Source organism: Oncorhynchus nerka, linkage group LG18 (assembly GCF_034236695.1).
Source record: "Oncorhynchus nerka isolate Pitt River linkage group LG18, Oner_Uvic_2.0, whole genome shotgun sequence".
In the NCBI taxonomy this organism is placed as follows: domain Eukaryota; kingdom Metazoa; phylum Chordata; class Actinopteri; order Salmoniformes; family Salmonidae; genus Oncorhynchus; species Oncorhynchus nerka.
The window spans coordinates 25885749-25957837 of record NC_088413.1 but is presented as its reverse complement, the minus strand read 5'-3'; the positions used below and the strand labels follow the sequence as shown (position 1 = coordinate 25957837).

General features: G+C 43.7%; 1 protein-coding gene across 1 annotated transcript; it reads left to right on the top strand.

The window, feature by feature from the left end:
- Positions 1–19697: 19697 nt before the first annotated feature.
- On the top strand, positions 19698–50267 carry LOC115120705 (mucin-5AC-like). Its single transcript, XM_029649669.2, has 10 exons — positions 19698–19855; positions 22459–22710; positions 22928–23047; positions 23149–23202; positions 23392–23471; positions 23660–23753; positions 24186–24257; positions 32177–32395; positions 33463–33554; positions 48659–50267. Exons 1-9 carry the CDS (start codon positions 19810–19812, stop codon positions 33513–33515), a joined length of 990 nt encoding a protein of 329 aa, XP_029505529.2. The 5' UTR covers positions 19698–19809; the 3' UTR covers positions 33516–33554; positions 48659–50267.
- The last annotated feature ends 21822 nt before the right edge of the window (positions 50268–72089 follow it).

Genomic DNA, 72089 nt, shown 5'->3' with positions numbered 1-72089 from the left:
TAGATAGCAGTATCACCCTGACTTCTCCATAGATAGCAGTATCACCCTGACTTCTCCATAGATAGTAGTATCACCCTGACTTCTCCATAGATAGTAGTATCACCCTGACTTCTCCATAGACAGCAGTATCACCCTGACTTCTCCATAGATAGCAGTATCACCCTGACTTCTCCATATATAGCAGTATCACCCTGACTTCTCCATAGATGGATCATAGACAGCAGTATCACCCTGACTTCTCCATAGATGGAACATAGACAGCAGTATCACCCTGACTTCTCCATAGATGGAACATAGATAGTAGTCTCACCCTGACTTCTCCATAGATAGTAGTATCACCCTGACTTCTCCATAGACAGCAGTATCATCCTGACTTCTCCATAGATGGAACATAGATAGTAGTATCACACTGACTTCTCCATAGATGGATCATAGATAGTAGTATCACCCTGACTTCTCCATAGATAGTAGTATCACCCTGACTTCTCCATAGACAGCAGTATCACCCTGACTTCTCCATAGATAGCAGTATCACCCTGACTTCTCCATATATAGCAGTATCACCCTGACTTCTCCATAGATGGATCATAGACAGCAGTATCACCCTGACTTCTCCATAGATAGTAGTATCACCCTGACTTCTCCATAGATGGATCATAGACAGCAGTATCACCCTGACTTCTCCATAGATAGTAGTATCACCCTGACTTCTCCATAGATAGCAGTATCACCCTGACTTCTCCATAGATAGTAGTATCACCCTGACTTCTCCATAGATGGATCATAGATAGTAGTATCACCCTGACTTCTCCATCGATAGCAGAATCACCCTGACTTCTCCATAGATAGCAGTATCACCCTGACTTCTCCATAGATAGCAGTATCACCCTGACTTCTCCATAGATAGCAGTATCACCCTGACTTCTCCATAGATAGCAGTATCACCCTGACTTCTCCATCGATAGCAGTATCACCCTGACTTCTCCATCGATAGCAGTATCACCCTGACTTCTCCATAGATAGCAGTATCACCCTGACTTCTCCATAGATAGCAGTATCACCCTGACTTCTCCATAGATAGCAGTATCACCCTGACTTCTCCATAGATAGCAGTATCACCCTGACTTCTCCATAGATAGCAGTATCACCCTGACTTCTCCATAGATAGCAGTATCACCCTGACTTCTCCATAGATAGCAGTATCACCCTGACTTCTCCATCAATAGCAGTATCACCCTGACTTCTCCATAGATAGCAGTATCACCCTGACTTCTCCATAGATGGATCATAGATAGTAGTATCACCCTGACTTCTCCATAGATAGTAGTATCACCCTGACTTCTCCATAGATAGCAGTATCACCCTGACTTCTCCATCGATAGCAGTATCACCCTGACTTCTCCATAGATAAAAGTATCACCCTGACTTCTCCATCGATAGCAGTATCACCCTGACTTCTCCATAGATAGCAGTATCACCCTGACTTCTCCATAGATAGCAGTATCACCCTGACTTCTCCATAGATAGCAGTATCAACCTGACTTCTCCATAGATAGCAGTATCACCCTGACTTCTCCATAGATAGCAGTATCACCCTGACTTCTCCATAGATAGCAGTATCACCCTGACTTCTCCATCGATAGCAGTATCACCCTGACTTCTCCATAGATAGCAGTATCACCCTGACTTCTCCATAGATAGCAGTATCACCCTGACTTCTCCATAGATAGCAGTATCACCCTGACTTCTCCATAGATAGCAGTATCACCCTGACTTCTCCATAGATAGTAGTATCACCCTGACTTCTCCATAGATAGTAGTATCACCCTGACTTCTCCATAGATAGTAGTATCACCCTGACTTCTCCATAGATAGCAGTATCACCCTGACTTCTCCATCGATAGCAGTATCACCCTGACCTCTCCATAGATAGCAGTATCACCCTGACTTCTCCATAGATGGATCATAGATAGTAGTATCACCCTGACTTCTCCATAGATAGTAGTATCACCCTGACTTCTCCATAGATAGTAGTATCACCCTGACTTCTCCATAGATAGCAGTATCACCCTGACTTCTCCATAGATGGATCATAGATAGTAGTATCACCCTGACTTCTCCATAGATAGTAGTATCACCCTGACTTCTCCATAGATGGATCATAGATAGTAGTATCACACTGACTTCTCCATAGATGGAACATAGACAGCAGTATCACCCTGACTTCTCCATAGATGGAACATAGACAGCAGTATCACCCTGACTTCTCCATAGATAGCAGTATCACCCTGACTTCTCCATAGATGGATCATAGACACAGCAGTATCACTCTGACTTCTCCATAGATGGAACATAGACAGCAGTATCACCCTGACTTCTCCATAGATGGAACATAGATAGTAGTATCACCCTGACTTCTCCATAGATAGTAGTATCACCCTGACTTCTCCATAGACAGCAGTATCATCCTGACTTCTCCATAGATGGAACATAGATAGTAGTATCACACTGACTTCTCCATAGATGGATCATAGATAGTAGTATCACCCTGACTTCTCCATAGATAGTAGTATCACCCTGACTTCTCCATAGATGGATCATAGACAGCAGTATCACCCTGACTTCTCCATAGATAGCAGTATCACCCTGACTTCTCCATATATAGCAGTATCACCCTGACTTCTCCATAGATGGATCATAGACAGCAGTATCACCCTGACTTCTCCATAGATAGTAGTATCACCCTGACTTCTCCATAGATGGATCATAGACAGCAGTATCACCCTGACTTCTCCATAGATAATAGTATCACCCTGACTTCTCCATAGATAGCAGTATCACCCTGACTTCTCCATAGATAGTAGTATCACCTGACCTCCATAGATGGATCTATCACCCTGACTTCTCCATAGATAGCAGTATCACCCTGACTTCTCCATATATAGCAGTATCACCCTGACTTCTCCATAGATGGATCATAGACAGCAGTATCACCCTGACTTCTCCATAGATAGTAGTATCACCCTGACTTCTCCATAGATGGATCATAGACAGCAGTATCACCCTGACTTCTCCATAGATAATAGTATCACCCTGACTTCTCCATCAGTATCACCCTGACTTCTCCATAGATAGCAGTATCACCTGACTTCTCCATAGATAGCAGTATCACCCTGACTTCTCCATAGATAGATAGTATCACCCTGACTTCTCCATAGATGGATCATAGACAGCAGTATCACCCTGACTTCTCCATAGATGGATCATAGACAGCAGTATCAGATGGATAGCAGTATCACCCTGACTTCTCCATAGATGGATCATAGATAGTAGTATCACCCTGACTTCTCCATAGATAGTAGTATCACCCTGACTTCTCCATAGATAGCAGTATCACCCTGACTTCTCCATAGATAGCAGTATCACCCTGACTTCTCCATAGATAGCAGTATCACCCTGACTTCTCCATAGATAGTAGTATCACCCTGACTTCTCCATAGATAGTAGTATCACCCTGACTTCTCCATAGACAGCAGTATCACCCTGACTTCTCCATAGATAGCAGTATCACCCTGACTTCTCCATATATAGCAGTATCACCCTGACTTCTCCATAGATGGATCATAGACAGCAGTATCACCCTGACTTCTCCATAGATGGAACATAGACAGCAGTATCACCCTGACTTCTCCATAGATGGAACATAGATAGTAGTATCACCCTGACTTCTCCATAGATAGTAGTATCACCCTGACTTCTCCATAGACAGCAGTATCATCCTGACTTCTCCATAGATGGAACATAGATAGTAGTATCACACTGACTTCTCCATAGATGGATCATAGATAGTAGTATCACCCTGACTTCTCCATAGATAGTAGTATCACCCTGACTTCTCCATAGACAGCAGTATCACCCTGACTTCTCCATAGATAGCAGTATCACCCTGACTTCTCCATATATAGCAGTATCACCCTGACTTCTCCATAGATGGATCATAGACAGCAGTATCACCCTGACTTCTCCATAGATAGTAGTATCACCCTGACTTCTCCATAGATGGATCATAGACAGCAGTATCACCCTGACTTCTCCATAGATAGTAGTATCACCCTGACTTCTCCATAGATAGCAGTATCACCCTGACTTCTCCATAGATAGTAGTATCACCCTGACTTCTCCATAGATAGCAGTATCACCCTGACTTCTCCATAGATAGCAGTATCACCCTGACTTCTCCATAGATGGATCATAGACAGCAGTATCACCCTGACTTCTCCATAGATGGATCATAGACAGCAGTATCACCCTGACTTCTCCATAGATGGATCATAGATAGCAGTATCACCCTGACTTCTCCATAGATGGATCATAGATAGTAGTATCACCCTGACTTCTCCATAGATAGTAGTATCACCCTGACTTCTCCATAGATAGTAGTATCACCCTGACTTCTCCATAGATAGTAGTATTACCCTGACTTCTCCATAGATAGTAGTATCACCCTGACTTCTCCATAGATAGCAGTATCACCCTGACTTCTCCATAGATAGCAGTATCACCCTGACTTCTCCATAGATAGCAGTATCACCCTGACTTCTCCATAGATAGTAGTATCACCCTGACTTCTCCATAGATAGTAGTATCACCCTGACTTCTCCATAGACAGCAGTATCACCCTGACTTCTCCATAGATAGCAGTATCACCCTGACTTCTCCATATATAGCAGTATCACCCTGACTTCTCCATAGATGGATCATAGACAGCAGTATCACCCTGACTTCTCCATAGATAGTAGTATCACCCTGACTTCTCCATAGATGGATCATAGACAGCAGTATCACCCTGACTTCTCCATAGATAGTAGTATCACCCTGACTTCTCCATAGATAGCAGTATCACCCTGACTTCTCCATAGATAGTATTATCACCCTGACTTCTCCATAGATAGCAGTATCACCCTGACTTCTCCATAGATAGCAGTATCACCCTGACTTCTCCATAGATAGTATTATCACCCTGACTTCTCCATAGATAGCAGTATCACCCTGACTTCTCCATAGATAGCGGTATCACCCTGACTTCTCCATAGATAGCAGTATCACCCTGACTTCTCCATAGATAGTAGTATCACCCTGACTTCTCCATAGATAGCAGTATCACCCTGACTTCTCCATAGATAGTAGTATCACCCTGACTTCTCCATAGATAGCAGTATCACCCTGACTTCTCCATAGATAGTAGTATCACCCTGACTTCTCCATAGATAGCAGTATCACCCTGACTTCTCCATAGATAGTAGTATCACCCTGACTTCTCCATAGATAGCAGTATCACCCTGACTTCTCCATAGATAGCAGTATCACCCTGACTTCTCCATAGATGGATCATAGTTGGGGCGGCAGGTAGCCTAGTGGTTAGAGTGTTGGATTAGTAAGCGAAAGGTTAGCAGATCGAATCCCTGAACCGACAAGGTAAAAATCTGTTGTTCTGCCCCTGAACAAGGCAGTTAAGCCACTGTTCCTAGGCTGTCATTGAAAATAAGAACATGTTCTTAACTGACTTAGCAGTATCACCCTGACTTCTCCATAGATGGGATCATACATAGCAGCATCTCCCTGACTTCTCCATAGATGGGATCATAGATAGCAACATCTCCCTGACTTCTCCATAGATGGGATCATAGATAGCAGCATCTCCCTGACTTCTCCATAGATGAGATCATAGATAGCAGCATCTCCCTGACTTCTCCATAGATGGGATCACAGCATCTCCCTGACTTCTCCATAGACTTCTCCATAGATGGGATCATAGATAGCAGCATCTCCCTGACTTCTCCATAGATGGGATCATAGATAGCAGCATCTCCCTGACTTCTCCATAGATGAGATCACAGCATCTCCCTGACTTCTCCATAGACGGGATCATAGACAGCAGCATCTCCCTGACTTTGAGAGATCGTCTGTTTGATGATGTAAAATGTCTGGAATAACGGTATAATTGTTGAATGGGAACCAACCAATCCAGTTTGTTGTTATTATTATTGTTGTGTGGGCTCTGTAATGTATTGTGGCTTCACTTGCCCTTCACATGGGAATGGAAGTCAGTCGGGATTGTAGACGTTTCATGATTTTGGATTCCGCAGAGAAAATGGCCTTTAAATCCATATTGGACCACAATAATGCTTCTGACTTACAGTACTAACATGGTCATGCCCATTTTATGACCCGTCATGGCAGGAAATCAGGGTAAAACAAGCTGCCACACTCTACATCAGAGGTGTAAAGTACCTCAGAAAAAATACTTTAAAGTACTACTTAACTAGTTATTTGTGGTATCTGTGCTTTACTTTAATATTTATATTTTTGACAACTTTTACTTCACTACATTCCTAACGAGGATGATGTACTTTTTACTCTATACATTTTCTCTGACACCCAAAAGTACTTATTACATTTTGAATGCTTAGCAGGACAAAAAATGGTCCAATTCGCACACTTATCAAGAGAACATCCCTGGTCATCCCTACTGCCTCTGATCTGGCGGACTCACTAAACACGAATGCTTTGTTTATAGATGATGTCTGAGTGTGACCATGGCTATACGTTAAAAAAAAAACAAGAAAATTGCATCTGGTTTGCTTAATAAGTAATTAAGGAATTTAAAATGATTTGTACTTTTACTTTTGATATTTAAGTATTTTTGGCATCTACATTGACTTTTGATACTTAAGTACTTTTAAAACCAAATACTTTATGACTTTTACTCAAGTAGTATTTTACTGGGTGACTTCACTTTTATTTGAGTCATTTTCTATTAAGTAATATTTACTTTTACTCAAGTATGACAATGTAGTACTTTTTCCACCACTGCTCCACACACACACACACACACACACACACACACACACACACACACACACACACACACACACACACACACACACACGCACACACACACAGCAAGTGAGCACAGACAGGTCAGACCAAAAAAACAGATGTCTTGTTTCTCAGCACCTCTCTAATCCCCAACCCTTTCTGTAGTGACAGCATAATGATATGTCCCATTCCTGCACTGTCTGCTCTCCCTGAGGTTGCTGTGACAGTGGGTGGTGGTAGGGGGCGCTGTGTTGTGCACTATATGGGCCCCAGTCCCAGTGGTTCTGGTTGTGGCTGTACTAACAGGGCTCTATCTGGCACTGTGAGTGTGTGTGGCTGCAGTGGGAAGAGGCAGCTGCTGGATGGGCCCTGCCGCTGACCCCATTCATCCCAACAGCAGGTGTCATGTCGCGTTGCCCTCACATGCACACAGATGCACACACAGATGAGGGTATGTGTGTGTGGGGGGGACCTGGAACTACTTACAGCATAGCTGAGAACAAAGGGGGGAAATCAGGAAGAAATGCAGCCTCTTGGAATAACTCTCACCACAATGCCCAGACAGAATCCCAAACTCACCCCCAGAAGCGCGAGAAAACCTGATTTCTCTCTTTCAAAGCAGCACAAATAGAAAACCTTTTAAATGAAAGGTTCCAGACCCCCTTTATGAAAAGGACCTCACACTAAGTTGTGTGTAATTCCTACTAGAAACAGGTTTATTTACCAAAAAATAATAAGATTTAATGCCAAGTGTTAGACTACAAATAAAGGACAACAAGGAGTGGGAGGAGAGGAAGGGGGAGATAGACAGAAAGAGAGGGAGAGAGAGAGAGAAAGAGAGAGAGAGAGAGAGAGAAGGGAGGATCAGGAAGGAGTGGAAAGTTTCTCTTTGCTTGTGCTTGTTGTTCTCCGTCCTGTGTTTACGTGACACACTGTGTTTTCACATGGACGAGTAGCTACGGGAACACAGTCCTGGGACCGTCTGCGTAGAGAGAATGCCCTCCTCGGAAAAAAACATTGGAAAACAATAAATATGCTAATTGAATTTGGACATCTGCGATGACAACAAGCTCTCCGGTCCTGTGGGCTGTGCTGTGTGTGAGGGGGAATTCAACAACGTCCCTCTCGGCTTTCATTATAAAACAATATGAACATTTTCCGAGAAAGTGAGCAATGGCTCTGACAAGTGCAAAGAGCCAACTACAATACTGGGGAGAGATGGTAGTAAGAAGAAACCTTGCCACCCACGTTGCTGAAAGAGCATGCTTTCAAACACAGGCACTGAACTGCAAAACCACTAAAACCCCTGTCTTACCCATACTGTCCTATTCACTTTAGGTGAAATAAGCCCGTCTTTACTCCCCTCGGCCTGGCCCATCCGGAAGGGATTTTCCATGTCTAATGCTGTATTATGTACCCGGTATGGGACTTGGTTCGCGTCTCAAATGGCACCCTATTCTCCATATAGTGTACTACTTTTGACCAAAGCCCTATCGAAAGTAGTGCACTAGATACGCAACGTGGTGCCATTTGTAGACTCAGCCTGGGACTGCCACTCCTTCGTCACCCAGACAGTCACTCTGAGTAATACAACACAGTCACAGTGTGTTTCCATGAATGAATAATTAAAATGATACATGCTGACCTGGCCCACTCCAGGGAGCTCCGGCACAGCTTGAGGTCATGTCATAAAATGAGAAATCTTGTTGGAGAACCATTTGCTCCTGATTTTAGCTCGCCACACACACACACACACACACACACACACACACACACACACACACACACACACACACACACACACACACACACACACGCGCACAATCTGCGGTAGAGCAGGCGTGATATATCGTGCTATTACACAGTCTAGTGTGATGACACTCTTTCACAGGTTCGGCAAGTATTCAGACCCCTTCACTTTGTCAACATTTTGTTACGTTAGTTAATAACAACCCGATTACCGACCATTTCGAATCTCACCGTACCTTCTCCGCTATGCAATCTGGTTTCAAAGCTGGTCCTGGGTGCACCTCAGTCACGCTCAAGGTCCTAAACGATATCATAACCGCCATCGATAAGAGACATTACTGTGCAGACGTATTCATCGACCTGGCTAAGGCTTTCGACTCTGTCAATCACAACATTATTATTGGCAGACTCAACAGCCTTGGTTTCTCAAATGATTGCCTCGCCTGGTTCACCAACTACTTCTCCGATAGAGTTCAGTGTGTCAAATCGGAGGGCCTGTTGTCCGGACCTCTGGCAGTCTCGATGGGGGTGCCACAGGCTTCAATTCTCGGACCGACTCTCTTCTCTGTATACATCAATGATGTCGCTCTCGCTGCTGGTGATTTTTTGATCCACCTCTACGCAGACATCATCATTCTGTATACCTCTGACCCTTCGTTGGACACTGTGTTAACTAACCTCCAGATGAGCTTCAATGCCATACAACTCTCCTTCCGTGGCCTCCAACTGCTCTTAAATGCAAGTTAAACTAAATGCATGCTCTTCAACCGATCGCTGCCCGCACCTGCCCGCCCGTCCAGCATCACTACTCTGGACGGTTCTGACTTAGAATATGTGGACAACTACAAATACATAGGTGTCTGGTTAGACTGTAAACTCTCCTTCCAGACTCACATTAAACATCTCCAATCCTAAAATAAAATCTAGAATCGGCTTCGTATTTTGCAACAAAGCATCCTTCACTCATGCTGCCAAACATACCCTCGTAAAACTGACCATTCTACCGATCCTCAACTTCGGCGATGTCATTTACAATATAGCCTCCAACACTCTACTCAACAAATTGGATGCAGTCTATCACAGTCTCATCCGTTTTGTCAACAAAGCCCCATATACTACCCACCACTGCGGCCTGTATGCTCTCGTTGGCTGGCCCTCGCTTCATACTCGTCGCCAAACCCACTGGCTCCAGGTCTTCTACAAGTCTCTGCTAGGTAAAGCCCTGTCTTATCTCAGCTCACTGGTCACCATAGCAGCACCCAGCCATAGCACGTGCTCCAGCAGGTACAGTATATCTCACTGGTCACCCTCAATACCAATTCTTCTTTTGGCCACCTCTCCTTCCATTTCTCTGCTGCCAATGACTGGAACGAACTGCAAAGATCTCTGAAGCTGGAGACTCTTACCTCTCTCACTAGCTTTAAGCACCAGCTGTCAGAGCAGCTCACAGATCACTGCACCTGTACATAGCTCATCTGTAAATAGCCCATCCAATCTACCTCATCCCCATACTGTATTTATTTAATTTATTTATCTTGCTCCTTTGCACCCCAGTATCTCAACTTACACATTCATCCTCTACACATCCTACCATTCCAGTGTTTAATTGCTACATTGTAATTAATTTGCCATTATAGCCTATTTATTGCCTTACCTCTCTTATCCTACCTCATTAGCACATGCTGTATATACAGTGCCTTGCGAAAGTATTCGGCCCCCTTGAACTTTGCGACCTTTTGCCACATTTCAGGCTTCAAACATAAAGATATAAAACTGTATTTTTTTGTGAAGAATCAACAACAAGTGGGACACAATCATGAAGTGTAACGATATTTATTCGATATTTCAAACTTTTTTAACAAATCAAAATCTGAAAAATTGGGCGTGCAAAATTATTCAGCCCCTTTACTTTCAGTGCAGCAAACTCTCTCCAGAAGTTCAGTGAGGATCTCTGAATGATCCAATGTTGACCTAAATGACTAATGATGATAAATACAATCCACCTGCACTGTGATAGTCTCAGAGGTCCGTTAAAAGCGCAGAGAGCATCATGAAGAACAAGGAACACACCAGGCAGGTCCGAGATACTGTTGTGAAGAAGTTTAAAGCCGAATTTGGATACAAAAAGATTTCCCAAGCTTTAAACATCCCAAGGAGCACTGTGCAAGCGATAATATTGAAATGGAAGGAGTATCAGACCACTGCAAATCTACCAAGACCTGGCCGTCCCTCTAAACTTTCAGCTCATACAAGGAGAAGACTGATCAGAGATGCAGCCAAGAGGCCCATGATCACTCTGGATGAACTGCAGAGATCTACAGCTGAGGTGGGAGACTCTGTCCATAGGACAACAATCAGTCGTATATTGCACAAATCTGGCCATTATGGAAGAGTGTCAAGAAGAAAGCCATTTCTTAAAGATATCCATAAAAAGTGTTGTTTAAAGTTTGCCACAAGCCACCTGGGAGACACACCAAACATGTGGAAGAAGGTGCTCTGGTCAGATGAAACCAAAATTTAACTTTTTGGCAACAATGCAAAACATTATGTTTGGCGTAAAAGCAACACAGCCATCACCCTGAACACACCATCCCCACTGTCAAACATGGTGGTGGCAGCATCATGGTTTGGGCCTGCTTTTCTTCAGCAGGGACAGGGAAGATGGTTAAAATTGATGGGAAGATGGATGGAGCCAAATACAGGACCATTCTGGAAGAAAACCTGATGGAGTCTGCAAAAGACCTGAGACTGGGACGGAGATTTGTCTTCCAACAAGACAATGATCCAAAACATAAAGCAAAATCTACAATGGAATGGTTCAAAAATAAACATATCCAGGTGTTAGAATGGCCAAGTCAAAGTCCAGACCTGAATCCAATCGAGAATCTGTGGAAAGAACTGAAAACTGCTGTTCACAAATGCTCTCCATCCAACCTCACTGAGCTCGAGCTGTTTTGCAAGGAGGAATGGGAAAAAATGTCAGTCTCTCGATGTGCAAAACTGATAGAGACATACCCCAAGCGACTTACAGCTGTAATCGCAGCAAAAGGTGGCGCTACAAAGTATTAACTTAAGGGGGCTGAATAATTTTGCACGCCCAATTTTTCAGTTCCAATAAATGTCGTTCCACTTCATGATTGTGTCCCACTTGTTGTTGATTCTTCACAAAAAAATACAGTTTTATATCTTTATGTTTGAAGCCTGAAATGTGGCAAAAGGTCGCAAAGTTCAAGGGGGCCGAATACTTTCGCAAGGCACTGTATATTTTCCTACTGTATTATTGATTGTATGTTTGTTTATTCCATGTGTAACTCTGTGTTGTTGTATGTGTCAAACTGCTTTGCTTTATCTTGGCTAGGTCTCAGTTGCAAATGAGAACTAGTTCTAAACTAGCCTACCTGGTTAAATAAAGGTGAAAAATAAAACTAAAATGTTACAGCCTTATTCTAAAATGGATTAACATATGTTTTTCCCCTCATCAATCTACACACAATACTCCATAATGACAAAGCAGAAACAGTTTTTTAGACATATTTGCAAATGTATTAACAATAAAAAACTGAAATATCATATTTACATAAGTATTCAGACCCTTTCCTCAGTATTTTGTTGAAGCAGTTTTGGCAGCGATTACGGCCTCAAGTCTTGAGTATGACGCTACAAGCTTGGCACACCTGTATATGGGGAGTTTCTCCCATTCTTCCCTGCAGATCCTCTCAAGCTCTGTCAGGTTGGATGGGGAGCATCGCTGCACATGTATTTTGATTTTGATGTTCGATCGGGTTCAAGTTCTGGCTCTGGCTGGGCCACTCAAGGACATTCAGAGACTTGTCCCAAAGCCACTCATGCTTTGTCTTGGCTGTGAGCTTAGGGTCGTTGTCCTGTTGAAAGGTGAACCTTTGCCCCAGTCTGAGGTCCTGTGTGCTCTGGAGCAGGTTTTCATCAAGGATCTCTCTGTACTTTGCTCAGTTCATCTTTTCCCTTGATCCTGACGAGTTTCCCAGTCCCTGCTGCTGAAAAACATCCTCACAGCATGATGCTGCCACCACCATGCTTCACCGTAGGGATGGTGCCAGGTTTCCTCCAGACGTGACGCTTAGCATTCAGGCAAAAGATAATATTGTTTCTCATCGTCTGAGAGTCCTTTAGGTGCCTTTTGGCAAACTCCAAGTGGGCTGTCATGTGCCTTACTGAGGAGTGGCTTCCTTCTTGCCACTACCGTAAAGGCCTGATTGGTAGTGCTGCAGAGATGGGAGAACCTTCCAGAAGACCAACCATCTCCACAGAGGAACTCTAGAGCTCTGTCAGAGTGACCATCGGGTTCTTGGTCATCTCCCTGACCAAGGCCCTTCTCCTCCGATTGCTCAGTTTGGCTGGGCGCCCAGGTCTAGGAAGAGTCTTGGTGGTTCCAAACTTCTTCCATTTAAGAATGATGGATGCCACTGTGTTCTTGGGGACCTTCAATACTGCAGAAATGTTTTGGTACCCTTCCCCAGATCTGTGCCTCGACAAAATCCTGTCTCGGATCTCTACGGATAATTCCTTCAACCTCATGGCTTGGTTTTTGCTCTGACATGCAATGTCAACTGTGGGACCTTATATAGACAGGTGTGTGCCTTTCCAAATCATGTCCAATCAATTGAATTTACCACAGGTGGACTGCAATCAGGTGGTAGGAACATCTCAAGGATGATCAATGGAAACAATTTCGAGTCTCATAGCAAAGGGTCTGTTTTCAGTTTGTCATTATGGGGTATTGTTTGTAGATTGATGAGGAAAAAAATATATTTAATGCATTTTAAAATAAGTCTAATTTAACAAAATGTGGGAAAAGTCAAGGGGTCAGAATACTTTCCGAATGCACTGTAGAGTCTCAGATCAGTATATAGAACCTGACAGAGGGCTGTCAGAAACGACTGTGGACATCATGCCTATATCCTCTAGCTCACATCTATATTGGATTTTCCATGTTATGTATCACTGTCTATACACATTGTCTATACACACTGTCTATACACCTAAAATGGTTTTCGGCCGTCCCCATTGGAGAACCTTTTGAAGAACCCTTTTTGGTTCAATGTAGAAAAACCCTTTTGGTTCCAGGTAGAACCGTTTTGGTTCCAAGTAGAACCCCTTTTGCGTTCTATATAAAACTCTTTCCACAGAGGGTTCTACCTGGAATCCAAAAGGATATTTCTACCTGGCACCAAAAAGGCTTCTCCTATGGGACAGCTGAAGAACCCTTTTGGAACCTTTCTGTCTAAGAGTGTATGTAACACTGTGTCCAATAGAACACGTCCATGTACAGATATTTCATCTCCCACACTAAGGCGTTGCAGCGCTCTTTTGCTGAAATCCTCATTCATATTACTAACAATCCTGACTGATGAATGTAACCCAGCTTTGTGGTGGGTAACGTCGGTCGGTGTGGCTGAAAAATGTGGAAATACCCCTCAGACATCAAACCTCTTAATAACTTCACTCCCAGGACCCCCTGGTTTCAAACCACACACACACACACACACACACACACACACACACACACACACACACACACACACGAACACACACACTCTCCTCCAAGGGCTCCGACTCTGCCCTTTAACAGTGACTCTAATTCATCTCCTCATGTCCACATGATGACTTTGAACTCTGTTTCCACAGTATAAGTAGTATATATATTGCCCACTTTCTTTCCCCCCTCTTCAACGACAAAAGACCCCACTCCCTTAACAATGTAAAACAATCGGAACACCCAAATCATGGGGGGTGCAATGAAAACTAAGGTCTGGCCATGTCCTGCTCTGGCCGGAATACAGTGTGACTAAATCATTCCTAATACACGGTCAAGGGATTATCCTGGCAGAGCAGGAAAGATTTCCAGCTAATCTATATCGGAATGCTTGGTGAGGACAAGGTAAAGGAAGTGGCCGAGACTAGGAGGGTTGCTGCTCTTGGAAGCCAACACTCTTCATCATTTTTTTGCAAATTACGGGGTGGATTGATGCGAGAGAGAGAAGCTAGAACCTATTTCTGGTCCTCTGGAACAACAAATTTGCCTTGAAATTACAGAAAGAAGCTATCACTATTGTGTAATTTTGTGGTAAGAGGAAGGTTTCCGAGCACCAAACCTGGAGGTTGGCAACGTGGGAAAACAATAACACCAGGGATGTGTAATGAACACCTGATAATACCGTGTCAGTTGGTGGCCTGACCTTATATGGTATTTCCTGACCTCTGAGATGATAACTGAGATGTTTTAATTAGGCCAAGATCACCTACTATTATGGTGCAATTGGTATTTATATGCCTTGCTGGCAGCAGGGTGCACCACTGCCCTGTGCTTAATTTCTCAAGCAGCTCTGTAAAGGCATAGAGGGAACATGAGGTAGGGAGGGGGAGCAGAGCAGAGAGAAGCCCACAGAGAAGGAATCAATTACATGATGATTTAATCAATGGAGGAAAGCGCGAAAGCAGTAAATTTAGTTTACAAAAAGGCTGGTCAATAACTCAATTCAACTGTGCAGTGGAGGCAGCTGTTGGGGTGGGTTTAGGAGGGGGGAAGAGTTGGGGGTAGAGGGGGAGGTGTGTGTGTGTGTGTGGAGGGGGGGCGTTCTGGCAGGGACGGAGATGGGCGCAGTTTTAATTAGTTCTGTATTGGAAGTGGAACAGTGGGAGCGTTGTGGAGCGGGACGGAACAGCTGCAGCGGGGTGCAGGGATCGCTTGCTGGCCGACCGGCTAGAAGTCTGGCTGGTTTCTCCCTCCATCCCTCCATCCATCCCTCCTCTCCTTCTCTGCTGTGCCAGCTCAGGTGTCTGGGTCTGCCTGGGGAGCGCTGGGTGGCACACACGGTTGTGTGGCTCTGCGTTGGTTGGCAGCGGGTGGGTAAAGGCCTGGGGCTGGGGGCGGTGTGGGGGAATGTATGAAAGGGCTGGTGGCTCGCTGAGCAGGCTGCCCCGAGGGATCCCTGTATGAGAGAGGCTGGGAGCCAAGGGCCTGTCACCGGCCAGCCAGCCCGGCACTCTGCCCTGCTCTTACAGGGCCAGGGGCCGACACAGACAGGGAGACTACAGTGCATTTGGAAAGTATTCAGACCCCTTCCCTTTTTCCACATTTTGTTACGTTACAGCCTGATTCTAAAATTGATTGAATAAAACATTTTCCTCATCAATCTACACACAATACCCTGTAATGACAAAACAAAATGAGTTTTTTTGAATTTTTCCAAATGTATTACAAGTAAAAAAACAGAAATACCTTATTTACATAAGTATTCAGACCCTGTGCTATGAGACTCGAAATTGAGCTCAGGTGCATCCTGTTTCCATTGATCATTCTTGAGATGTTTCTACGACTTGATTGGAGTCCACCTGTGATAAATTCAATTGATTGGACATGATTTAGAAAGGCACACACCTGTCCATATAAGATCCCACAGTTGATAGTGCATGTCAGAGAAAAAAACAAACCATGAGGTCGAAGGAATTGTCCATAGAGCTCCAAGACAGGATTGTAGAGTGGCCAGAAGGACTTTTACTCCTCAGTAAAATGCACATGACATTCTCTTTGAGTTTGCCAAAAGGCACCTAAAGGACTCTCAGACCATGAGAAACAAGTATCTCTGGTCTGATGAAATCAAGATTGAACTCTTTTGCCTGAATGCCAAGCGTCACCTCTGAAGGAAACCTGGCATCATCCCTACGTTAAAAGCATGGTGGTGGCAGTATCATGCTGTGGGGATGTTTTTCAGCGGAATGGACTGGGAGACTAGTCAGGATTGAGAGAAAGATGAACGGAGGAAAGTACAGAGAGATCCTTGAAGAAAACCTGCTCCAGAACTCTCAGGATCTCAGACTGGGTAAAGGTTCACCTTCCAACAGGACAACGACCCTAAGCACACAGCCAAGACAACACAAGGGTGGCTTCGGGACAAGTCCCTGAATGTCTTTGAGTGGCCCAGCCAGAGCCTGGACTTCAACCCAATCAAACATCTCTAGGAAGAGACCTGAAAATAGCTGTGCAGCGACGCTCCCCATCCAACCTGGCAGAGCTGGCATGTTGGCCAACCTGGCATGTTATAGCAACCAGGCCAAACAGAACCTCAACTTCCACTCAAGTCTAAACCCCAGGAACAACCCACAACCCGAGACCTCACCTCGACCTAACCACATAGCACCACACTCGCACTCCGGTCCAATGTTGAGATCTTATGAACCAATTGGTTTAGATATTATTTTACTTTAGGCCTCAACTCTGTCTACTTTGGCTCCGTAGACATCAACACTGGCATGTACTGACTGTACGTTTAGCTTCATGAATTACTAGCACATTATTTGAGATTAAAAGGGTTTCTCAGAACGTTGGCTTGTTTTAATGGGGAAAGTGTAAATCATTTGACATGGAATGTTTCTTGAGGACTGAGTCAGAGTCCAACTTTCCGCCCAAAGGTACCAGCAGCGTCTGTCTCACTGTTGGGTCAGATGTTGCCAAGACACTCTCAAAAGCTCCATTGACAAAGCGTTTTGGATTTAGAGGAGAGAGCTGTGGTTATGGTTTTATTTGCCTATGATACAATGCTGACCTCTTGTGGATAAAAATAAAACTGGCATTCTGATCTCCAATCCAATCAAATGACATAAACATGGTTAGCAGATGTTATTGCGGGTGGAGCGAAATGCTTGTGTTTTAGCTCCAACAGTGCAGTAATATCTAACAAGTAATATCTAACAATTTCACAACATTTACCCAATACACACAAATCTAAAGTAAAGGAATGGAATTAAGAATATATAAATATTTGGACGAGCAATGTCAGAGCGGCATAGACTAAGATACAGTAGAATAGTATAGAATACAGTACATACATAACAGATGGGGAATGTCAGAGCAGCATAGACTAAGATACAGTAGAATAGTATAGAATACAGTACATACATAACAGATGAGGAATGTCAGAGCAGCATAGACTAAGATACAGTAGAATAGGATAGAATACAGTACATACATAACAGATGAGGAATGTCAGAGCAGCATAGACTAAGATACAGTAGAATAGGATAGAATACAGTACATACATAACAGATGGGGAATGTCAGAGAATAGGAATAGACATACATAACAGATGAGGAATGTCAGAGCAGCATAGACTAAGATACAGTAGAATAGGATAGAATACAGTACATACATAACAGATGAGGAATGTCAGAGCAGCATAGACTAAGATACAGTAGAATAGTATAGAATACAGTATATACATAACAGATGAGGAATGTCAGAGCAGCATAGACTAAGATGCAGTAGAATAGGATAGAATACAGTAAATACATAACAGATGAGGAATGTCAGAGCAGCATAGACTAAGATACAGTAGAATAGGATAGAATACAGTACATACATAACAGATGGGGAATGTCAGAGCGGCATAGACTAAGATACAGTAGAATAGGATAGAATACAGTACATACATAACAGATGGGGAATGTCAGAGCAGCATAGACTAAGATACAGTAGAATAGTATAGAATACAGTACATACATAACAGATGGGGAATGTCAGAGCAGCATAGACTAAGATAAAGTAGAATAGTATAGAATACAGTACATACATAACAGATGGGGAATGTCAGAGCGGCATAGACTAAGATACAGTAGAATAGTATAGAATACAGTACATACATAACAGATGGGGAATGTCAGAGCGGCATAGACTAAGACACAGTAGAATAGGATAGAATACAGTATATACATATGGTGGCCAGTCTGATGGCCTTGAGATAGAAGCTGTTTTTCAGTCTCTCGGTCCCTGCTTTGATGCACCTGTACTGACCTCGCCTTCTGGATGATAGCGGGGTGAACAGGCAGTGGCTCGGGTGGCCTTCCTGTGACATCAGGTGCTGTATGTGCCCTGGAGGGCAGGTAGTTTGCCCCTAGTGTTGGGTAGACCGCACCACCCTTTGGAGAGCCCTGTGGTTGTGGGGGGTGCAAATCAAAATATTATTTGTGCATCAGCGCATGTGACAAATAATATTTGATTTGATTGTATCTGACATTCACGCCCTGCATGCGGTTTTGCTCATTTGCTAGGTGATAGAAATGTCAGTACTGGTGCTTTAAAAAGTCGGGTTAACGATTATATCCTGTGGATATTTTGCCTCAAATTTCGAGTAGTTGAAGGACCAACCGCACAGATAGACAACCTATAGTGTAAAATTCTATTCAACATTCTAGCTTGTAAGCAACATGTCCAGGATTCTGCAGTGTTTTCTTTGACGGCACACCAGCAACTGGTATCAAAGTGTGATTTATTAGGCAACTGGAGAGGATGAGGAGTGTGCGAGAGGCCTTTAAATCCACTATCACTACACTCTTAAAAGGGTTCATCTGCTGTCCCCATAGGGTAACCCTTTTTGGTTCCAGGTAGAACCCTCCGTGGAAAGGGTTCTACCTGGAACCAAATGGGTTCTACCTGGAACAAAAAAGGGTTAATTCATGGGTTATCCTATGGGGACAGCTAAAGAACCCTTTTAGGTTCCAGACAGCACCTTTTTTTCTGTGAGTCTACTGACTACTGCTGTAAGTAGATATTTAGTTATTTGTTGCATGAGCCCCATCGTCGCTGTATGTGCCTGCTGTCTGTTGCCTTCAAAGGAAAGAACTGAGAGGTTACAAGGAAGACATAAATGCAGCATGATGACTCAGATCAACAACAAGTATCTGTGGCAACCTGATAATGACAGACATGACCCAATGCAGTCATAAGATGAGGTAAGATAAGGGTGTTGTAAGGGTACCTTAACACACACGAGCATCAGGAATCAAATTCAGCATCCACTTTTAATGATGGAATCAAACATTAAATGTCTGGGGTTGGGTATGGGCAGAATCCTAGATCATAGAAAAGCATTACTCCTCTGCTTTTGAGAGAATGTCTGAATTCTGGACCCGGAGGGGGGGGGGGTAGTTTTGTATAAAAGTTTGTCATTTCCCCCAGTACTTTTTGGAGCAACGCAATTTCTCTATTATACATCCTGTGGCGGTGAATGTTCTCTGTGGCTTCATGGCCCAGCATCCTGAGAGGGATGCACTAGACTGCACTGCATTTCCTCACTCTGTTAGTGACACAGTCTACAGCAGGCTACTAGAGTGACAAGGAAAGAGAACTACACACAAGGGTTACTCAAAATGGACAAAATGCAGTTGACTTTTCCCTGTCTGACTGTCCTTTTGGGTAAGCTGCCTCTCTGCCTTTCTCTGTTTTTGTGACATTTACAGTATGTTTACATTTGAATCATTTAGCAGACGCTCTTATCCAGGGCAACTTACAGGAGACGTGTTGATGTGCCCTTGTGCAAGAGCACGTCAACCTAGTCGGCTCGGTGATTCGAATCAGCGACCTATCGTTTACTGTCCAAAAGCTATTTTTTTTTATCTTTAAAGTAATAACAAAAATAGATGTTATTTTTGGGGGCTGGCCAAACACTCTTAAGGTTACTTGAATGTTATCTAGTATAACATTACTTTGATGTACTTTGCTTGTTTTTGTATAGTTAAGATCAAGTCTTTGATTATTTTGCACAGGTTATTGTACAAATACGAGATTGTTTTCTCAACCGGTTTTGTCAATTCAGTTTATCTGCCCAAAAAAGCTGCTGATGTAATCAATGCTCTATCTATGCAATGATTTCTTCTCTCTATATTCTAAACAGTGTTGGGGAAGCTACTCTGATATTATAGTCTACCAAACTCCCAATTACTTTACATTGGAAGAAGATGAGCTACACTAAAGCTACCCTTACAGGGCTCTACGAGGAGCACGTGTGCACCTAAGTTGAAAAATGCAGGCGCACACAAATACATTTAGGAGCACAATGAAAGATATTTGAGATATTACATCCTTGATTTTTCTATTCCAGGTCTCACAGCAAAATAATTAGGCGCATATGCGCGTAGACGGTGGTGCTGTAGAGCCCTACCTCTAGGGAACTATGGTTTACTTAAACTTGTTGTGGATCGGTGTCCCGTCTAAGGGACAGTTGTTGCTCAATATGCATAATGTGACTACAACTTCATTTTAACTTTTTTTTTTTAAAGAAGTTCACTACATTGAAGCTACTTTGTGAAAATTATCATTTCTAAATCTGAAATATCATAGACCGGGGATTCCCAAACTCTGATACCAAAAAAAAAGAAAGGAGATTATTTCCTACTTCACCCATACTTTATTTTCTTATTGCAAAAAACAAGTAGTGTGTAGTTCCAGTAGTTAGCTACACCACAACATGGCAACACAGTAATAAACTACTGAAAACACTACCAAGATGTGAATTTAGTTCAACTACAGTACCACCAAGCTACCACAAAATGTCATTAATCAAATCAAATCAAATCCAATTTTATTTGTCACATACACATGGTTAGCAGATGTTAGTGCGAGTGTAGCGAAATGCTTGTGCTTCTAGTTCCGACAATGCAGTAATAACCAACAAGTAATCTAGCTAACAATTCCAAAACTACTACCTTATAGACACAAGTGTAAGGGGATAAAGAATATGTACATAAAGATATATGAATGAGTGATGGTACAGAGCGGCATAGGCAAGATACAGTAGATGGTATTGAGTGCAGTATATACATATGAGATGAGTATGTAAACAAAGTGGCATAGTTAAAGTGGCTAGTGATTCATGTATTACATAAGGATGCAGTAGATGATATAGAGTACAGTACATACGTATACATATGAGATGAATAATGTAGGGTATGTAAACATTATATTAGGTAGCATTGTTTAAAGTGGCTAGTGATATATTTTACATCATTTCCCATCAATTCCCATTATTAAAGTGGCTGGAGTTGGGTCAGTGTATTGGCAGCAGCCACTCAATGTTAGTGGTGGCTGTTTAACAGTCTGATGGCCTTGATATAGAAGCTGTTTTTCAGTCTCTCGGTCCCAGCTTTGATGCACCTGTACTGACCTCGCCTTCTGGATGATAGCGGGGTGAACAGGCAGTGGCTCGGATGGTTGTTGTCCTTGATGATCTTTATGGCCTTCCTGTGACATCGGGTGGTGTAGGTGTCCTGGAGGGCAGGTAGTTTGCCCCCGGTGATGCGTTGTGCAGACCTCACTACCCTCTGGAGAGCCTTACGGTTGTGGGCGGAGCAGTTGCCGTACCAGGCGGTGATACAGCCCGACAGGATGCTCTCGATTGTGCATCTGTAGAAGTTTGTGAGTGCTTTTGGTGACAAGCCAAATTTCTTCAGCCTCCTGAGGTTGAAGAGGCGCTGCTGCGCCTTCTTCACGATGCTGTCTGTGTGGGTGGACCAATTCAGTTTGTCTGTGATGTGTATGCCGAAGAACTTAAAACTTACTACCCTCTCCACTACTGTTCCATCGATGTGGATAGGGGGGTGTTCCCTCTGTTGTTTCCTGAAGTCCACAATCATCTCCTTAGTTTTGTTGACGTTGAGTGTGAGATTATTTTCCTGACACCACACTCCGAGGGCCCTCACCTCCGAGGGCCGTCTCGTCGTTGTTGGTAATCAAGCCTACCACTGTTGTGTCGTCCGCAAACTTGATGATTGAGTTGGAGGCGTGCGTGGCCACGCAGTCGTGGGTGAACAGGGAGTACAGGAGAGGGCTCAGAACGCACCCTTGTGGGGCCCCAGTGTTGAGGATCAGCGGGGTGGAGATGTTGTTGCCTACCCTGAGACCCCGCCCTGTGCAATGTCATTAATAGGACCAGTTGAATGTCATTAATAGGACCAGTTGAACTACATGTAGTTCACTACTCCCCAACACTGATTCTAAACCATACCCATGTCTTTTTCCAGGTCTCGTCCTGGCTTCTACCACCACAGCCCAGACACAGCCAGTCAATCCCACTGTAACCCAGCCCACCTCAGCCTCCAACCCAGCCAACAACACAGCCACTCTAGGACACACCACGGTTGTAGACAATAATAATTTAACATTATCCGCCATAAACCCAAACCTTACTGATCTCATTTTTGATAACGTCCCTATAACCAATTCCACCGGGAGGCCTAACCACACGGTAACCACACCACTGAAGACCAGTTCAGGTAGGTTGGAGTTGCTGCTTTCACTGTATGGTCAGTTTATGGTCAGTGGTCGATACTGGAGATGGAGTCTTGACCTCGTTGTCTTGGGTCTTGAGACCCCTCAAGACCAGTCGATACAGTCTCGGTCTCAAGGGGTCTAAGTCTTGGCTCCATCTCTGATCGATGCTAATTTCCTACCTGCTTTGGTGGAGGTAAAGTAACAGTCGTTTTTCTCAAGATGCCTCTCCAGGACCGACAACCTGGCCCTCACCAATTGACGTCTCTACATCAAAGCTCCCAGCAGAGACCAGCAGCACAACTGCTAGCACTTCTGCTACTAGCACCACCGAGAATAGAAGTGAGTTGATCTCACCAGAGTGAAGTGAATCCACTGTGAAGTGAATCCACTGTGAAGTGAATCCATCAGCACACAACTTTTATCTTCTCTTTATTCAAAAGGTTTGACTGGAACTGCTCAACCAAAACCCTCTGAGAGAAAATCGCCCCGCATTGGTAACATGATTGCATTTAAAAAATGTCTCAAACTTGCCCAACGGTGTGTGTTCTGACACCAAATCTCAATTGGTTGTCATTTGTCAGACTAACCCACATTATAAATGACATCAACATTTAGGTCCAGAATGACTTGCATGGCCTTTTATCCTTTTGCTCAACAATTGATTGTTTTCTGTTTCTTGATAGGGTTGATCATCTTTATTGTGATCATCATCGCTGCCTGTGTGCTTGGAGCAACATGCTTCTTTACTAAGAAGACATCAAGGGTGAGTAAGGTATATGCTGTTTGTCCAGTTCAATTCTCTGATTTAATCAATTCTAACATTCTATAACAAATCTTCAACTTGACTTTGTACAAACACCAAACGCTAGCATTCAATGATGTCTGTAGATGCCTGTCTGTTTTCTAGCCCGTTGAGGTGTGTGTGTGTGTTGTACCCTGTTGTGTTTCCAGAGGTACTCCGTAGATCTCCGAGACAGGCATGAGGATCTGCCTCTGAGTACTGCGGATCCCGACGCCGTGTTTGACAACTCCTCAACACAGAAGGGTGACAACATAGAATGACATAGAATATGTATAGAATAAAACATGCAGTATTATACATCTGTATGGATGAGAATACACTACATTCATTTAGACTCTCCTCATTAATGATCATTTACTACACATTAATAGGGAAACTTAGACTTTGTAGAAGCCTGTACACAAGACATCACCAAAACACTTCTGTAAATCTTGATTTAGATTTGATTCATCCCATGCTAACAGTGAAATGCTTACTTATGGGCCATTCCTAACAATGCAGAGAGAAAGAGAAACTGAACTACCCCAAAAAATAACAATGAGCATCTAGCTAATGTACATTAACTTGTGCTCAATAACGTGTTAGACTGGTAGTAACCATTTTTTATTGAACCTATATTTAAATAGGCAAGTCAGTTAAGAACAAATTGCATGTTGTCTTTGATCACCTCTCCAGGGATGGACACCTTTACCGCCGTGGATCTCAACAGCACCGAGGTCCTGGTTAAGGGAAGTGAGGGAGAAAGAGGTGAGCTTGATGAAGCAATGGACAAGTGCATGTACTTGTCCTCTCGTAGGGTCACTTTGCTGGGTCTATGACAATGTGCCCCCAAAAGAGGAACAATTCTCTATTGAGAATTCTATATTTGTAGTTTTATGAGTTGTTGAGTTATTGCACAGTGATCTGTCAGGTGTGATGTATTGTTTGGTTACTGGAATGGTTTTTGTGTTCAGAGTGGATTTCCTCTTTTGCAACAGCCGTTAAAGAGAAGAGAGAAGGAAGTCAATGTGTAATAATAGCTATAATATATTCGTAGTTATCTACGTTTTAAAATGGCCAGAGTCACAGCTGAAATAATATATTTTTCAACTTATTTTTTAAAACTTCATGATGTCTTGTGTGGCAGGTGTGTGGGAATAGTGAGAACTTCAAATAAAAAAGAGAAACCCACACACTGCTCTCGCCGGCTCTTGCTCATATCACTGTTTCTATTCAAGTTTGATTCAAAACAGTGAATTGAGCACAGTGTGAGATTTAGAGTCCCTAAGAGCTTACATTTACAGTCACGACCGAAATGATTGGCACCCTTGATAAAGATGATCAAAAAAGAGTGTGTAAAATAAATAATGCAAATACTGAGGTTTATTTTTTTATTTAACCAGGTAGGCCAGTTGAAGACAAGTTCACATTTACAACTGCTACCTGGCCAATGTATTGGAACATTATATTACTAATACAACTGCTCAGAGAAAAAATATGTTGTTTAACAAGTAATAAAACAAATCTAAAACAGATATCAAATGATGAGCTCTCCTAACGATTCTTATAAATAAAATCAAACCAAATTGAATCAGCATTAACATAGTATACTTTTTTTGCATTCATCTCAGCCTATAGGGGAACTCAAACTATATTTTAGTGTCTTTTTCATTAGTCCACTGTTGATACAGTCCCAAAATGTTTTGCATGTCAGCAGTCACATTTTGAAGATATTTGTCCTGTTACACACATGTGTTTTTTTGCATATCACAACTCCCCCTGAAGCAAAGTGTCCCTGGCCACTTATTCATGGTGACACAAAATGCATCATTTAAAGAACTGTATTGTGGCCTTTCTTGACTTCCTGTTTCACTGGGGTAAAAATGAAGTAACACGCATGTAAAAATCCATTTGTCATCCATCACAATGGGGAAAAGGAAACTACTGGGCAACATTTACAAAGTTTAAAACCACTGAAACAGCGGTTAGCATGTCTAGTAGAAGACCCGAGTGTAACTTGTCCCCAATCACAGTGAAGAAGATGGTTAGACAAAGAAAAGACCGAGGGTCATCGGTCGCATCCTGGGGTCACCAAGACTCCAAATCTACAAATAGACGCCACCTCCATGCCAATAGGAGCCTTTATTGAGCAACACATGTAAATACCTGGTGTTCGCTAAACAGCATTGGCACTTGGATTGGAACCAGGTGCTATGATCAGATTAGACAAAAATAGAGCTACTTGGTCACACACACCGTGGTTTGGTGTTTAAGAGAAATATCCTCATACATACTGTAAGATATGGTGGTGGATCTTTGATGTTGTGGGGGCTGTTGGTTCTGGGCCCTTGCTAATTAAGGTCAACGGCATCATGAACTTTACCAAGATTTTTAAATGATTTATTTAACTAGGCAAGTCAGTTTAAGAATAAATTCTTATTTACAATGACGGCCTACACTGGCCGCCCTATGGGACGGCTGGTTGTGATACAGCCTCGATTCAAACCAGGGTGTCTATAGTGACGCCTCTAGCACTGAGATGCAGTGCTTTAGACCGCTGCGCCACTCAGGAGCCCAAAGTTACAGTACATCTTTGCCAAAAACCTGGTTGCTTCTGCCAGGAGGCTAAAACTTGGCCACAAGTGGATCTTCCAGCAAGAAAATGACCCCAAGAACACATCAAAATCCACAAAGAAATGGTTAATTGGCCACAAAATTAAACATTTGTGGTACCCATCCCATCTCCGGACTTTCAATCATTTTGATACCCATCTTCTTTTTTTTTTTTCTTGGTAAACAAAATATTTTTTGTGTGAGCAATTGTATTAATATAATATAATTTCCCCAAAAAATGTTGAGCATACAATATATCTCAGTATTTGTGTTATTTATACAGTCTTTTTTCTCATCTTTATCAAGGGTGCCAATCATTTCGGTCATGACTATGCATTGTTTAGATAGATAAGAACTTCCCGACTGGGCAAAAACTGGTTGAATCAACTTGGAAAACTGATTGGATTTGAAAGAAGTTATCAACATTAGGGATTTTCATCGTTTTTTCTCCTTACTTTTGAACCTAAATCCAATGAGATTGTGCCATTTTTTGTCACCTTGAATTCACGTTAATTAACAACTCAACCAAACGTACTGTAAATCAAAACTAGACGTTGAACTGCCTAGTGGGTCAGCTCTCATTGCCCACTCCTTTGTCACAGCATGGTCACCATCCATAACACGTTTGATTTGTAAAATGTTTTCTCACGCCCCAGGCTAACTGCCTGGTGTCAGATCATTCTTTGAATAACAGAGACGCATGACTCATGGAGGTTGATATGCGAGAATAGACTGTATGACATGTGTATGTCTGTGTGTGACTTCAGCCTGATCTCAGTGTGATAGCCTCCAGTTAAGGGTTAGACTGACCTCTATGCAGCAGACCTGGGTTCAAACAGTATTAGTCTTCTTGCCAAAACGTTAATAAGCATTTGACTGAGCTTGCCTGCCAGATAGGAAGGGTTTACGCATTTGGGACTTTTACAAAACGTCAAATGATTAGCATTTCAGTGCTCTCAATCTGTTGAATGTATTACAAGAGACACTAGAAAATGGAATGTCCCGTCTTGCTCCATTGAATGACAGCACCCAACCTACTCTGTGTAATGTCATCTTTGTGGTGAGGTGCCGTACCAACGTCCGCCACTGGATGGAAACAAAACCCTTAGAGAATGAACAGGAGAGTCAAAGCACAGAGCGAGTTGTTCATTGGTCTCTGATGGATGTGTAAGTACAGCTTCTATGGTATAGGCTACCTTTAATGTGTTCTTGTGTTATAAGACATGACCTTTTATACTGTGGTCTATTGTTCTCAGTGCTTTAAACAGAGGACATTTCAAAAGAGTGACAGGTTTTAGGAGCACAATGAGAAGTATTAAAGCTTGAATCATACTTTTAAAAAAAATTTTTTAAACATGTCCACTGGTGTTCCTAAATAACAATTCCAGGTCGCACAGCAAAATATTTTGCCACATATGCGAGAAAAATGGTGGCACTGTAGAACCCTGCTAAAGAATCCTGGATGTCAGGCATCAGACACCTGTGTAATAAAACACACACAGTGAAATAATGGAAACATCAACCGTTATAGTAAGAGAAGAGAACACCATGCAGCATTAGCTGTTTTAATTTATTCTCAATCTGTGATAGCCCTTCCTTTTGACGTAACTTTTCATTTAGGTTGAAAGTGGTTGAATTCTTATTTCTCTCACAGGTCTTCCCTGGCTTTGTGACTGTTGTAGGCATGTCTGAGCCTGTCTTTCTCTCTTCGCCCTGGGTCACACTTTGTGGAATGGGTCAGTTTTGATTGGCTCTTTTAAAAGTAACTACCTCTCAAGTCATTTTTTTCCTCTCCTTTTAAAAAAAATCATCAACTCAAGACGTTGCACTGGCATCATGTGTTGCTACTGTTTTGATGCAGCTCAGTAGTGACAGACTTCTGCTTCTTTTGCACTTCTCCCGGCCTTTCAACTTGACTTTTTTTCTGTGCTCTTTCTAAAAGAGATACAAGTCAAACAAATGAAACCATGATTTGGAGAGGTGTGAATTCCACTGTTGTAAAAGCATACTGCTGCCTCATGCCTGTAAAGTCAGTCTGTTAAAAAAGGATAGACAACTGTCACTAGGATTGGGTTTGAGATGGACGCAATGGAAAGGATCTGATGTGTATGAAGCAGAGTAATGAGAACAGTTGAACTCCTTTTAGAATGAATTACGCACGCGCACACACCAAAACACAAAGACACACAGATACACAATTAGACATGGTCTCTATTTCTTAACCTCTCTGTTGTCTTTACGGGTGTCAAGATCCTTGCACTGCAGTCCGTCTCCTTTACTAGAGGTGTGGAGAGAAAGCCCTTTGGAAATATTTTGGTTGTTGTCGGTCCTTTATGTATTTGTGTTCCTTTTTATGGTTTGGCTTGACCAAAATGTCCTACATGTCCGTCAGCTGATCGATTTGGTCGACTTCCACTTTGTTTTTCGGTGCCATGATGTAAGGGTTAGATTGTGTTACTACATACTCGGTGTGATGTTGTAAGAACCTCTTGAACCTCAGAAAAAGGGGAAACGTTGCTATTCTCGTTTTCAAGAGTTCTCTGCTTGTGGAAGTACACACACACACACACACACACACACACACACACACACACACACACACACACACACACACACACACACACACTCTACTGGTCAAAGGTTTTAGAACACCTACTAATTCAAGGGTTTTTCTTTTCTTTGTATTATTTTCTTCATTGTTGAATAATAGTGAAGACATCAACACTATGAAATAACACATAGGGAATCATGTAGTAACCAAACAAGTGTTAAACAAATCAAAATATATTTTAGATTCTTCAAAGTAGCCACCCTTTGCCTTGATGACAGCTTTGCACACTCTTGGCATTCTCTCAACCAGCTTCACCTGGAATGCTTTTCCAACAGTCTTGAAGGAGTTCCCACATATGCTGAGCACTTGTTGGCTGCTTTTCCTTCACTCTGCGGTCCAACTCATCCCAAACCATCTCAATTGGGTTGAGGCCAGGTCATCTGATGCAGCACTCCGTCATTCTCCTTTTTGGTCAAATAGCCCTTTCACAGCCTGGAGGTGTGTTGGGTCATTGTCCTGTTGAAAAACAAATGATAGTCCCACTAAGCATAAACCAGATGGGATTGGCATATAGTTGCAGAACGCTGTGGTAGCCTTGTTGGTCAAGTGTGCCTTGAATTCTAAATAAATTACCGGCAGTGTCACCAGCAAAGCACCCCCCACACCATCACACCTCCTCTTCCATGCTTCATGGTGGGAACTACACATGCAGAGATAATCCGTTCACCTACTCTGCGTCTCACAAAGACACAGCGGTTAGAACCAAAAATTGCACGTGGATTCATCAGACCAAAGGACAGATTTCCACCGGTGTAATGCCCATTGCTTGTGTTTCTTGGCCCATGCAAGTCTCTTCATCTTATTGGTGTCCTTTTAGTAGTGTTTTTTTATCCTCTGAACAGTTGATTTTGAGATGTGTCTGTTACTTGAACTCTGAGGCATTTATTTGGGATGAAATTTCTGAGGCTGGTAACTCTAATGAACTTACCCTCAACAGCAGAGGTAACTCTGGGTCTTCCTTTCCTGTGGCGGTCCTCATGAGAACCCGTTTCATCGTAGCGCTTGATGGTTTTTGCGACTGCACTTGAAGAAACTTTCAAACTTCTTGACATTTTCCGCATTGACTGACCTTAATGTCTTAAAGTAATGATGGAATGTCGTTTCTCTTTGCTTGTTTGAGCTGTTCTTGTCATAACATGGACTTGGTCTTTAACCAAATAGGGCTATCTTCTGTATACCACCCTTACCTTGTCACAACAAAACTGATTGGCTCAAATGCATTAAGAAGGAAAGAAATTCCACAAATAAACTTTTAAGAAGGTACACCTGTTAATTGAAATGCATTCCAGGTGACTACCCCATGAAGCTGGTTGAGAGAATGCCAAGAGTGTGCAAAGCTGTCATCAAGGCAAATGGCTACTTTGAAGAATCTCAAATATATAAATAATAAACAAATCAAAATACATATAACACATTTTTTCATAGTTTCAATATCTCCACTATTATTCTACAATGTAGAAAATAGTTAAAAAAATAAAGAAAAATACTTGATTGAGTAGGTGTGTCCAAACTTTTGACTGGTACTGTATATATTTGTAACCATATTTTACAAACTATGAAAAACCCGAACATTATCATTAATCCTTGCTAGCATGCAGAGCAATGCCTCGGCCTCTAATTAGTCAGCCACTCTCAACTTGTACCTCTGCCTGTCACTCTCTCACTTTTAGCTTTGGCTCCAGCTGTGAGGGATGACTTGAAACGACCTTAATCTCTACCAACTGCTCCGGCGACCGACCTTGACACTTTATTTTCTCAATTATGGAGTCTGGACCCAGAGACTGCTTTAGCTCTCATCAAGGCTAATTACAGATCTCACTCTCCATTCCCACATTCCCTTGGACAGTAAATTAGCGTGTTGGTTTTGAGTGAGTCGGTGGCCTGGAAGAAACTGACCTATTGACGCGGATTCGTTTTAGCAACCATCCACTGAGTGCCTTTTCAGGACATATTTTCCTAAACCTAACCTTAACCCCAGTCCCGAAACCTAACCCTTAAGCCAAAAATAGGATTTTAACAAATTTAGGCCATGAAAAGGACATTGTGGTCCTGATAAGGTAGGAAAACATGAACACACACACAGTAGCCAGAGGTGTCACACCCGCTCCCCCTCTCTGGCGCTCGAGGGTGCCAAGCTGCCCATCATTACGCACACCTGTCACCATAGTTACGGGCATCAGCGCTTCATTGGACTCACCTGGACTCCATCAATTTATTGATTGCCTCCTCTATATCTATCTATTCAATCAAATTTCAATCAAATGTATTTATAAAGCCCTTCTTACATCAGCTGATATCACAAAGTGTTGTACAGAAACCCAGCCTAAAACCCCAAACAGCAAGCAATGCAGGTGTAGAAGCACGGTGGCTAGGAAAAACTCCCTAGAAAGGCCAGAACCTAGGAAGAAACCTAGAGAGGAACCAGGCCACGAGGGGTGGCCAGTCCTCTTCTGGCTGTGCCGAGTGGAGATTATAACAGAACATGGCCAAGATGTTCAAATGTTCATCGATGACCAGCAGGGTCAAATAATAATAATCACAGTGGTTGTAGAGGGTGCAACAGGTCAGCGCCTCAGGAGTAAATGTCAGTTGGCTTTTCATAGCCGATAATTCAGAGTATCTCTACCACTCCTGCTGTCTCTAGAGAGTTGAAAACAGCAGGTCTGGGACAGGTAGAACGTCCGGTGAACAGGTCAGGGTTCCATAGCCGCAGTTTGATCCCTGTGTCAGCAATAATGTTATGTTTCCCTTGTCCAGACGCTGTCCGTGTTTTGTTTCATGTCTGTTATCTATTAAATATTCACTCCCTGTACTTGCGTCTGGTCTCCCAGCGTCTGTCCTCACAAGAGGTAGCAATGGTGCTTAACAAATAGTGGTTTACAGATCTGAATAATGCTGCAGATATGTCCAGAACAGCAGTGGTGTTACCCTCCCCCCCTCCCCAGCCTCGTAGCACCCTTGTCCCCACCATCCCCCTCAGTCCCCCCCCCATCACCTTGGGTAAGATAATAATGAGGCGGCCATACTTTCCCACAGCTCTTAACCAGCTGTGTGGTGCTGCTCTCCCAGCAAGGCCTGGTCAGTAATCAGGACCTCATTAGGCGACCAACCAGAGGCCTGGGCCTGGATCAGCTGGTTCAGTAGAGGAGAAATCCCCCAACAGTCAAAGTGGGCAGAAACATTCTTGTAGGAACAGAAAGAGAAACACTGCCGGCCAGGAGACTCAGATGGGAAATGCTATCATTATAGTAATGCTTAGGGGTAATGACAAAGCACAGTCTTGCAGAGCAAGGTAAATATGCCTTTCTTAGCCGGAATTTGGGTGAAAATGTATTAAATACAGGTTTAAGCAATAATGGGTGTGTTGAAATGTGCTGTGGCAAGCTCTTCAGAGATATTGTGTATAATTCAACTATAATATGTTAAGACACTGACATGATTAAACTCTGTACTCACTTTGCAGCAGATAGTGAGAAAATCTCTGACTACCCACCGCCTGCCAGCCCTGTGGACAAACCTGATGATGGGGCCCCTGGAGATGTGGCCCCTGAGGCCCCAGCGGGGGAGACTGATGACGAGAACACTGTCTCCAATAAGACCTCAGTGGAGTCAGTGGAGGCCAACAAGAGCAACAACAACAACACCAGCATCACCGCCAGGATCGCTTCAACAACTCCAAGAGGTTGGTTTAGTTCAATATCTGCTACAACCTCTGTGTGTATGTGTGTCTTTCTGACAGGTTGGGGTAAAGAAGACACATTTCCGTTGAACATTTGTATACATCTTCTTCTAACGTCATGGTATCTATGTCTATTGATGCCGTTAATTGAATAATGTTCCTCGCCGTTTACAAAAAGTGGCCAAAAACAAATCACACCTCTCTTTTCGCTTCTTTGCGTCATTTGAAAACACAACGAGACAGATTGGTTTATCCACTTCCTCTTTCTCTGTAATTGACTCAGGGATACAATGTTGAACAGAAGTGTTCTACTATGCCTTGAACATTCCTCTCCTGGGTGAGAATGTAATTAACACAGCATGGTGATAGCACCACAACTCCCAGACTATGTCCATATCTCAGCGTGGAGGATTCTTCTATAATTGGGTGGTGAAGACTGAACCAACAACTCAACACGACAGTTAGTTCAAGCTGTCATTTTCTAAAGCAACATTCAGTTGGGCTCTAATAGCGGTGGTGCTTGAGTCAGTTTTGAATGTCTGGTCAAAACCGATGGAAAGCATCACTATATGGTCAAGCCATGGCAAGTGAAAGGCAGTGGTTAGCAGCAGATGTGTGTGTTTGACCCTTCCCCTTTACTAAGACATGTCGCAGAGCTCAAACCAAGAGAGAGAACGCCAGTTGTCCTTTCAGCCGTTCAGCGGTCCAAAAATGCATGGAACATTTTGTAAACTGTGGCTGCAGGGTCACTCGTAAGGATGGCTGTAGGATTCCATTGTTTAGTCCCACTACTGTCAGATGGTTCTACAGTATATGATTCAGAACACATGTTCTACCATCGCATCAGTATTGAATGTTCTACTTTGGCAGGGATTCTGACTGTAGGTCTGCTGCCATTACTCAAGCATCCTTCAGTAACCATTAGCAGGTGAAATATAGCCATAGATCTAGGGTTAAAACTCCCCACAGTCATCACTTCATCAATGCCCTGTCTCCTCATTATTTTGTTTCTCTCACACACACTTTTTCTCTCTCACACACTTTCTTCTCTCTCTCACACACTTTCTCAGGACGGGCCATGACCAGCAGCTTCTCTGAGGTTCCTCTGGACAACCCGGCCTAAAAGAGATCCTCCTTTATCTGCAGCCCCTTCACAACCACGGTAAGCCCCCATCGGACCCCCAACCTCCCCCCTGCAGCTGCTGAACTACTTCCCCAGCTCAGGTGTTAGTAAACGGATCAGCCCCCCCCCCCCCTTACCAGCCAGGTCAGCAGGCCGCAAACGACTTCTGCTGGAAGTGCCAGATATGTTACTGAACCGGTCTCCCTGAATTAACATTGCAGTATAAATAGGACGTCATAACCACCAATCTACCGGTACCGCTGGCCATTATCTATCAGTCTGCATTAGATTATGGGTTCCCATCTTCCTAAGTCTTCTTGACGAGGCTAATCCACATTGATATATATGTATATATATATATATATATATATATTCCTTGAAGGGATGTTTGTGGTTGTTGATGCATCTGGACTCAACTCTCCATTGACAGTCATAAGATATTGCAGCATATATCAAAGTAGAATTTCTTGTGTAGGGAGGATTTATATAGGCTCCAGGTTGAGTGAGAGGGACACATGAAGGCGTATTTTATAACTTATTTAATGGACAGACGTTGTTTAGCCTCTACAAGAACAAGTCATACAGCTAGAAGGAAACGACCACAACTTGCACATCAAATATCTTTCACAATCTACCAAACAGCTCCCAACCCTCTTCAAGATCTCCTTGCCCACTTGCCGCTAAACAATGCATTTCCAATTTCCACTCATACTCTCTCATACAGTTGTTCTGCTCATAACTCTGTTTCTTATCTCATTTTGATCAGGCACTCCAGCTAGATTCGTCAGACAGACCCCAGCAGCTTGGGTCCTCTCAGTCAGTCAGTCAGTCAGACAGGAAGTTATAACTATAGCCCCCTGCACCTGTGTCTCTCTTCTCTCTGAAGCCTGCCGCCACTTCAGTGCTGCAGCCCAGGGCCTGGACCCTGAAGACCTGAGGAATCCATCCCACTCTTAACAGCCGATGATAGGCCCAGATCTTAAGCCCGCCGCCGAGACGGAACGTGTTAACGGTCACAGGTTGCGTCCCATTTCACAAAAAAAGCAGACCCCCAGAAATCCCTGTTATGTCACGTCCATCAGGGGTTGTCAGTCCTTCACTTTTTCTCACCTCTCTCTTCCTCCCCTCTTTCTCTATCGCTCAGTCAGTAGTTTTGCTTGGTCTGCTGTTTTGGGTGACCCTTAAGATAACGTGTAGTATTGACATTTCTTCATACAGTATAGTAGAATCACATAATGTAGAAAGATGTCTAGTGACCATCCCTCATAAAACTAAATTTACAGCAGAATGAATTAGGTCTCATAAAACTAAATTTACAGCAGAATGAATTAGGTCTCATAAAACTACATTTACAGCAGAATGAATTAGGTCTCATAAAACTACATTTACAGCAGAATGAATTAGGTCTCATAAAACTACATTTACAGCAGAATGAATTAGGTCTCATAAAACTACATTTACAGCAGAATGAATTTGGTCATGTAGGAGAGTGCAATTAGAAGAGAAGGCTACTGCACCACTGACAAACCTGTCCTTTTGGGGTATTTAGGAAAGGCTGGATAAGAAGCGTGGGGATTTGTAAGGCAGCCCGTTGCTCCATCCCGGTGGGAAGAATAGTCAGGGTCTCCCCTTTTTCTCCCTCTCTCTTCCTTTATTTCTTCTTTCTCTCGCTCTCCCCCCTCCAGGATGGTTTGAGCAGGAGATTTAGAACGAGGGTCAGTAAGGGGAGAATAGATTTGTATGTTTTAATAATGCAGGTATGCATGTGTACACTATGCATGTACACTAATATGCAGTGTAACCATAGTCATTCTTAAAGACGACTGACATGTCTCCAATCTCAGTCTTTAAGGTAGGAGAAAACGTGAGAGAAAGTCTTGCTAGCTTCAGGTAAGGTGGCTATGTAGTGGCTGTGTATGTAATTACAATCATTGCCTTCAGGCTGCCATAATTAGTTCATTAGAGGATTGGATAATTGGTCCAGACAGAGCCACTCTCTGAAGAAATGACTACCTTGGTTCAGAGTATTTTACAGTACACAAGGCCCCATGCACCTCACTGTCCCAGGATCCATTTCAAGTCATTTATTTACATACGTAGATGTTGACCATGTAGATGGAGAATAACTAACCGTAGATAATATATGACGACGTTAATAATCCTACATGTGTAATGTAGCCATGTACAGCTGTTAAAATAACATGTTTTATGCTAGTTTCTATTTACCTATGTCACAGTCATATATTATCACATATACACACCGTTTAACATTTTAGTTCCTGGAGATTCTGGTACGTAATTGCTCCTATACCATTGCCTTCCAGAACTTTCGTTTGACTTACACAAACAGTGAGAGCTGAGTCTACCAGGGCTCCCTTCTAGCATCAGGTCATTGATATGGTTTAGAGTTTCACACTGGGGGAGTGATATTGGATCACGGCAACTACAGCGCCATTATTTATATTTCGGCAATGGAAAGCAAGTATGCCCCTGATAGGCTTGGTAGTTACACTCATAGGTTCTAGATAGCACCTTTTTTTTCTAAGAGTGCAGCCTATTATTCTCACTGTTGAATGGTAGTTATTAACTCTATATTTCCAATACAGTGGAAATGACTGGATGATACAGCTGCTTCAGCGGTGGATTTCACATTTAGCATGAGGAGAAAATGCCCTTCTTGGAAGGCAAGCTGGGCCTTGCTCATAAACAATAACAAAAGCTGTCTATTTTGTGCTTTACATGCATAGAAAACAGAATGAATCAACCTTGAAGGAGACATAAAAAGGAAAGAAAGAGAAAAGCAAGAAACAACCAGTCTTTTCTTCCTTCCACCTGGTTTAGGTAGTGATGAGCAAGCTGGAAAGCCTACACTTGAAAGGTCTCTTGTCTCCCCCATCCAGGGGAGATAATGGACATGACCTGACAGCTCATGAAACAGCATAATTAGCTGGTTAGGCCGGCTGTGTTATTTTCCAATCGGGTTTGCTTTCATGCCGTCAGCTCACGGGGGTTATCTTAAATTTGACTGAAATAGACCTGTCGGTCCAGAGAGAGAGACGAGAACATGTGGACAAGCCTAGCTAGTAATTAGTGTGGGCTATTTTATTGTTCGAGAGGGGATTTCGTTCGATGTGATTGGACACACAGGTTCAAAGACAGGGCAAGGCTGTGTAGAGCCTCAGAGGTCAAGGGTCAGATTATATCTCATATGTCTATGAACAGATCTACTAACTTTGCTTAGATATATTTGTCATTCATCGGCTCCAAAATAAATATTTTTCTTGTTTATGTAGTGGCAATGCTGTCCCCAGTAATAAAAAAGAAACCAGATCTCCATTTTGGGGTTTGAGACCACCGTTTTGGACGTCCCAATGGCTCTATGGCAGTGTGAGAGGGGGCCTGGTCTCAGTGATAACAGTGGATGGGTGCTGCTGGGTGGTGTTTCCTGCATGTGTGGGTTTTGATGTGGTGATGGAGATGACAGGGCTCTGTCATGTCACCTGACTGGCTTGATGTTTTATCACAGGGAGGGACTAGTGGAAAGGCAGGCTGGAAAGGCATATTACACCTATAAACATACAGATGCCACACACACACACACACACACACACACACACACACACACACACATACAGATGCCACACACACACACACACACACACACACACACACACACACACACACACACACACACACACAGACAGAAACAGCTGGTGTCAGCTGATCCCAAATCTGCCTCTTGTGTCCTGCGCAACACAACAATGTTAGCCCACTAAGCTAAAAGCCTAAGCATTCGCTTGGGGAGCTAACACAAGTCTTCAGGCCTCAGGCAGTTACTCATCAGACAAGCTTGATTCCCCAAACCATTACATAAACAGTGTAGTCTCTGCCCTGGCTCACCAACTGAGTTAGACATTGTGCAGGGCTCCACACTGAGAATCATTCAACAATAGACCAGCTCAGGTTGTGTAATATGACAACAGCTGCATGTATCTGCAGACTGATATTTATAATGTTATATTAGATTAGTATTAGGTCGTATTGTGTGGCTCACATAGCACAAGTAGTCCTCTACTCTGACAATTACCTAGTTAATACAGTATATAGCCATGAGATTAAACACTTATTGGGTTTGAATGAGATTAAAACACACATGTTTGTGTTGGTGGCTGACTGCTGCCTGTGACCGAAGTTTGAAGGTGGAGAGCGTGGAGTCAGGTTTCAGTGTTGATGGTACTTAACTGTCTGAGGGTCCCAAAAGCCCTTTGACAAAATGGCGTCTCTGGCGTATAGTTTTTAATGTGATACTGTTATATACAGCCTCTGGATGTTACTGTTAGCCACTGTTGTTAAAAACACATTTCTTTGATCATGAAATGCATGCATCTGGTTTGACATGAAATCCTGACCTGATGTCAACTTGTAATCCCTAAATGCCATTACTGACTGAAAGACCACATAATGAGCATCTTCATAGTCATTGTTTATCACACAACACTGTCAAATGACACCCCACATCTCATTTTGTAAAGCCATTACCCTCAACATTTCGTACCCCCCTTTTTAATCCCTTGTGCCCTACTTATTTAAACCAGCGCAACACAGAAGGTCTTGAATTGCCTCCCTGTCTCCGTGTTTCTACTCAGCAAGTGTGTTGAGAGATGCAGAGTAAAGGTTCCCTTTGATGCTCAGATAATGAGTTAAAGGCCTTCAGACACGCCCTATGCTGGCTGGGCTCCGCAAACACTCTCTCTCTCTCTCTCTCTCTCTCTCTCTCTCTCTCTCTCTCTCTCTCTCTCACTCACACACACACACACACACACACACACACACACACACACACACACACACACACACACACACACACACACACACTGGCCTGGGTCCCCTCCTACATTGAAGTCACTGGAGGCTCATAGTAATGGCTGGAATGGAGTCATTTGAATGGTATAAACCACATGGAAACCACGTGTTCGGTACCATTCCATTGACTCCATTCTAGCCATTATTTTTGTGCCGTCCTCCCCTCAGCAGCCTCCACTGTTTGACTTTGCTGTGCTGCATCCATCACAGATGGTTGATTTCTCTGTAAATCCTCACACCTTGTTTGTTTGCCTCTATTTGTAGTGCTGATCCAGGCCGGATTGTAGCGGGATAGGTCTAGCAGTGGATCTATTGACATATACAGGACCAGACACACCTACTCATTCAAGGGTTTTTTCTTTATTTTTACTATCTTATACATTGTAGAATAATAGTGAAGACATCAAAACTATTAAATAATACATATGGAATCATGTAGTAACCAAAAAAGTGTTAAACAAATCAAAATGTATTTTACATTTGAGATTCTTCAAAGTAGCCACCCTTTGCCTTGATGACAGCTTTGCACACTCTTGGCATTCTCTCAACCAGCTTCATGAGGTAGTCACTTGGAATGCATTTCAATTAACAGGTGTACCTTGTTTATTTGTGGAATTTCTTCTTAATACGTTTGAGCCAATCAGTTGTGTTGTGACAAGGTAGGGGTGGTATACAGATATAGCCCTATTTGGTTAAAAAGTCCATATTATGGCAAGAACCACTCAAATAAGCAATGAGAAACGACAGTCCATTACTTTAAGACATGAAGGTCAGTCAATCCAGAACATTTCAAGAACTTTGAAAGTTTCTTCAAGTGCAGTCGCAAAAACCATCAAGCGCTATGATGAAACTGGCTCTCATGAGGACCGCCACAGGAAAGGAAGACCCAGAGTTACCTCTGCTGCAGAGGATAAGTTCATTTGTTACCAGCCTCAGAAATTGCAGCCCAAATAAATGCTCCACAGAGTTCAAGTAAAATACACATCTCAACATCAACTGTTCAGAGGAGGCTCCTTGAGTCAGGCCTTCGTGGTCGAATTTCTGCAAAGAAACCACTTCTAAAGGACACCAATAAGAAGAAGAGATTTTCTTGGGCCAAGAAACACGAGCAATGGACATTAGACCAGTGGAAATCTGAGATTTTTTTTGTTTTGAATTTTACCCCTTTTTCTCCCCAATTTCGTGGTATCCAATTGTTTTTTTTAGTAGCTACTATCTTGTCTCATTGCTACAACTCCCATACTGGCTCGGGAGACACGAAGGTTGAAAGTCATGCGCCCTCCGATACACAACCCAACCAAGCCACACTGCTTCTTAACACAGCGCGCATCCAACCCGGAAGCCAGTCGCACCAATGTGTCAGAGGAAACACCGTGCACCTGGTAACCTTGGTTAGCGCGCACTGCGCCCGGCCCGCCACAGGAGTCGCTGGTGCGCGATGACACAAGGATATCCCTACGGGCCAAACCCTCCTTAACCCAGACGACGCTAGGCCAATTGTGCGTCGCCCCACGGACCTCCCGGTCGCGGCCGGTTACGACAGAGCCTGGGCTCGAACCCAGAGTCTCTGGTGGCACAGCTGGCGCAGCAGTACAGCGCCCTTAGCCACTGCCCCACGCGGGAGGCCTCAAATGTGAGATTTTTGATCCAAACGCTGTGTCTTTGTGAGACGTGGAATAGGTGAACGGGTGATCTCCGCATGTGTGGTGCCCAACGGGAAGCATGGACGAGGACGTGTGATGGTGTGGGGGTTGCTTTGCTGGTGACCCTGATTTATTTAGAATTCAAGACACACTTAACCAGCAAGGCTACCACAGCATTCTGCAGCAATAAGCCATCCCATCTGGTTTGTGCATAGTGGGACTATCAATTATCATTTGTTTTTCAACAGGACAATGACCCAACACACCTCCAGGCTGTGTAAGGGATATTTGACCAATAAGGAGAGTGAAGGAGTGCTGCAGCAGATGACCTGGCCTCCACAATCACCCGACCTCACCCCAATTGAGATGGTTTGGGATGAGTTGGATTGCAGAGTGAAGGAAAAGCAGCCAACAGCTAGGCAAGCATATGTGGGAATTCTTTCAAGACGTTTGGAAAAGCATTCCAGGTGAAGCTGGTTGAGAGAATGCCAATAATTCGATTTTTTAAACACTTGTTTGGTTACTACATGATTCCATATGTGTTATTTCATAGTTTTGATGTCTTCACTATTATTCTACAATGTAGAAAATAGTTAAAATAAAGGTAGGTGTGTCAACTTTTGACTTGTACTGTACATCTACATGTACAGTGCATTCGGAAGGTATTCAGACCCCTTGACTTTTTCCACATTTTGTTACGTTCCAGCCTTATTCGAAAATGGATTAAATTGTTTTTTTTTGTCCTCATCAATCTACACACAATACCCCATAATGACAAAGCAAAAACAGGTTTTAAGAAGTTTATGCAAAAAATTCAAATAACTGAAATATCATATTTTACACAAGTATGCAGACCCTTTACTCTGTACTTTGTTGAAGCACCTTTGGCAGCATTTACAGCCTCATGTCTTCTTGGGTATGACGCAACAAGCTTCTCACATCTGTATTTGGAGAGTTTCTCCCATTCTTCTCTGCAGATCCTCTCAAGCTCTGTCAGGTTGGATGGGGAGCGTCGCTGAACAACATATCTAGAGATGTTTGATCAGTTTGAAGTTTGGGCTTTGGCTGGGCCACTCAACGATCTTCAGAGACACGTCCTGAAGCCATTCCTGCGTTGTCTTGGCAGTGTGCCAAGGGTCGTTGTCTTGTTGGACGGTGAACCTTCACCCCAGTCTGAGGGCCTGAGAGCTCTGGTGCAGGTTTTCATCAAGGATCTCTCTGTTATTTGCTTCGTTCATCTTTCCCTCGATCCTGACTAGTCTCACAGTCATGCTGCTGATAAACATCTCTACAGCATGATGCTGCCACCACCATGCTTCACCGTAGGGATGGTGCCAGTTTCTTCCAGACGTGACGCTTGGCATTCAGGCCAAAGAGTTCAATCAAATCATAGAATCTTGTTTCTCATGGTCTGAGAGTCCTTTAAGTGCCTTTTGGCAAACTCCAAGTGTCATGTATGTATGTGCCTTTTACTGAGGAGTGGCTTCCTTCTGTCCACTCTACCATAAAGGCCTGATTGGTGAAGTGCTGCAGAGATGGTTGCCCTTTTGGAAGTTTCTCCCAACTCTGGAGTTCAGAGTTACCATAAGGTTATTGGCCACCTCCCTAAACAAGGCCCTTCTCCCCCGATTGCTCTGTTTGGCCAGGTGGCCAGCTCTAGGAAGAGTCTTGGTGGTTCCCTTCCCCAGATCTCTGCCTCGACACAATCCTGTCTCAGAGCTCTATGGACAATTCCTTCTACCTCATGGCTTTGTTTTTGCTCTGACGTGCAATGTCAACTGTGGGACCTTACATAGACAGGTGTCCAAATCATGTCCAATCAATTAAGTTTACAATAGGTAGACTCAAATTAAGTTGTAGAAATATCTCAAGGATGATCAATGGAAACAGAGCTGAGATGCACCTGAGCAAAGTTTTGAGTCTCATAGAAAAGGGTCTGAATACTTATGTAAATAAATTATTTTCCTAATACATTTCTAAAACCTGTTTTCGCTTTGTCATTATGGGGTATTGTGTGTAGATTGATGAGGGGGAAAATGCAATCCATTTTAGAATAAGGCTGTAATGTAACAAATGTGGAACAAGGGGTCTGAATGCTTTCGAATGCACTGTTTATTCAATCTTTGACACTCTTACTGACAGTTGTGGCTGCTTTGTGTGATATATTGTTGTCTCTACCTTCTTAGCCTTTGTGCTGTTGTCTGCGCCAATAATGTTTGTACCATGTTTTGTGCTGCTTCCATGTTGTGTTGCTACCATGCTGTGTTGTTGTCTTAGGTTTCTCTTTACGTAGTGCTGTGTTTTCTCTCTTGTCGTGATGTGTGTTTTGTCCTATATTTATTTTACATTTTTTATCCCAGCCCTTGTCCCCACAGGAGGACTTTTGCCTTCTGGTAGGCCATCACTGTAAATAAGAATGTGTTCTTAACTGACTTGCCTAGTTTAATAAAGGTTAAATAAATAAATGAATATTCCACATGGGAGTATATTCACTTTTGGTTGGTAGGCTGTAAAACAGAAACACTTCCTACAACTGCAACCCAGCTGTCTTTTCCTTTGGCTTTAGTGGTCAGGCGTGTTTCGGACGATCTAAATGTGTTTAGAATGCAAGAGGGTAAATTTACAAGAGGGCCACTTACAGGTGCTAATTAATCTATTATAAACATTTGGCTCACCCAAGGCTTCCTGTTAGCTTTACATCTGTCATAACCTGGTCGTAGCCCTTTGCCCTTTTCCAGTTTTTTATTTTTTTTTAAATATTTTTAAAAAACATTTTTTTTACCAACACTTAGTGAAACCATTAGTATATTTAACCATTACTATATTTAAACGTTAGGAGGCAGCCCTGCCTCACAGTACCGTACACAGCAGCTGGTGTGGGTGGAATGTAGCTAATGTAGCTAGCTAGCTGTTCGCTATTGAAACACTATCTCTTTCTGTGGCAGAGGTCAGAGCAACCTGGGTGTCAAATTCATCTTGTGAAAAATCCAATAACTGAGTGAAAAAGACATTTGCTAGTTCAGCCAGTTGATTTAGTGGCAGTTGTTTGCTGTAACAACCCTAAGTATACAAGTCAATCAAAGACAAAATTCAGATAAACCCTTAGCTAGTTTAGATTCCGTTTGGCTCATTGACTATTATGGATCTCCACCAATGTTAACCTTGACAAATGGGGTCAAGTCAAACAGATGCTTGAGAGCTATCTATAACCAATAAGGAACTCCAACCTCCTTCTCCAACCACTGTCTCTTTCTCTCTCTCTCTCTCTCTCTCTCTCTCTCTCTCTCTCTCTCTCTCACTCACTCACTCACTCACTCACTCACTCACTCACTCACTCACTCACTCACTCTCTCTTTCTCTCTCTCGCTGTGTTTGAATTATAGTTTAGCTGTTTTATCATATACTTACACCAAACTCATATAGTCGACTAAAATATAGCCTTCCGTAGCTATCAAACTCTTGTTGCATAGTAAGCTGATTAGCCTTGTTCATTAGCTTTCTGTAGAATACAAGGGAGTATAATTGAGACATTGATTTGATTTGATCTATTGCTAGCCCTGGTCTGTGATATTTTTACACACTATACTGTGCCTCTCTTTATGAAAGGAAGTATCTCTCCTTTATGTGACCTGAAACCATGCCCCAACCCATTAGTCATATCGGCAGTGCATTTACCACTGCTATCTGGTCCAGAGATCAGTCAGATCTAGTTTGTATAATACCACACACATCTCACGTGTTCACTTCCTGAACTTGTCTCCACATCACAAAACCGCTAGGTGGGGTCGGTCCAACTTCCTGCTTGGGTTCCTTAACCTTCAGTGACCCTTTGCGGTGGGAGCTAAGTGAAAAGGTCAGAGGTCAGCGCAACCTAATTAAAGGGTATACGCTGACCACAAGGAGGAGAGTGATGTACTCCCTGTGTCCTAGGAGACACACCCACATTCTTTAGTGGTCACTGAGACATGTCCATGCAGAGGTTGAGCTAGAGGGAATTGTCCTCGAGGAACATCTAGACCTGCACTCACTTAAAGCTGCAATATGTAACTGTTTGGGGGACCCAACAAATTTCACATAGAAATGTGTCATTCTCAACTCTAAGAAGTGGTAGATATGTTCTAGATGCATTATTTCTATACTCCCGTTCTTACCTTTTGTAGTTGCGAATTTTACTTTCTGTTTCATACACCAGCTTCAAACAGCAACATATTTTTTGGTATTTTCATAAGATATTTCACAGCGGTTTAGATGGTACATTGTTTCTCTACACTATACATTGCCTGTTTGGTCACATAAACTAAAATTAGGCAACCTATTAGAATTTTAGCAACCAGGAAATGGTAGAGCAATTTCTGCATATTACACCTATAAACATACAGATGCCACACACACACACACACACACACACACACACACATACAGATGCCACACACACACACACACACACACACACACACACACACACACACACACACACACACACACACACACACACACACACACACACACACACACACACACAGCCAGGTAAAGGAAAATAATTCTTAAGAGCTCACTTTTACAATTTTCACCTTTTTTGAGTGTTTATATTTTAGACTCTTCCCAAGAGTTCCACCGTAGCTGTCACATTTTCCCTTCTCTCTCTTGTATTCCCGCCATGCTAGCAGACCGCTGGTTGCCAAGTGCTGTAAGACACACACCATTATTGACTTCGCTTTAGGAGCTAAATAATAATAATAATAATACCGGTCTGTCAACAAAGGAAAGCAGACGATAGAATGGCAAAGGCAATAAAATAATATGGCTATAAGTTTGATATGCTACATGGAAATGGTATTTACACCTTGGTAGCATAGCTTGTCAGAGGTCACCCAGGTTCCATAGCTCTCTAAATAGTGTCCCGTTGTTCGACACAGGGTTTTCCAAATAGCACCTATCTTCATTGCATTGTGTGTGTGATCTGGTAGCATGCTATGATGTGATGCCCACTTTGCCCAGACACTATTCCTAGAGATAGAGGCTACTACTTTATTCTATTATTGCATCTGGATGTTCCATTGAGCTTTACAAAGGAGACCAGGCCAAAGGGCAGATGTAGGATCTTAATTTGAGACAGTTTGCAACAGGAAATGTGGATTATAATTCATCTACATTTTTGTAGGGGTAATTACATATTTCATAAGGGAAAATCAAGTCTGAAATTGCATCATGGAATTACTTAGCCTTTTTGAACCTCAAATAGTCCACGAGTTTTAAATGTCCTGCATTGCAGGAAAGTTATCCTGCAACAGGGTGATCAAATTAAGATCCTACATCTGTACCTATACTCTGTAGTTGAAATCCGGTATCCTAGACTAACAATGAAGGACAATAATCCAGTCATTGAACAAAATCCTTACAGTTCATCTGACCAACACCATCTGTCACTTCCAGTTGTTTTACAAACAGTCAGTGCTCTGAGTACCTACTAAGAGTTCAGAAAATCATTTGTGGGGAGTTGGGAGGTGCAGTTAGTCGAACGTCTCTAGTAGTCAGCAGAACTAATGTTAGGCTTTGTTTACTGAACAGAATTCCCCTGGGGCAGGATTATCCAGATAATCTCCGGGGAATTGAGTCCGCCTGCCAAATGCCGGATTAGGGAAGTGGCCGATCCTTTCAGCTCCTCTAGAGCCCCTGGGCTCAGTTTTTCAAAAGTTATCTACTCGGATTTGGCAATCGGATACGATTTAAATTAATAGAACGGGTGTTCCCAATTCAAGTCAATAATTACTCTGTTCTATTCATTCTATTTCTATGCAGTTAATCCTATCCGATAGGCGAAATCCAGATAGATAACTGGGCCCTGGTGATGCCTATTCCACACTCATTCACAAATACTGTCACCTTTCTATGTACAAAGCAATAAGTACTGTGGATGGATTTTGTCTTAGTTCCTGACATGGTATTTCTATTCTAATGAGCCATAACCAAATCTCTACATCAATCAAGAGAGAATATGGTATTTCCAACTATCTTACTATCTCTGGATGGACTGACGTCATAGTACCAAACCAGTCATCGTTCTGATCTCATTGACAGTCCCCATGTGGTCAGATTGTGTCCTGGAGGCACACTGTTTGGAAGGAGCAGCAGCCATAACAGCTTAGTGTCCATCTCCATAATGCAATACTGTCTGTGACTTCAATAGTATGTAAGGGATAGACCTGTCACCATCCTCTGCTTGTTGTATTTTCAGCCTGTGTCCCCATCCAACAAAATTGGTTGTTTTAGCATTCCTGTCCACTCCTCCTGGGTCGAACCTACTCTCCGGGCCTCTGGGCCTACTGTGATCAGAGACTTGGTGAAAGATGGACATTCACCTGCTGGAATCGCCTTAAGCATCAGCTCCAACCCCCAACATTCCTTCCTCGGGCCCAAACTGACGAGTCACACCACGGCTTAATATGCCTGTGTCTTCCAGTGTGTTAGTCATCTCAGTTGGGGGACTTTTCTCCCCACTCTCCAGGTGTAAGAACAGTTTACTTTAAATGAACGCTTTAGGTATGTTACACTGCGGCCACTATTGCTACATTTTGATGTGTGTTTATGGTGGTTTTAAAATGGGGATGTTTGATAGTGAAATGTGACTAGTTGAGAAATAGTAATGCGAGTTGACGCAGGGCTGTGCATATTCATGACTATGATGAATTTGTCTTTTGTTGTTGTTAATGTAATGCATTATGTTTATATTGCACATAAACCTATTAGAAGAAACACTGTACCTTTAAATGAACTTGCGGTCGTGTTCTTCCTCAGCAAGCTTTCCCATTGATATTAACAACTGCATACTAAATATGTAGTAAATCGCTGCATTGCTTTGATCTAAAAGATATTACGATTAGCTATTAAACTTTTCAGCACTTAACCTTTCAGTTGTTAATCTGTCAGATCAAACAGGTTTTGCGTCCCTAGTTATTTTCTCTCATTGGTTATTTTGCTGTTTTTACATGCCCATACTAATAGGTAGGTAATTAGCTTAGACACATGCATTGCTCTTTCAAGTCAAAGTGTTTCCAAAAATGTCTTTATGGAAACGTCTTCTGACAAAATGGACAATTACAGTTCTATTGTATTCTACCATGCAGTGTAGGAATATTGACTGCGTGGAACAGGTAGTTTAGAGGAGACCGTTGTCATGACGAGTGGACGTTTCCAAAAGGCCAGATCTGCTTTACTGCACGCTGTAAAAGCCCAGAGGAGATGGAAAGAGCGGTGATAAATTGTCATGTTTGAAACGTTCCCTCTGTGATGTCATAAAGCAATAATAAAACAGGTATATAGTCAGTTTAGGACAGAAAGGATTTCCACCTGTTGTTTTTAGAGGGGGGTAAAGTTTAAGGTAGTAAACAGGTTTATGCAGGTTGTAGGTAATGAGACAAACAAAATGATAGGTGGAAACTTACCTCCGCTACAGTTCAAACACTTGACTCCTAGACCTTACTACAATGTGAGCAATCTAATCAATTGTAATCACTACTTTTGTAACCCAGCATTTGAGCTCTTGTTCAGAGACCAGATTGAGGAGGTGGTAGTCTCTCACTGGACTCAGGTTAGCCTTAGTAGCATTTTCCCCAGAGTCACTAAATCCCCAGTGGAATGTCAAGCCTTTCAGTGACTAGGTTTCTCCTTCACTATAGTAACTGCCTAACTGGGGGTTCTCTCCACACAGATGCCTATCTGTTCCTATATGGCTCAACTTTAGCTCAGTTTAGCCCAGACACTTTACAGAGCTGTGCGAGAGCTCACCTGTCCTGCAATATGCAATCAGCCTCTTAGTAATCACATAAAGCTGTTCTCTGTTACCTGGTCTCCTTTTTATTGCATGCATTTGAGATTACCGGGGGGTCACATTTGAAAGTGCAACGGCAGGATATAAGAGCTGTGAGGATGAGACACTCCTACAGCATGGTCGGTTTTCATTGATTTGGTCATGTACTATAGACTGCACACCATCCATATCCAATGAACACCTGTGAGCTGCCTTCAATTCGTATTTGGGTATGTAGGAGTTTTATGTATGAAATCTGTACACTCAGCTTTTTGTCAATCTAAAAGTTAATCTAGTCTAAGTCATCAATGGCTTTTTAAGGAGTTGAACCACCTCAACTCCACGGTCTTCACACCTAGGGGGCATACACCGGTTCGAAGAATCCATAAAAGGGTCATCATAAATCAATTCAATAGAGTTTTTTTTGTTTTTCCCATGTCCGGTATCCTGTCCCGCAAACAGATGTTTCAGCACAGGTGTCAAAGGTCAAAGGCCACGTAAACATGGTCAAAGCAGAAGGCACGGCAGGGGATTACAGGTGACGAGAGCCAGGACAGTGGTGTCACAGAATGACTAAGGACACAACTATCCATGAAAATTCAGCCAGGTAGAAATATAGATGGAGAAAACTGAGGAGAAAGTTAAAAAGCCCTGAAAGGTAGCCCAGTTTGATCTCCCCATCGTGACGCTCCCATCGATTGCAAAGCAGGATTAGCAAAGGTTGAAGCTAAGTGCTTTTCGGATGAATAACTGTTCTGCATAACAAAATGAACCATTTGACTCCACTGACTTCATGCTGACTTCCACGTTGTTTTCTTTGTGTTCTTTAGACTGAAGAAAAAACGTGAAGTAAAAGGTCAAGTCATCGGAAACGCCTGAAAACAAAGTATTTCTTTCAATTCATATTATATAGGCCAGTTGATTAAGTTGATGTTTTCTCTGTCTATAAACAATGTAACTATTGTTGTCTTTTATATCTCAGGAATGGAAGTGCTAAGTTAAATTTCACAAACGCTATGTTTATATTCTGTTACTTTTATTATACTGTATTTTTGTTATCGTATGCCTTCGAAGTTAATAAGCCTAATTTTGATTCATTCATTTAAATTCTAAACATATGCCCTGCGTCACAGGGTCCATGTCTCTTGTGTGTGTGTATATAGTATAGATAGGAATGTATGTCTTTAGGGAAGAGTAGCCGTGTCAGAATGTGTTCATGTTGTTATTCTGATTTACTTAGGATTTATACCATGGCATTGTTGAATACGGATTTCTGATTGGCTTGAAGGGCATTCTAGAAAGCTGCCTTATTTATTTACATAAACTCATATGAAGTCATATGAAATATGAGGTCATGTATGAACTTAAAATTGTTAACATCTCTGTTTCCAAGATACATTTTTGGGGAGATCAGTTTCAAATCGTTATGCAGATTTTTCACATTCCCCCTCAAGCTATATTGTCAATTCATTTGTCTTTTTGAAAAAACTGCAATACTTCCATCATCATGTTTTGTAATTTTTTTTGCATGGATTTGGTTACATCCTTTTTGGCTGTTTTTGATGTAAGTAGCTAGATAAATGTAGTGAATGTGTCACAATATGTCTGTTATTGGGCGATCTAAATCCTACTCAGCGTGAAGCTTGTGTTTTATTCATGTTCTTCAACTTCCCCTCGTGTCATCTGGGCCTCGTTCAGGAGCCAAACGTTGTGGAAACCCTTCAGATAGAAATGTCCTGATTAGAGCTGACGTGATTCCTGATTCCGCATCTCACAGAGGCATGTCTATTCTGCAAAATATATTTCTGAACGTTTCACAATGTTGAGCCCTGCTAAATGCAGCCCTGGTCCCCAACATACAGTGAACTGGACCCTGCTATTGCGAGGCCACCTGTTAATAACCTCATGAATTAGAAACCAGGCTATCAAGCCAATCCACTGCATCTCCATCCAAGATGACATCCTAAAAGGCTTATGGGTGGATTGCTCTGGATGATGCTAATAGCAGCAGATATGCTATAATTTACACGTAGTAAAACACAACAACTAAAAGGAGAGGAAAGGGAGGCCAGGGCTAGAGACGGTCCAAGCCAAGAAGATAGCAGTGTTGGTTCGTGATCCAGGGGAAATGAAAGTGATACTGTGATATAGCCTAGCTATGACGGATAGGAAAGAAACAGCTGGGAGAGGTGGGATACAGGAGAGAACTCCAAACTGTTTCCTTTACAGGATAGTTTCTCCTCTTTCTACACACTCATTCACAAACATCCCAATGTAGTGTGTGAAATTCTACTTACTTTTTTTATGCATCAAGTCTGAAATCTTGACACAAATCAAATGTAAAAAGCTAAGTAGTCCAGAAGACGTTTCCATAAATAATGCTCTGTCTAGAACACCTGTTTCTCTTGTTTGTACATTTTAATAAATCTATCAAAAACATCTGCAGCATCTAGTTTTGTTTTTTCTAAAAGTGTGGAGACAGCACTTCCTTCTCTCAGATTTTTCAAGGGGGAAAAAAACATTTCAAGAAACCTTTTGAAAATAGCTGTCATTGTAACAAGGTGTCCCTAGTTACAATGTCATTCTTCTTGCTGACCGGCCAACTGTCCAGCATCCCGCCTCCGGTCCAGCCGGTCATGTTATGGTAAGCGTAAACATTGGCTACAGGTGCGAATGCGTTCGCTTCAAAGTGACAGCGTTAAAAGACAGGAATTCCCTGACACTCTGCCACACATTCCTGGGACTGCAGTGCAGCACTCCCTCAAGTCTCTAGCAGGGCTCTTTTAGCTGGACTGGCGTTCAAGAGCTAGCTCATCATCACCTTGAATATAGCCTTGGAACATGGATGGACCAGGACATTGTAGCTACAACTCCTTCAGGGTGAAGTCCTTCGGCCCGTGTTCCTTCTCACACCACTGGAGGTGTAGTTATTCCCTGACAATGCACAGTCTTGTGCATTAATGCTTACTTATGACTATCGTGATCATACATACTTTTTAAAGTCTTATGTAATGTAGTTATTGTACCACCCATCTAGTGCCTAGTTTTTGGGCCTGTTCCAGGTGCTATATGAAGCTTGTCTCCAGGGCTTCTGTCCTGTTCTGCCTAGTGACAACGCCAGGTGATAACACCAGTCCCTACAGCCAGCGGACCAATCGGGTGGTTTTTTTTAACATCTTAATCCACCATTAAGAGCTGAAATGCTGCATCGGGCCTTGTGGTGAGTTCGTGACGGCAGGAGAGGCACTGTAATGCAGGCTCATACCCTTCAAACCTGACCACAGTCATTGGGGCCTCGCGCCAACCAGCTAAAGGAGGCAGAATACTACCCTCCTCCTCCCATCCTCTCCCTGAACTGAACCGGATCCAAATGTATTCGGATCCTTCTTGGTATCCCCTATTTATACGCTGTTTATTTTTACAGGAGGGCCGGATGATTCGGATGCTTGCGTCAAAGGGTGAAAGCAAAGAGAAAGGGGTTATGGTGGACCCTCTTTCTGGGTGCTATTCTGAGGATGTGGAGGGGGGCTTATCAGAGGTGATCAGGGCAAGAAGGTGGCCACTAGAACTTCTCCCTGTTCAGAATCTGGTAAATAGGACCTTCTAAACATGCACTACATGACCAAGAGTATGTGGACACCTGCTCGTTCAAACATCTCATTCCAAAATCATGGGCATTAATATGGAGTTGGTCCCTCCTTTGCTGCTATAACAGCCTCCACTCTTCTTGGAAGGCTTTCCACTAGATGTTGGAACATTACTGCGGGGACTTGCTTCCATTCAGCCACAAGCATTAGTGAGGTCGGCCGTTGATGTTGGGCGATTAGGCCTGGCTCACAGTCGGCGTTCCAAAGGTGGTTGATGGGATTGAGGTCAGGGCTCTGTACAGGCCAGTCAAGTTCTTTCACACCAATCTCAACTAACCATTTCTGTATGGACCTCTGTTTGCGAAAGTGGGCATTGTCATGCTGAAACAGGAAAGGAGTTTCTCCAAACTGTTGCCACAAAGTTGGAAGCACAAAATGGTCTAGAATGTCATTGTATTCTGTAGCGTTAAGATTTCCCTTCACTGGAACTAAGGGGCCTAGCGCAAACCATGAAAAACAGCCCAATACCATTATTCCTCATCCACCAAACTTTACAGTTGGCACTATGCATTGGGGCAGGTAGCATTCTCCTGGCATCCGCCAAACCCCGATTCATCCGTCGGACTGCCAGATGGTAAAGCGTGATTCATCACTCCAGAGAACTCGTTTCCACTGCTCCAGAGTCCAATAGCAGCGAGCTTTACACCACTCCAGCCAACGTTTGGCATTGCACATGGTGTGCGGATGCTCTCCTATGGAAATCCATTTCATGAAGCTCCAGACAAACAGTTTTTGTGCTGACGATGCTTCCAGAGTCAGTTTGGAACTCGGTAGTGAGTGTTGCAACCGAGGACAGATGATTTTTACACACTTCTGCACTCGGCAGTCCCGTTCTGTGAGTTTGTGTGGCCTACCACTTCGCGGTTGAGTCGTTGTTGCTCCTAGAAGTTTCCACTTCACAATAACAGCACTTACCGTTGACAGGGGCATCTCTAGCAGGGCTGAAATTCGACGAACTGACTGGAAAGGTGGCATCCTATGATGGTGTCACATTGAAAGTCATTGAGCTATTCAGTAAGACCGTTCTACTGCCAGTGTTTGTTTATGCATATAGCATGACTGTGTGCTTGATTTTATACACCTGTCAGCAACGGGTGTCTGAAATAGCCAAATCAACTAATTTGAAGGAGTGTCCACGTTACGGGTTCAAAATAGCAGATTTGGACACTGATAAGCGTTTAAATTGGACGCAGTTGCTGTACAGTAACATGATATACATGACGTCAGAGATCAAGGTCTCCACTTCACAGTTCAGTATTGGTTTTGACTGACAGCGGTTCTGAATTTGAACACTGCACGCAAAAAAAGAAAATTTGTCTGAGTGAAGGGAAATGCTGTAAATAAAGAGGACTCTGTGTATTTTGAAAGACGAGGTGATTAGGATCATAATAAATATACCGCCTTGATGTCATACAAGCCAAACACCAGTTAGTCCAAATGTGTACTTCACACTTCCATATCATAAAACTCATGTCTTATACAGTGTCAACGTTTATGATCACTAAGCTTGATGTACAGTTACAAGATGACATGGCGTCAGACCCTGGGTTGTTCTGAACAGAATGAGCTTGTTTCTACATCTATTGATGATATCTGCGTTTTCTGCGAAAAAGGTGAAAATCTTACTCACTTGTTCAATGAATGTTAATCTGTGATAGATTTTTGGGGAAAACCTTGCTGAATACTTATTTACCGTTTTGAGCACTACCCATGTTTTTAACAAGAAGGATATAATATGTTACTATTGCAATGATATAAAGACCATTGAAATGATAGTGATTTTTTAAAATTCTTGTTGCCAAATACTTTATACACAAACAAAAATGACAAATATTTTGGATTGGCTCTTGTTCAGACATTATCCATAAGAATAACATCTTACTGAATCATTATAATGCCATTTTTTTCAGTGAATACAATTGTACTTTAATATTTTATTTTTTAAATATATTTTTTGTGTGTATTTAGTATTTTCTTGTTTATACCTGTGTTTTGTTTCTGTTAAACATGTTTGATGTAGTTGTAAGATGTTGATAATGTTGTATAATAATTAAAAAATATATATGAGCCTGTTTGTCATATTGTGAAGAAATTTGGCGTGGAACAAGGATCCGAATGCACTCGTGACTATTCTATGCACACCAAAATTACAATCTGCTTCTCTGAATTTCCTTGTTTCCACTGTAAGATCGTACGAATGGCTTACCAAGAAAAACTTCCTAGAGGACTCATTCAAGATAAAAAGGAGTTGGAGCACTCAACAACAAAAAAGACAGCCACTGCATTTTGTAACTTCGCCAGCCATGTTGGCAGTAGGTCACGCTTTCAAATGATGCCCGTCTGACCAGATTTTGATTCATAATGGACCTTTTTTGGAATGTGTAAACAGTAATTGTGTGATGCTGGGAATACAGGGCAATGCTTGCTCTAGTTCCTCAACAGCAGCTAGGAGAGCTGAAAAAAAGCACCTTATAGGTAAAGACTCTTTGAGTCATAAAAGTGCATTACTTTGGAGAGGTGTGTGGCCACCTGGGGAAAGAAACCAGTTAGTCCTCTCACTCAAACACTTTTTTTTCCTCCTTTTTTTTGTCTTATGTTGTACCTACCCCAAATGTCCCATGAATATTCTTATCATGTTACTGAATGTGTCCACAGTTTTTTCAGATTTCCTTATCAACAAATGCGGGGAAAGGTGCAGTAAATGTCAAATGCACATAACGTCAACACTGTAATGTTTGAATTCAGTCTTGTGTCAGATTGACTGTTTTGTCCTCGCCTTTTAGTCTGATAATGCTCTCAATCTCCAAACTGTTCATTTTGAATTGCTACTATGGTTATGCATACGCTTTCCATCCTTCTTCTGTAAGAAACATCTTCATTTCGCCCGATCTTTATAGGCCAATTCCCACGAGTGTAAGCCATTACAGTAACTTTATACCTGACAGAATGGGGACAGCATGGACAAGTGGGCTAGTCTGGTCATTCAACGACAGAGTACAGTGTAACATTCCTATGTAATATACTGTAACTGTGGCAGACAGCGTCCCGGCAGGGTGCATGGCTCTTGCCTGGACAGCAGCTGCAGACCCAGCTCTGCTATATAGGACACTTCATCCACAACTAAGAAAACATTCCACCCCACTGCCACTGTACTGTCCCCTTCCCTCTTCCCCCAAGATGCAGGGTTTGACCCTCGTGTAGCCTACAGTTCCAGGTTTTCCACTAGAAATGCCAGGGCCCATAGGTTCACTGAAGTAGGATTTTCTGTGACAAGATCCAAGTATGAGGTGACTGAATTTAGTGTGAAGTATGAAGGTGCTGAGTATTTGCCATTGCCTTATTGTCTGTGACTTCTAGACAATGACACATTTACATACATTACATTTAAGTCATTTAGCAGACGCTCTTATCCAGAGCGACTTACAAATTGGTGCATTCACCTTATGACATCCAGTGGAACAGTAGTGAATCTAAATCTTTTAAGGGGGTGAGAGGGATTACTTTATCCTATCCTAGGTATTCCTTAAAGAGGTGGGGTTTCAGGTGTCTCCGGAAGGTGGTGATTGACTCCGCTGTCCTGGCATCGTGAGGGAGTTTGTTCCACCATTGGGGGGCCAGAGCAGCGAACAGTTTTGACTGGGCTGAGCGGGAACTGTACTTCCTCAGTGGTAGGGAGGCGAGCAGGCCAGAGGTGGATGAACGCAGTGCCCTTGTTTGGGTGTAGGGCCTGATCAGAGCCTGGAGGTACTGAGGTGCCGTTCCCCTCACAGCTCCGTAGGCAAGCACCATGGTCTTGTAGCGGATGCGAGCTTCAACTGGAAGCCAGTGGAGAGAGCGGAGGAGCGGGGTGACGTGAGAGAACTTGGGAAGGTTGAACACCAGACGGGCTGCGGCGTTCTGGATGAGTTGTAGGGGTTTAATGGCACAGGCAGGGAGCCCAGCCAACAGCGAGTTGCAGTAATCCAGACGGGAGATGACAAGTGCCTGGATTAGGACCTGCGCCGCTTCCTGTGTGAGGCAGGGTCGTACTCTGCGGATGTTGTAGAGCATGAACCTACAGGAACGGGCCACCGCCTTGATGTTAGTTGAGAACGACAGGGTGTTGTCCAGGATCACGCCAAGGTTCTTAGCGCTCTGGGAGGAGGACACAATGGAGTTGTCAACTGTGATGGCGAGATCATGGAACGGGCAGTCCTTCCCGGGAGGAAGAGCAGCTCCGTCTTGCCGAGGTTCAGCTTGAGGTGGTGATCCGTCATCCACACTGATATGTCTGCCAGACATGCAGAGATGCGATTCGCCACCTGGTCATCAGAAGGGGGAAAGGAGAAGATTAATTGTGTGTCGTCTGCATAGCAATGATAGGAGAGACCATGTGAGGTTATGACAGAGCCAAGTGACTTGGTGTATAGCGAGAATAGGAGAGGGCCTAGAACAGAGCCCTGGGGACACCAGTGGTGAGAGCACGTGGTGTGGAGACGGATTCTCGCCACGCCACCTGGTAGGAGCGACCTGTCAGGTAGGACGCAATCAAGCGTGGGCCGCGCCGGAGATGCCCAACTCGGAGAGGGTGGAGAGGAGGATCTGATGGTTCACAGTATCGAAGGCAGTCGATAGGTCTAGAAGGATGAGAGCAGAGGAGAGAGAGTTAGCTTTAGCAGTGCGGAGCGCCTCCGTGATACAGAGAAGAGCAGTCTCAGTTGAATGACTAGTCTTGAAACCTGACTGATTTGGATCAAGAAGGTCATTCTGAGAGAGATAGCGGGAGAGCTGGCCAAGGACAGCACGTTCAAGAGTTTTGGAGAGAAAAGAAAGAAGGGATACTGGTCTGTAGTTGTTGACATCGGAGGGATCGAGTGTAGGTTTTTTCAGAAGGGGTGCAACTCTCGCTCTCTTGAAGACGGAAGGGACGTAGCCAGCGGTCAGGGATGAGTTGATGAGCGAGGTGAGGTAAGGGAGAAGGTCTCCAGAAATGGTCTGGAGAAGAGAGGTGGGGATAGGGTCAAGCGGGCAGGTTGTTGGGCGGCCGGCCGTCACAAGACGCGAGATTTCATCTGGAGAGAGAGGGGAGAAAGAGGTCAGAGCACAGGGTAGGGCAGTGTGAGCAGAAACAAATGATTGGTTTGAGAAAGACTCTTTATTAATTGTCACTGCAATGTATCGCCAACAAGTAGTAAAGCTTAAATTCTGTTATGCAGGTGAGTGAGGACCCAAAAGCGGTTTAACAAAAACAGAGTCCTTTAATGTCAAAACACAGGGAAGACATAGATCCTCTTCAGATGTATAGAATGGCAAAATAGACAACCCGCAGAGAGGGTGACAAATAAATCATAAAGTCCTTCTGATATTTACAGAAGAGTCCCCTTCTTAGCAGCAGAGGAGAATAGCAGGGTTAGCGGCGACAGACTGCTGGTCTCTCTGGGTAGGCGCGGGTTGTAGAGGACAGAGGTACCTGATCACACGTAGCATCAGATGAACAGGCAGATTCCGACAGGACGAGACAAGGGTGAAGCAAACGAGACGATAGTTTGGTTCTGGCATGAGAAACTCAAACGAGAATCTGACAAAGACAGAAGCAGGAACAGAGAGAGAAATAGAGACCTAATCAGAGGGAAAAAAGGGAACAGGTGGGAAAGGGTGAACGAGGTAGTTAGAGAATATGAGGAACAGCTGGGGGAAGGAAAGGAAGAGAAGGTAACCTAATACGACCAGCAGGGGGAGACGGAGTGAAGAGAAAGAACAGGAACAAGACATAATATGACAATACATGACAGTACCCCCCCACTCACCGAGCGCCTCCTGGCACACTCGAGGAGGAAACCTGGCGGCAACGGAGGAAATCATCGATCAGCGAACGGTCCAGCACGTCCCGAGAGGGAACCCAACTCCTTTCCTCAGGACCGTACCCCTCCCAATCCACTAGGTACTGATGACCACGGCCCCGAGGACGCATGTCCAAAATCTTACGGACCCTGTAGATAGGTGCGCCCTCGACAAGGATGGGGGGGACGAGCGGGGCGCGAAGAACGGGCTTAACACAGGAGACATGGAAGACCGGGTGGACGCGACGAAGATATCGCGGGAGAAGAAGTCGCACTGCGACAGGATTAATGATCTGAGAAATACGGAACGGACCAATGAACCGCGGGGTCAACTTGCGAGAAGCTGTCTTAAGGGGAAGGTTTTGAGTGGAGAGCCATACTCTCTGACCGCGACAATATCTAGGACTCTTAGTTCTACGCTTATTAGCGGCTCTCACAGTCTGCGCCCTATAACGGCAAAGTGCAGACCTGACCCTCTTCCAGGTGCGCTCACAACGTTGGACAAAAGCCTGAGCGGAGGGGACGCTGGACTCGGCGAGCTGAGACGAGAACAGCGAAGGCTGGTACCCGAGGCTACTCTGAAAAGGAGATAGCCCGGTCGCAGACGAAGGAAGCGAGTTGTGGGCGTATTCTGCCCAGGGGAGCTGTTCTGACCAAGACGCAGGGTTACGAAAAGAAAGACTGCGTAAGATGCGACCAATAGTCTGATTGGACCGTTCTGCTTGACCGTTAGACTGGGGGTGAAAGCCGGAAGAGAGACTGACGGAAGCCCCAATCAAACGGCAAAACTCCCTCCAAAATTGAGACGTGAATTGCGGACCCCTGTCCGAAACGACGTCTGACGGAAGGCCATGAATTCTGAAAACATTCTCGATGATGATTTGTGCCGTTTCTTTAGCAGAAGGGAGCTTAGCGAGGGGAATAAAATGAGCCGCCTTAGAGAACCTATCGACAACCGTAAGAATAACAGTCTTCCCCGCTGACGAAGGCAGTCCGGTGATAAAGTCTAAGGCCATGTGAGACCACGGTCGAGAGGGAATGGGAAGCGGTCTGAGACGGCCGGCAGGAGGGGAGTTACCGGACTTAGTCTACGCGCAGACCGAACAAGCAGCCACGAAACGACGCGTGTCATGCTCCCGAGTGGGCCACCAAAAATGCTGGCGAATGGAAGCAAGCGTACCCCGAACGCCGGGGTGGCCGGCTAACTTGGCAGAGTGAGCCCACTGAAGAACGGCCAGACAAGTAGGAACGGGAACGAAAAGAAGGTTCCTAGGACAAGCGCGCGGCGACGGAGTGTGAGTGAGTGCTTGCTTTACCTGCCTCTCAATTCCCCAGACAGTCAACCCGACAACACGCCCCTCAGGGAGAATCCCCTCGGGGTCGGTGGAGGCTACTGAAGAACTGAAGAGACGAGATAAAGCATCAGGCTTGGTGTTCTTAGAGCCCGGACGATAAGAAATTACGAACTCGAAACGAGCGAAAAACAGCGCCCAACGAGCCTGACGCGCATTAAGTCGTTTGGCAGAACGGATGTACTCAAGGTTCCTATGGTCAGTCCAAACGACAAAAGGAACGGTCGCCCCCTCCAACCACTGTCGCCATTTGCCTAGGGCTAAGCGGATGGCGAGCAGTTTGCGGTTTCCCACATCATAGTTACGTTCCGACGGCGACAGGCGATGAGAAAAATACGCGCAAGGGTGGACCTTGTCGTCAGAAAGGGAGCGCTGAGAAAGAATGGCTCCCACGCCCACCTCTGACGCGTCAACCTCGACAACGAACTGTCTAGAGACGTCAGGTGTAACAAGGATAGGTGCGGATGTAAAACGATTCTTGAGGAGATCAAAAGCTCCCTGGGCGGAAACGGACCACTTAAAGCACGTCTTGACAGAAGTAAGGGCTGTGAGATGAGCTGCCACCTGACCGAAATTACGGATGAAACGACCTTAGGGGCGGGCCAATCGATGACAGCTTGGACCTTAGCGGGATCCATCTTAATGCCTTCAGCGGAAATAACAGAACCGAGAAATGTGACGGAGGAGGCATGAAAAGAGCACTTCTCAGCCTTCACATAAAGACAATTCTCTAAAAGGCGCTGGAGGACACGTCGAACGTGCTGAACATGAATCTGGAGTGACGGTGAAAAAAATCAGGATATCGTCAAGGTAAACGAAAACAAAGATGTTCAGCATGTCTCTCAGGACGTCATTCACTAATGCCTGAAAGACAGCTGGAGCGTTAGCGAGGCCGAAAGGAAGAACCCGGTATTCAAAGTGCCCTAACGGAGTGTTAAACGCCGTTTTCCACTCGTCCCCCTCCCTGATGCGCACGAGATGGTAAGCGTTACGAAGGTCCAACTTAGTGAAAAACCTGGCTCCCTGCAGGATCTCGAAGGCTGAAGACATAAGAGGAAGCGGATAACGATTCTTAACTGTTATGTCATTCAGCCCTCGATAATCTATGCAGGGGCGCAGGGACCCGTCCTTCTTCTTAACAAAAAAAAAAAACCCCGCTCCAGGGGGAGAGGAGGAGGGGACTATGGTACCAGCGTCGAGAGCTACAGACAAATAATCTTCGAGAGCCTTACGTTCGGGAGCCGACAGAGCCGGTGCGGAGGAAGAGAGGTGGCCCTGGACCGACTGAACACCGTGCGCAGATCGTGATATTCCTCCGGCACCCCCGTCAAATCACCAGGCTCCTCCTGTGAAGAAGAGACAGAGGAAACAGGAGGGATAGCAGACATTAAACATTTCACATGACAAGAGACGTTCCAGGAGAGGATAGAATTACTAGACCAATTAATAGAAGGATTATGACAAACTAGCCAAGGATGGCCCAAAACAACAGGTGTAAAAGGTGAACGAAAAATTAAAAAAGAAATGGTTTCGCTATGATTACCAGAGACAGTGAGGGTTAAAGGTAGCGTTTCACGCTGAATCCTGGGGAGAGAACTACCATCCAAAGCGAACAAGGCCGTGGGCTCCCCTAACTGTCTGAGAGGAATGTCATGTTCCCGAGCCCAGGTCTCGTCCATAAAACAGCCCTCCGCCCCAGAGTCTATCAAGGCACTGCAGGAAGCTGACGAACCGGTCCAGCGTAGATGGACCGACAAGGTAGTGCAGGATCTTGAAGGAGAGACCAGAGTAGTAGCGCTCACCAGTAGCCCTCCGCTTACTGATGAGCTCTGGCTTTTACTGGACATGAAGTGACAAAATGACCAGCGGAACCACAATAGAGACAGAGGCGGTTGGTGATTCTCCGTTCCCTCTCCTTAGTCGAGATGCGGATACCCCCCAGCTGCATAGGCTCAGCACCCGAGCCGGCGGAGGAAGATGGTAGTGATGCGGAGAGGGGGGCAACGGAGAACGCGAGCTCCTTTCCACGAGCTCGGTGACGAAGATCAACCCGTCGCTCTATGCGAATAGCGAGTTCAATCAAGGAATCCACGCTGGAAGGAACCTCCCGGGAGAGAATCTCATCCTTTACCTCCGCGCGGAGACCCTCCAGAAAACGAGCGAGCAAAGCCGGCTCGTTCCAGTCACTGGAGGCAGCAAGAGTGCGAAACTCAATAGAGTAATCTGTTATGGATCGATTACCTTGACATAGGGAAGACAGGACCCTGGAAGCTTCCTCCCCAAAAACAGAACGATCAAAAACCCGTATCATCTCCTCCTTAAAGTCCTGATACTGGTTAGTACACTCAGCCCTCGCCTCCCAGATTGCCGTGCCCCACTCACGAGCCCGTCCAGTAAGGAGAGATATGACGTAGGCGATACGAGCTGTGCTCCTGGAGTAAGTGTTGGGCTGGAGAGAAAACACAATATCACACTGGGTGAGGAACGAGCGGCATTCAGTGGGCTCCCCAGAGTAACACAGCGGGTTATTGATTCTGGGCTCCGGAGATTCGGAAGCCCTGGAAGTGGCCGGTGGATCGAGGCGGAGATGGTGAATCTGTTTTGTGAGGTCGGAGACTTGGGCGGCCAGGGTCTCAACGGCATGTCGAGCAGCAGACAATTCCTGCTCGTGTCTGCCTAGCATCGCTGCCTAGCACCACTCAGCCGTCAAGACCCTGGATCTTGACGGCTGAGTGGAGAGGATCCGAAGTCGCTGGGTCCATTCTTGGTCAGATTCTTCTGTTATGCAGGTGAGTGAGGACCCAAAAGCGGTTTAACAAAAACAGAGTCCTTTAATGTTAAAACACAGGGAAGACATAGATCCTCTTCAGATGTATAGAATGGCAAAATAGACAACCCGCAGAGAGGGCGACAAATAAATCATAAAGTCCTTCTGATATTTACAGAAGAGTCCCCTTCTTAGCAGCAGAGGAGAATAGCAGGGTTAGCGGCGACAGACTGCTGGTCTCTCTGGGTAGGCGCGGGTTGTAGAGGACAGAGGTACCTGATCACACGTAGCATCAGATGAACAGGCAGATTCCGACAGGACGAGACAAGGGTGAAGCAAACGAGACGATAGTTTGGTTCTGGCATGAGAAACTCAAACGAGAATCTGACAAAGACAGAAGCAGGAACAGAGAGAGAAATAGAGACCTAATCAGAGGGAAAAAAGGGAACAGGTGGGAAAGGGTGAACGAGGTAGTTAGAGAATATGAGGAACAGCTGGGGGAAGGAAAGGAAGAGAAGGTAACCTAATACGACCAGCAGGGGGAGACGGAGTGAAGAGAAAGAACAGGAACAAGACATAATATGACAATACATGACAAATTCAATATTTTTTATCAAATAATGCTTGTTTTTTATAGCTACTAGGGACCTAAAGTTCTAAATCAAATATCTAAATGATCCTTGGTATGACCATCTTAAAACAATTCCATGTGTTGGCTTAGTAGAACCCCCAATGTGTCCATGTGAAATTATGGAAAACCGTTGTTTATGATATGTTGGGATGCCCATGTGAAATTATGCATTTGTGATAGAAAGGTATTGTGGGCTATCATGTTGGAACATTCCTAGCGGAAAGGAGTTCCTGGAAAGAGTACTTAGGTGCTCAATTTGCCTTTGCCTGGTAGAGAGCAGGCTAGGCAGGTATCAGGTTGGCTAGAGTAGAGCCATACCTGAGTTTTGTTATCGGGAAATAGTTGTTGCCTGAATAGTTTTTACTGAGAATATCTTTGATTTTTTCAAGTCTTTGTCAACGTCCTGTTTGTTATTTTCTGTACAACGCATATTGGCCAATTTGTCCTGCACCTGTTAATATTGTAAATAAAAGCCTCTGAGTGGTGAGCACCAGAACATCCTGTCTGTCTCCTCACTGTCCGATCCTTCACCTCAGCATCTATTTCACACTTATTAACAGTCCTGACAAAGCTTGCTCACTTGAGTACAAAACTGTGGGTGATTAGGGCTGCGTTTACACAGGCAGACAAATTCTGATCATTTTCCACTAATTGGTCATTGACAAATCACATCAGATCTTTTCACAACAGATCTTTTTCAGAACTAATCTGATTGGTCAAAAGACCAATCAGTGAAACAAAAATCAGAATTGGGCTGCCTGTGTAAAGGCAGCCTCTGTCACGAACAGCCAGAATGAATTGTCCACAACTGTCCCGTGCAGCTGTAACTAGCCATTCATCAACACCATGATGTAGAGGTTTTGAGATGTTCAAGAGCTATAAACTTTACGGACTTGTTGAGAATGCAAAGAATGTTTTTAAACACGGCGTGAACACAGTGTGACAGATATGACCAGACAACCTACACGACGAGGTGGTGGTGCTACAGTACACAGCAGAACGCAGAAGTAAGTGGTGTCATGGACATGGTTAGGAATTTACAGACATATATAACGCTAAAGTAAAACAAATGTTTATGTCCTTATATGGTAGCCTACACTATATGGTAGCCTACACTATATGGTAGCCTACACAAAAAAGGGTTCCAAAAGGGTTAGTCGGCTGTCCCCATAGGAGAAGCCTTTTTGGATCCAGGTAGAAACCTTTTGGGTGTCATCTAGAACCCTCTGTGGAAAGGGTCTACATGGAACCTAAAATGGTTCTTCAAAGGGTTATCCTATGGGGACAGCCGGAGAACCCTTTTAGGTTCCAGATAGCACCTTTTTTCCACAAGAATGTAGATAATATAATTAAATTATTTTTCTTAATATTCTTTTGCCAGGTTACTCTGAATGTCAATTTTCCCCAAGAATAACTTTGTCGATGCATTAATTTGATTACAAAGTGGAGAAAGTCATACTTGGGTCATTCAGATTTGTGGTTACTTGCTGCCCTGGGCACACAGGTGAGTATTCATACACTGAGTACACAAAACATTAAGAACACCTGCTCTTTCCATGACCAGGTGAAAGCTATGTCCTTTATTGATGTCACTTGTTAAATCCAGATGAAGGGGAGGAGACAGTTAAAGAAGGATTTTTAAGCCTTGAGACATGGATTGTGTATGTGTGCCATTCAGAGGTTGAATGGGCAAGACCAAAAACGTAAGTGCCTTTGAACGGAGTATGGTAGTAGCTGGCAGGCGCACAGGTTTGTGTCAAGAACTGCAAAGCTGATGGGGTTTTCACACTCACAACAGTTTCCCATGTGTATTAAGAATGGTCCACCACCCAAAGGACTTCCAGCCAACTTGACACAACTGTGGGATACATTGGAGTCAACATGGGCCAGCATCCCTGTGGAACGCTTTCGACACCTTGTAGAATCTATGCCCTGATGAATTGAGGCTGTTCTAAGGGCAAAGGGGGGTCCCAACTCAATATTAGGGAGGTGTTCCTAATGTTTGGTCTACTCAGTGTACATGATAAATGTTTGACAATGTATATGCATGACCAGTAATCTGTTAGGGACTTCTGTAAATCAAATTCATGGAAGATAGAGACAAAATTATGTGAGCGCTTGGGATTATCAATCAATCAAATGTATTTATAAAGCCCTTTTTACATCAGCCGATGTCACAAAGTGTTGTACAGAAACCCAGCCTAAAACCCCGAACAGCAAGCAATGCAGATGTAGAAGCACGGTGGCTAGGAAAAAGTCCCTAGAAAGATCTGAACCTAGGAAGAAACCTAGAGAGGAACCAGGCTCTAAGGGGTGGCCAGTCCTTTTCTGGCTGTGCCGATTGGAAATTATAACAGAACACGGCCTAGATGTTCAAATTTTCATAGATGACCAGCAGAGTCAGATAATAATAATCACAGTGGTTGTAGAGGATGCAACAGGTCAGCACCTCAGGAGTAAATGTCAGTTAGCTTTTCATAGCCGATCATTCAGAGTTAGAGACAGCAGGTGCGGTAGAGAGAGAGTCCAAAACAGCAAGTCTGGGACAAGGTAGCACGTCTGGTGAACAGGTCAGGGTTCCATAGCCGCAGGCAGAACAGTTGAAACTGGAGCAGCAGCATGACCAGGTGGACTGGGTACAGCAAGGAGTCATCAGGCCAGGTAGTCTTGAGGCATGTTCCTTGGGCTTAGGTCCTCAGAGAGAAAGAGAGAGAGAAGGAGAAAGATAGAAAAAGAGAGAGAGAGAATTAAAGGGAGCATACTTAAATTCACACAAGACACCGGATAAGACAGGAGAAATACTCTAGATATAACAGACTGACCCTAGCCCCTCGACACAAACTATTGCAGCATAAATACTGGAGGCGGACACAGGTGGGGTCGGGAGACACTGTGGCCCCGTCCGACGATACCCCCGAAAGGGCAAACTAGGCAGGATATAACCCCACCCACTTTGCCAAAGCACAGCCCCCATACCAATAGAGAGATATCTTCAACCACCAACTTACTACCCTGAGACAAGGCCGAGTATAGCCCACGAAGATCACGTCCACGGCACGAACCCAAGGGGGGCGCCAATCCGGACAGAAAGATCACGTCGGTGACTCAACTCACTCAAGTGACCCACCCCTCCTAGGGATGGCATGGAAGAGCACCAGTAAGCCAGTGACTCAGCCCCCATAATAGGGTTAGAGGCAGAGAATCCCAGTGGAGAGAGGGGAACCGGCCAGGCAGAGACAGCAAGGGCAGTTTGTTGCTCCAGTGCCTTTCCGTTCACCTTCACACTCCTGAGCCAGACTACACTCAATCATAGGACCTACTGAAGAGATGAGCCTTCAATAAAGACTTAAAGGTCGAGACCTAGTCTGCATCTTTTACATGGATAGGCAGATCATTCCATAAAAATGGAGAGCTATAAAGCCCTGCCTCCAGCTGTTTTCTTAGAAATTCAAGGGACAGTAAGGAGGCCTGCGTCTTGTGACCGTAGCGTACATGTGGGTATGTACAGGTAGGACCAAATCAGAAAAATAGGTAGGAGCAAGTCCATGTAATGCTTTGTAGGTTAGCAGTAAAACCTCGAAATCAGCCCTAGCCTTAACAGGAAGCCAGAGTAGAGAGGCTAGCAGTAGAGTAATATGTTCAAATGTTTAGGTTCCAGTCAAGATTCTATCAGCCGTGTTTAGCAATAACTGAAGTTAATTTAGTGCTTTATCCGGGTAGCTGGAAAGTAGAGCATTGCCGTAGTCTAATCTAGAAGTGATAAAAGCATGGATGCATGTTTCTGCATAATCTTTTGACAGAAAGTTTATGATTTTTTTCAGTGTTACGAAGATTTTAAAAAAAATCTGTCCTTGAAATATTCTTGATATGTTCGTCAAAACAGAGATCAGGGTTCAAGAGTAACGCAGAGGTCCTTCACAGTTTCATTTGAGACGACTGTACAACCATCAAGATTAATTGTCAGATCCAACAGAAGATCTCTGTGTTTCTTGGGACCTAGAACTATCATCTCTGTTTTGTCCGAGTTTAAAGTAAAAAAATCCCCTTTAAGTTTATATCTGCAAAAAGATGATTCTGAGATAATTGGCTTTAAAGTTCCGAACCCTCATTGGCTTGAATGGTGTCAGTATCTTGTATTCTTTGGATCTTAACAACATGAATTGGGGTATTTAGAGTACTATATAGGTACTATATATATACTATATAGGTAGAGAACATTGGACAGAACAAGGCTATGGCAATAATTCCATTTGGACAAAAATGCAGATAGAACCTTATAGTCCTTAACTCTCGATGGTTGTAATGGGAAAATTTGGAAGATGGGGAAAATATATATTACCGGAAAGCATGAGTCATGTAAGCTTCTGCCTGGACCTCAATTTGATTTCACCTTAGTGGAACGAACAACTGCTGTAAAAGTCAAGCATGACATAGACAGTAGGAATTCCCAATCTCTTCTAGGGAGGAAAGAGGGGGATTTGAGAATACACTTCGGCTTTGTTCTCCATCCATCCATGGGTCATTAAGGGTCTGTCATCGTGTGCCTGTCCCCAGGATGGTGAAGTGAGCCCTCGCAGCAGCAGGAGCTGAATGCCCTGGCCCCTGCCCAACCTCTCTCTGTTTACCAAAGACCATCATTAAGAGCATGGCCCCAACGGAACAGAGAAGGTAAACCTCACACAACTAGGCCATTGATACAGTACAGTCAAGCTAATGAGTCAGTCAGCACTATGCCATGTGTTATATACTGTTACTGTACTGTGGCTCAACAGCTATGGCTAATGCTATCTCTAGGCTAATGATAGGCTTGTGCTAATGCTAGGCTAATCCTAGGCAGCATCCACAGGCAGCACATACACCTAGCGCAACTCTTTTGGCAGTCACTGCTAGCATTTCTACTTAGCATTTAACCCCTGGAACAATCTAATGGTCCATAATGAACTACAGTACTGCCTGGGTTGGATGACAACTAGAGAGGAAACCCTATCCTGCTTGGTGCAAAACTGAAATACTTTCTTAAACCGTAGAAATAGAGTAAATTACCATTGGGGTTATACAGTTATATAAAAAGCTTGGTTTGTTTGTTTCTATAGTTACACCATTCGGACACACCCACCGTTCCATTCCTATAACTGTCCAGACGAGCGGAGGTAATGCAGGACTTATTTAGGAGATGTAATGAAAGGACCTAGATGCAGAATGCATGCCATGCTGGGTATTCGGCACACGTTAGGGGCGTTTGTCACGGGAGGAGGTTGCTAAGTACCATGCAGTGTTGTCCGAAGCGCGGCATCTCCAGAAACAGTACAGCCTTTTATTTTTATCTGCGTTATTTAAGGTATAAGTTCAGCAGCACACCCAGAGTTCACCCACCCATGCGTTGTTCAATGGGCCCGGGCTGTAGCACAACCGGCCATGATCGGGAGTCCCATAGGGCGGCGAACAATTGACCCAGCGTCTTGTGGGTTAGTGGAGGGTTCGGCCAGGGTAGGCCATCATTATGAATAAGAGTTTGTTCTCAACTGACTTGCCTTGTTAAATAAAGGTAGAAAATACATTATAAAAAATGTACAGAAGATTTCTGTCCAGTGCATCCTATCCGTATTAAATAGATTTATAGATTGAGCCCATTTCACCAGAAAGTGATTCAGTGACAGAACAGCCATATTAATCACTTGAAACTGTATATCATTTGTACCAGCTGTTGTTGAATGAGAAATGAATGAGAAATGAATGAATGAGAAATTATTGCTACACTTACATTTCTAGAACAGTAAGTTTGGGTTTCTGCAATAATAATTCTCCTTGATATCTCTAGAACTAAGTTTGACTATATTCTCCTTGTAATCATGATAAAAGAGAAAGAAGTATAGAAGACTTGCATTTTTTTTGTATTGAAACTGTGTGGACCAACGTCATCATGATTATAGCTTAATAGCTATCATACACGTATGTTACTCTATAAAAGGTCACTAAGTATATTTATCTTAACGTGACCTTGCGCCGCGCCATACCGAGGGTGCATTCTCACATTCTCCCTGGATCCCCAATCGGACCGCAACACGTCTCTCTGTGTCATATTGTGTCATCGTGTCATCGTGACCCACCATCATGAGAACCCAGCGAACCCTGGTGCTTACTGTCGTCCAATCGTAGTTTAGATGAAAAATATAATAATCATAAAAAATCTAAGACATTGACGTGAGAATGCTGAAGATCTGGCTGCTGGCGTAGATGCCTAGATCATGTGTCGCGTCATGAGATGAGATCAACTCCTCTCCATCTCTCCATATCCAGGGAGGACAGGCATCGGAGGGGGGTTTCCATCATTGCATGGCTTTAAATCTGATGCCAGTGACAGCCCACCGCAAAGGATATATTTGGATGTTCTACTAATCATTTATAGGAAAGGTCATCCAGTGCTTTTTTAACTACAGCAGAGACGTGGTCTATCGAATTCTGCAGGTCACTTCCAATCATCAGTAATATAGCCTAGCTATAAACAATTATGACAAGAATCATAAATATGATATTTACTCATACACATATGGAAAGCCTGGTTCCTCTCTAGGGTTCTTCATACTTGGGAGTTTTTCCTGGACACTTTGGTTCTGCTTCTGCTTGGACTTTGGGGTCTAGGACTGGTTATTGTAATTTATAGATTGATTGACTGATTGATTGAAATGGCTTTTTGCTTACTGTATCTGTCTGATTGTAATATAAGCTGTTTCTAGTCTATCCCGCTAGGCCAGCTGATGCCAGGTGCTGGGTGGTTCTCAGTCTGTGACCGAGAGGAGTTTGGTGCCGGGGTGTCCCAGAGACCTGACCCTAAAGGGCACCAACCCTGTGAACAGATCATAAACCGCCACATGACCAGGTCACACATGTCACATTGTTTAACTTATTGAGGCGTTCAATATTTGCCCTGTAGGCCTGTAAACCTGGTGCCATTTTGTTTTGCTGTTAACAGTTGCATTTGAAAATGTATTTTGTTCAAGCGAGTGTTGATGTTAAGTTAGGTCAATGTGTACTGTTTGAGTGGACTAAGAGGCTGAACATCCGTTTTGTAAACTGATCCTCCAATCTCTACTGTTGTCCATGTCTATTTCCCAGGGATGAAGGATAATGTTAAAACATGGCTCATGTTACCAATAAAATCCTCTCCCTTAGTTCATTTTATATTACACAGGGGTCATATGGAGGACTACATTCAGTGCATTCAGAAAGTATTCCGACTCCTTCCTTTACTCAATATTTTGTTACATTGCAAACGTATTCTAAAATGGATTAAATAAATGTTTTTCCTCATCAATCTACACACAATAGCTCAGAATTACGAAGCGAAAACAGGTATTTAGATTTTTTTTAGCAAATCTATTAAAAAAATAAAACAATTCAGACCCTTTGCTATGAGACTCGAAATTGAGCTCAGGTGCATCCTGTTTCCATTGATCATCCCTGAGATGTTTCTAAAACTTGATTGTAGTCCACCTGGGGTAAATTCAATTGATTGGACATGATTTGGAAAGGCACACACCTGTTTATATAAGGTACCACAGTTCAGTTGACAGTGCATGTCAGAGCAAAAACCAAGCCATGAGTTTGAAGGAATTGTCCGTAGAGCGCCGAGACAGGATTGTGTCGAGGCACATGTCTTGGGGAAGGGTACCAAAACATTTCTGCAGCATTGAAGGTCCTCAAGAACACAGTGGCCATCATTCTTATACGGAAGAAGTTTGGAACCACCAATACTCTTCCTAGAACTGGTCACCGGGCCAAACTGAGCAATCGGGGGAGAAGGCCTTGGTCAGGCAGGTGACCTAGAACCCGATGGTCGCTCCAGAGTTCCTCCGTGGAGATGGGAGAACCTTCCAGAAGGACAACCATCTCTGCAGCACTCTACCAATCAGGCCTTTATGGTAGAGTGGCCAGACGGAAGCCACTCCAAGTCTGGAGGAAACCTGGCACCATCCCTACGGTGAAGCATGGTGGTGGCAGCATCATGCTGTAGGGATGTTTATCAGTGGGAGCTACTGGGAGACTAGTCAGGATTGAGGGAAAGATGAACGGAGCAAAGTACAGAGAGGTTCTTGATAAAAACAAAACCACCTGCTCCAGAGTGCTCATGACCTCAGACTAGGGTTAAGGTTCACCTTCCAACAGTAACACGACCATAAGCACACAGCCAAGACAACGCAGGAATGGCTTCGGGACAAGTCTCTGAATGTCCTTGAATGGCCCAGCCAGAGCCCAAACTTGAACCCAATCGAACATCTCTGGGGAGACCTGAAAATAGCTGTGCAGCGAAGCTCCCCATCCAACTTGACAGAGCTTGAGAGGATCTGCAGAGTAGAATGGAGAAACTCCCCAAATACAGGTGTGCCAAGCTTATAGCATCATACCCAATAAGGTCCCCCCTTTCTTTTACACCGCTGCTACTCTCTGTTGTTATCATCTATGCATAGTCACTTTAATAACTCTACCACCATGTACATATTACCTCAACTAACTGGTGCCCCCGCACATTGACTCTGTACCCGTACCCCCCTGTATATATTCACACAATTGTTATTTTACCACTGCACTTTAATGACTTGTTACTTTTATTTCTTATCTGTATTTTTTTAAACTGCATTGTTAGTTAGGGGCTCATAAGTAAGCATTTCACTGTAAGGTCTACTACACCTGTTGTATTCGGCGCATGTGACTAATAACATTTTATTTGATTGATTTGATTTGTAGCGTCATACCCAAGAAGGCTCGATGCTGTAATCGTTACCAAAGGTGCTTCAACAAAGTACTGAATAAAGGGTCTGAATACTTATGTAAATGTGATATTTCTGTTTTTTTTTATATATACATTTGCAAAACCCTGTTTTTTTGCTTTGTCATTATGGGGTGTTGTGTGTATATTGATGAGGGATAAAACAATTTAACGTGGAAAGTCTTTCACTGTATAGGATGTCTTGGGAACAACACTTCAAGGTTTTCTTTGTTCATAGGTTTTCCTTGTGCATATGTTGTCAAGTGTTTTCTGCTGCATTAAACATCAACAGCTTTGTATGATGATATTCTAAACCTTATCAAATATCATCCCATGCAGCGAAAAATAGAATAGAAGCTTGTTAACCCCAAGGTGTGAGGGGTTGTGGTATGATGACACACCAGGGCCCCTGAACACAGGAATAGAGTGGAGGGGAGGAAGAGGACATACGTTACTGACCTTGGCTTTGGGTATTCTCTGGTAGCCTGTCTGTCAGGCCACCGTATAATAAGAGAGATGTCATGGTTCATTAGCATTGGACCTGGCCCTTCTGAAAGACCCCGCTGTTCATGTGAAGCACGATGTGAAATTACCATGGCGATCGCTGATGATATAGCCTATCAGAGCACCGAGTTGACTTCAAAGTGTCTCCGAAACTAATGGGGCAGGTTACCTGCCTACCTATACCTCATAATATCTGACCATGAAAATACTCTGAGGAAAACTTTATGTATGTGATATTTTAAAACTCTTATTACTTAGTTTTTTGCATTTCATATTTAACTGATCATGTTAACTGACTAAATGGGATTTTTGGGGGGTTTTCTATTTTGGTTGGAATGTAGTTGAATAACCGTAGTTGGTGTAACCTGCACCAGGTGACCCAATACAGGGCACTATCGTCAGTGTTCCACAGTAACCGTAGTTGGTGTAACCTGCACCAGGTGACCCAATACAGGGCACTATCGTCAGTGTTCCACAGTAACCGTAGTTGGTGTAACCTGCACCAGGTGACCCAATAGAGGGCACTATCGTCAGTGTTCCACAGTAACCGTAGTTGGTGTAACCTGCACCAGGTGACCCAATACAGGGCACTATCGTCAGTGTTCCACAGTGACCGTAGTTGGTGTAACCTGCACCAGGTGACCCAATAGAGGGCACTATCGTCAGTGTTCCACAGTGACCGTAGTTGGTGTAACCTGCACCAGGTGACCTGCAAGTGTAGAGGGCACTATCACTATCAGTGTTCCACAGTGACCGTAGTTGGTGTAACACTATCTG

What these genes read in the sequence shown, in the direction of transcription:
- LOC115120705 (XM_029649669.2), top strand. Translation starts at nt 19,810, where the DNA reads ATGGACAAAATGCAGTTGACTTTTCCCTGTCTGACTGTCCTTTTGG. An exon ending in GAGAAAATCGCCCCGCATTG is followed by an intron (nt 23,203 to 23,391) that starts GTAACATGATTG and finishes GTTTCTTGATAG; the next exon opens with GGTTGATCATCTTTATTGTG. An exon ending in TTACTAAGAAGACATCAAGG is followed by an intron (nt 23,472 to 23,659) that starts GTGAGTAAGGTA and finishes TTGTGTTTCCAG; the next exon opens with AGGTACTCCGTAGATCTCCG.